Source organism: Carassius carassius, chromosome 8 (assembly GCF_963082965.1).
Source record: "Carassius carassius chromosome 8, fCarCar2.1, whole genome shotgun sequence".
Lineage (NCBI taxonomy): Eukaryota > Metazoa > Chordata > Actinopteri > Cypriniformes > Cyprinidae > Carassius > Carassius carassius.
In genome coordinates this window covers 27808181-27880269 of record NC_081762.1, presented here as the reverse complement: position 1 = coordinate 27880269, position 72089 = coordinate 27808181, and the positions used below count along the sequence as shown (strand labels likewise).

The following is a 72089-nucleotide window of genomic DNA, read 5'->3' as shown; positions in this document are numbered from 1 at the left end:
GTTGATGATTTTAATATATTAGTATTTCTGCTTATGCTATTAATGCTGTCTCCTGCAGAGCAACATATGTGGATGGGGAGGAGCACTGTTACTGTGTATCAGTGTATGTTGCTAATAATGGTTCTCCCTAGTGCTGTTTCACATGTATCAGTGAAACTCATTGGCTTTCTTTTGCTATAGCAATTGCTCATTGTCTCAGAGAAGCTCTCAGAGCAGTCGATTCAACACAGAATCATTGTTTTCTTCTGGGTCGTAGTACAGAGAGAATAGGAATAAAGTTGTCTTGTTTGTTTCGGAAAGCAGAGCTTGACCTGTTTTATTTTTATTTTTTTTCTGGAAATGAACCAGACAGCTACATAATTCCTGTCTATATTTTACAGTTGGGCTAACATATCACTTTGTGAAGGGAGGATGCTAGGGTGTTTTATTTGTGCTCTACAGTTTCAGATCCAAACTACTGACAATATTAAATGCTACATATTCTTTTAATAAGAAAAAAAACTTGTTGCCGTGTTAAATAAATCTGTTTAAACAGTCTGGACTGTTTCTTTTTATTAATGTTGCGTAATGTTTTGTTGTTTGTGTTTGTTTTTTACTTGTCTGAATCTGTGGTCCTTTCGGGAAGCAAAATAAGTGTATTAATCTTTGTAACAAGTAAAACTGACTGTGTTACCCACACTTTACTGCTCTCTGCTCATATGCTCAGACTAGAATTTAATTAGGGCCAGAGCACCGATGGTGATTTCTTCTTCTTCTCCAAAATGAATTGCTAAACATGCTCAAACACTCATGAAACTTTGCACTTGCATCAGAAGTGGCAAAAACTTACATCTGAGGTTTCAGAAGTTGGTTTGGCAAAATGTCTCAACAGCAGGGACGTGCGGTCAGGGTAGGCAGGGTAGGCAGTGCCTCACCAAAGGAAATGTTGACATTACATTTATTAATTCCAAGCGCTTTATTAATTCACCACAGTATTAATTGCATTAATTTTATTCCAAATATTATTTTTTGTAACAAAAATTTTCAGGAATACACATAATATACTCATTTTGCCATTGTTTGCTCCTAAAAACCGTTGTTTCATGCAGGAAATTCAAAAGCCATGGCCATTGAGGCAGAGGTGAGCGGTGCCTCTTTGGTCCATAGAACGTAGTTTATGTAGATTTGCGCATGCGCAGTCAGTTCTCATGCTGTCTTGAATGATCAACATTGAGGCAGAGACCGAGCTTGCTTCATGTCACGTGATCTACTCGCTCTCACTCAATCCGCGCGCTTCCCGAATACTAGCATCTAGTATACTAGTGATGGGATTTATGGCTCTTTGAGGGGATCCGGATCTTCGCGATCCGTTCCTTTCAAAGAGCCGTTCAAAAGAACGGCTCTTTTGGCTCTTTTAAATATTTAGTCAGTTTTAAGAAGCCAGCTTGGAGCCATCTCAGTTTATCCTGGAAATAATCACTGGGAAGAATGATGAGGTGAGATTTGTAGTCAAATAATTAAAACTCAGATATCACACACCAATATCTGAGTTTGAATTATTCTGAAATATTGATTATTACCTCATTTGTCATGTGTGGACTATATTCCATAGGGTTGCACAAATCCCTCTGCTTAGACAGTGACATCACTATTTTGGATTTACCTTTAGTACAAAGTGTGTGTGTGTGTAAAGCTACGTTGACTTATGTTATTCATACAATACCTACTCACGAATAAACATCAAAAAGAAAGCCGGCTGCAATGAATTTATGTGCAAAACAGCTTTTACTACAAACACTTCCTCACAAGAACATTGTTATCACACAAGAACATTTTGATAGAAAACAAAAAAAATTTAAAGTTAGAATAAATAAAATGGAAATGTCTACATACAATTACTACTGTAAACTTTGCAAACATCAGCCCCTTCAAGTCAATGAACAATAACAAAGTGGGCTGCAATAAATGTCTGTGCAAAACAGCTTTTTTTTCAACGCTCCTACCCAATGACAGAGGCACGCAGGATGTGAAGGACGTGAAGGATGCGTGCACAACTAATAACTAATATCATAACGCTATAAAGGTTTGGCCTGCGCTGGGTGCGCCCCTCCCCCTACAACTGTTCTGTCTCGCGGAGGAGCTCATTTGTGTGCATCTGTGTGAAACACGCATAGGAAAAAAGAACGACAGAAAGAACGGCTCCCCTCCAGCCGCGACTCAGCTCCCATCGTTCATGTTTATGAGCCGTTCAAAAGAATCGGTTCGTTCGCGAACGTCACAACTCTATAGTATACTTGCGTGTCGGTGTGTGCGCCTAGCAGTTTGTAGGAGCGAATAAGCTGTTTTTGTACTTTAAAGCTGTACTGCTGACGCAATGTTTTCTGACTGTAGCCTGGTGCGCCGTCACCAGACCAAAAGTGTGTGTGTGTGTGTGTGTGTGTGTGTGTGTGCGCCGTGGCTGTCTGTGCGCGTTTGCGCATTTTGATGGAGTGACTAGGCTGCCGCGCCGCCTCCTTCTCTGTGTCCCGCACAAAACATTTGTTTGTTGTATAAGTCATAAGATAGATGTGTCCATTAATTTGATTATTATATTTGATTGTGCATTAGCCTCACATGACTGACTTTGCTGAATGCAGGCAGCGATCTGATGATGCCTAAAATGAACTTGGGTTGCTAAATTAACTGAATGAATATATGAACATATATTCCACACATTGATAGGTCACAGCCTACCCATGACAAGATTTCACCGCACGTTACTGCTCAACAGCTATGTTTTACATACTGTACATGTACAAAATTTGGTAGACACATGAAACACAGCAATAAAAAAGTCTCCCAGTACAAAGTTCGAAACTGAACAGGAAGTCTGCGAGTTTTGCAAGTTTTGTGGCGTTTTTGCCATTTTCAGCTGCTTTATTTAAAAAACTTCTCCTAGATATGTAAACAGATCCACACAAAATTTGGTCAGTGTAATCTAAAGCCCTTTTGTGACGTTAAATTGTAAAGATAATACGTTTTCGTTGTAGGTCGTGTCTGTGACGGCCTGAGCTGCATTAATGAGCTGCATTAAACAGTGTGTAAAAACATCTGAATAATACTTCAGATGCGGCTTCTGTTTTATCTGCATTGCAAAGATCAATTTTGTTGATACTGATTGCATTTGTGAGGTAACAGCAGTGCTCGAATTGAGGGGGGGCTGGGGGGATCCGGGACCCCCCATAAGGTATTAGGGACCCCCCATAAGAAGTAAAAAATAGAATTAGGGGGGTCCCTCGGATATTTTTATTTTAGTAAAAATAATAATGACAAATCAAAATAAATGCATGCAAAGGATACAGTAAATATCGTGAATTGATTATTTACAATAATTTATTTTAAGTGTGTTTATAGGCTAGTTGTCATGTCTCTTTAAAATGTAAACGTCCCGCCTAAAGAGCGCTGTGCGCGCGCATGACATCGTCGACAGGACTGTTTGTTTGGCGCCGCTCCGGTGAAGCTAATTTTAGCTTTTAAAATATGGAGAAAAATAAACCTCCACTCGCAGTCGGGAAGAGAAAGCTTCTTACTGACTTTTTTGAGGGGTAATTGTCTCTCGCTATATATCTTTCTACTTTATATCTAACAGTTATCCACTCCATGTCGGGGCTTTTATATTCCTAGCGTATTGGAAACATTTAGGCTTACATTACTATTTTTTTTCATAATTAACAGTCCTGGTTCTACAGGAGTGCTAGTGCTAGAGATCTCGATGAAGATGGATAACAGATTTTTAGTAATTATAAAGGGAGCGCTCGTTGTGCGCTTTCTATGCTTTCTAATATCCATTCAGAATTTGTATTTATTTGTATATGACTTGTTTTTCATGCTGCTAGGACCAAAGGCTGTATAAACACGGCAAAGTTTTGGGAATTACATACGCATTTATGCGGGATTCACTCTTGAAATAGCAATGATTTATTTTGATTGCCATAGTATTGTTTGTTTATGAATAAAGCAGCCTTTTTCACTGAAATGGTTGAATAGTCTGCTGACTCACTCACTTATGACAGTACTTTATCGCCACCTACTGGACGTAATTATTTAAAAATCGTATGTGCTGAAATAGTTGAAAAATCCCAACCAACACACAGGCTGACAGCATGTTTTGCCACAATTTATAATAAACAAGTTTCATGCATTTAATCAAGCCTTTTGGAACAAACATTGTCACATCAATCATCCAGTTGTTTTTAGGGTAAATACTACATTGGTAAATAAAGCTAGAATCATTCTGTTGGATGTACACTATTCAAAAGTTCAAGAGTCTCTTCTGTTCACTAAGCCTGCATTGATTTGATCCAAAATACAGTAAAAACAGTAATATTATGAAATATTATTACAATGTAAAATAATAATACAATAAAATATAATTTATTTCTGTGATCAAAGCTGAATTTTCACCATCGTTACTCCAAGTGTTCATCACATGATCCTTCAGAAATCCTTCTAATATGATGATTTGATGCTCAACAAACATTTATGATTAATATCAATGTTGAAAACCGTTATTTACAGTATTTAAAAAAAAAATTTAGTTTGATGAATAGAAAGTTTATCTGAAATATAAACTTTTGTAGCATTATACACTACCATTCAAAAGCTTGTGGTTAGAATTTATAAAAAAATGTTGGGAAAGAAATTAATACTTTTATTCAGTACGGTTGCATTTAATTGATCAAAAGTGACAGTAAAGACATGTATAATGTAACAGAAGATTCTGTTTCAAATAAATGCTGTTCTTTTGAACTTTCTATTCATCAAATAATACTGAAAAATAAAATGACTGACTGCTCTCTTTTCACTGCTTTCGGAGACATTATGAAATAATTATCCCTGTGCCACTGTTGAATCTGACAGTGATACCATCCAGTGAGACTGGAAGCCATCTGATTATTTTCTACTGTTTTTGAGACATTTCAATGTATTTTGAAGTCACTTGCTTTTACGGGTGTTCAAGTGCCTTATATGTAGTGCCCTGGTATATTTGCCATAGCTGCCCTTTTGAGTCTGCTGCTTTGTCACCCTCTAAATCCATATTACTCAAGTAAGTAATTTAAAAGAAGATATGTATATATATATATGTATGTGAATTCAAGCGTTTTTAATAAATAGTATATATTTATGCATATTATGATCAAATATATTGTATATTTTGTATAAAGTGTATATTGCGAGACTAACCAACCCCCCGCCCAAAAAAACTTGGGGACCCCCCCATAAGACTTGACTCAATTCGAGCACTGGGTAACAGCCCAAGTGCCAGTATTTGACCTAAAATATGGTGCACACTTTTAGAAACAATGTTGTATAGGTAAAAAAACAAAAACAAAAAAATCAGGTGTCAGCACAATTAAAAATAAGATATCAGCACAATAACACTCAGCAAAATAGTGTAATTATCGTTATCGATAAAATCCTAGAACTCACAGATATAACTTTTTGTCTATATTGCAAACCCTTAATTTTGTTTTTCTTTATTTTAATGTGCCACCCCAAAATTTACTGTGGCCTCATTTGGCCACCCCTGTTAACATTTTCTGGGGGCGCCACTGCCTGACAAACTTCGATGTTTTGCCATGAAATAATAAGTTGTTATAATTCAGGCAAACAATGTCCGATATACCCTAAACTTCACATGTTTGATAAGAGTCCTGACCTGAGGAGATCCAATATTCAGTTATAGTCATAGCGCCACCTGCTGGCAACAGGAAGTGACATGTTTTATTACCCAACTCCTCCTCCTAGAGATTTAATGACATCATCATTATATTTGAACAGTCTAATCTAAAGTCATTTGCGATGTTAAATTGTGAAGATTTTGAGTTTTTTGTTAAAAGGTGTGTCCATGGCTTCTTGACAAAATTTTATGTTTCGTCATGGAAAAAGTTGTTGTAACTCAGCCATACCATGTCCAATCTGCCCCAAGCTTCACATGTTTGATAAGAGTCCTGACCTGAACACATCTAAAGGCCAATATTCAGTTATAATCATAGTGCCACCTGTTGGCAATAGGAAATTACTTGTTGGATTAACGTTAACATGCAATGTTCAATCTGCACCAAACTTCACATGTTTCAAGTCCTGACTTGAAGACATCTACATGCCAATATCCAGTTATAGTCATAGTGCAACCAGCTGGCAGCAGGAAGATTGGCACATATAAATGACTTTGACATATCCCTCCTAAATTTACCACTTTAAATTAATATTGCTAACGGTTCACTGTTTTCCTAAAGCACCGGGTGGAGGTGAGCCAGGGTGTGAGGGCCCTTTTAACGCTGCAGTTTTAATTTTATATTAAATTAGATTTATTTTCATATTATAAAAGACTTGTTTATAGAAGATTGCTGTCAGATTAATAATGTACAATTTGTAACAGAGTCAGTAACACAAGATATTAGGATGCTAAATCAGTCAGAATTACAATCAACCACTACCCTAAGGCCCTGTTTACACTTGGTATTATGATGTGTTTTGGTCGATCGGACAATGGAGACACAAACCTGTTTACACCTGGCATTTGAATCCTTCTCTTCCGTCCACTTTTGATCACTTCTGACCAGATTACATGTGGCTGCTCAAATGCCACATCACCAGATTTCACCCCATTAGCAGCACGAAAGCAATCCAGTCGAATATGTTTTCGACTACCTCTGGAAGTGGCTGAAAGTGAGTAAGCTCAAAATCTTTCACACCCAGTTTACACCTGTGTTTAGTGTTGTCCACTTGTGATCCAATCCACCAAAATGAATCTTAAAACCAAATGTAAACAGGGCCTAAGTGTATGCTGTCACCCATTCAGATGAAGCCATGAGAGGAGGAGCAATGTGTTATGTTATAAAACGGATAGTTCTGGTCCTTGATTAATTCTGACTTTATTCTCGCAATTCCAAAATTATATCTCACAATTCTATAAAGGAAAAACAACTTTCCATTCTCCTCTTTCCCCAGAATCATGAGTTTTAGTCCCACACTTCTGGATAATTGAATAACTCACTATTGTTGAATTAAATCGAGTTATAAAGTCCAAACTTGGATATGTAAACTTAAAAAAAACAAAAAAAACAAAGTCTAAATTTGTGAGAAAAAAATAGGTAAATGTTACGTTAGATAAAATGTTACAGGTTTTAAATAGTATTTCATGCTGTAACTGTATTAACAATATGCCCCTATGAACTGCATGTGAATATTATGTAGACCTATATTGGTTAAATCAAATTATGTTTTAAAGTTTTCCTGTAGCTCAAGTGGTAGCGCATTGTGTAACAAGTGCAAAGTTGGGGGTTCGAATCCTGGGGAACACATGTTAAGAGAAAATTGTTAGCCTGAATGCAATGTAAATCGTTTTGGATAAAAGCGTCTGCTTAATGCATACATTTTTAATTTAATTTAAATTTAAAAGTAGAGTGATCATAGCAGTTCCCCTTCAGGAACTCGAGCTGCGTCCAAAAACGCTAAGGGAATGGCCTTCAGCATGACCAGCTCTGAATAATATGTGTAATCAGTTTTATGAATGGGCGTGACATCATAGGCGGGTGACGTAGCGACCAGAAAGCTATAAAAGCATGTGAGGTGGAACGAGCATCAGCTTTCTGTTATTCAGCGAAGCTCTGTGTGTGTGTCAGTTACGAAGCAAATTACGTGTCTGTCAGACTTATTTACTGTTGTCTGTCTTGAAAAGTTGCACAAGCATATCATGGCAAGAAAGGCTGATAGTAAGATGAAGCATTTGGGCAAAAGTGGATCGTGTTTCAAGCTGTGTGTTCCTCCATGCTCTCACTACATCACGTGCGGGGATAGACACAGATTGTGCGTGTACTGCTTTGGAGCACTGTGAACAGCTTCCCCTGCGTATGCTCCGCTCTCAGAGGGCTCTCTTTGAGGAGGGAGTTTTCATGAGCGTTCCTCGTGGTGCTGGCCCCGCTTTTGCAGAGGCAGAGCGGCAGCTGCACTCGTGGGGATCACAATTGGATCTGGTGGAGGGAATGCAGACGGGCGAGTCCCTATCTTCGTCCTCACCTGCCAGATCCAGCGTTCGCTCTCTGGGATCGGAAGCGCGCTCCGGCGCTACTTCCCCCCGGGAAGCGGACGCAACGCTCCGCCTATCTGCCTCCGAGGAGGTAGATGAGGAGAGCGTCTATGAATCGCCCTGTCAGTCACCACAGTATGAGGAATTGTTGGATGTGATAACTCGCATGGTAGCCAAGTTAAACATTGATTGGCCCGCTGAGAAAAAAGCCGAACCGCAGAAAAGTAAATTAGATGAGCGTTTTTTACGATCTCAGCCACCACCTCCACACCGGAGCCTGCCTTTTTTCCCCGATCTCCACACAGAGGTGTCGAGATCGTGGGTGAAACCATTCTTGTCCCATTTATTTGTCCCCGCCTCTAATTATTATGGCAATGTGGCACAATTAGATGATTATGGATATAAATCAATGCCCAGGGTAGAACAGACGCTTGTGAGCTATCTGTCTCCCGACGCAGCATCATCATTAAAGGCGTTAACGGTATTGCCTTCCAAGCCACTGCGAACTACATCAGCGCTGGTTGGCAAGGGGTACGCGGCAGCAGGTCAGGATGGTTCATGTCTGCATACAATGTCTGTGTTACAGGCATACCAGGCTGATCTACTAAAAGAGCTAGATGAAGGCGAGGAAGTTAAAGAGGAAAATATTTCTGAGTTGAGGGAGACCGCTGATTTAGCCCACCGCGCCACCAAGGAGGTCGGTGGCGCTCTAAGCAGGAGGCTTCTAAGACGAGGCCCGATCTGAAGGTCGTGCTTCAGTCCAGGAAGCCCTCGACAAAGCGGTCCTGACAACCAACATCAAAAAGCAGGACCTCTGAAGGTGACCCCTACTGGGGAAGAGCAGGGTGCACCACATTATACGGTGTCCGTCTCTCCTCAGAGCCCTCAACAGCAGCTAGTTCTGTTGTTTCCTGCCGGTCTTAAGCTTCAGGGCAACGAGCTAGCAGCTCAAAGTACATCAGAGACCAGCCTCGAGAGACTGGTTCCCTTAGTAGACTATTTAGCAGCATGGAAGCTACTGCCAAATGTGTTTTGTTGGGTCCTGCAGACTGTAGAAAAAGGTTATCGAATTCAATTCAGCGCTCCGCCGCCACCTTTCAACAGGTGTTGAAACACTAGTGGGCCCCAAGAAGGCTCTGATATTGGAACAGAAAGTAAATACCCTCTTGAGGAAGGAGGCCATCGAGGTGGTCCCTCCTCACGACAGAGAGTCCGGGTTCTACAGCCGATACTTTATAGTGCCAAAGAAGGATGGGGGGTTGGGTCCGATTTTAGATCTGCATCAGTTAAACTGCTCAGTCATGCGACTGAAGTTCAAGATGCTTACTATCAGGCAGGTTGTTACTCAGATCAGGTCCGAGGACTGGTTTGTCACAATAGATCTAAAAGATGCTTATTTTCATATCTCCATCCTTCCCAATCACAGGAAGTTCCTAAGGTTTGCTTTCAGGGGCGAAGCTTACCAGTATCAAGTTCTTCCTTTTGGCCTAGCACTCTCACCCCAAACTTTCACGAAGTGTGTAGATGCTGCGCTGGCTCCACTGCGACTCCAGGGCATCCGCATACTAAATTATATAGATGATTGGTTGATTTTGGCTCAATCAGAGCAGTTGGGGTTAAGATTAAACGCCAAGAAAAGTGTGCTTTCTCCATTACAGTGGACCACTTATCTGGGTGTGGTGTGTGATTCAACCGCGATGCAGGCACGTCTGTCCCCTGCTCTTATCGAGTCGATCCTCATGTCAGCCAAAAGAGTCAGAGAAGGCCAGTCACTCACTGTCAAGCAGTTTCAGAAACTATTGGGGTTAATGGCAGCTACGTCCAACGTTTTACCTCTTGGTCTGCTGTACATGAGACCCCTACAGAGGTGGCTCAAGACCAAGGGCTTCTCCCCGAGGGGAAACCCACTTCGCATGATCAAGGTCACAAGGCGGTGCCAACGTGCTTTAGACATGTGGAGGAAGCCTTGGTTCTTGTCTCAAGGCCCGGTGCTGGGAGCTCCTTGTCGCCGTGTAACGCTAGCAACGGACGCGTCCCTCACCGGTTGGGGTGCGGTCATGAGTGGCCACCCTGCCCGCGGGCTGTGGAGTGGTCGCCATCTGACATGGCATATCAACTGGCTAGAGATGCTAGCAGTATCTCGAGCATTGAATCATTTTCTCCCAGACCTGAGAGGTCACCATGTGCTGGTGCGCACCGACAACACAGCGGTGGTCTCTCACATCAACCACCAAGGAGGTCTGCGTTCGCGACCCCTGTACAAGCTGGCGCGACAGATCCTTTTGTGGTCCCAGGGCAAACTCCTTTCGTTAAGAGCAGTACATATTCCTGGGCATATAAATGTTGGAGCAGACATCCTGTCGAGGCAGGGGCCGAGGCCCGGGGAATGGAGGCTTCACCCCGAGGTGGTGAAGCAGATATGGACTATATTTGGTCAGGCTCAGGTGGATCTGTTTGTGACTCAGATGACATCACACTGTCCCCTTTGGTTCTCTCTAGTTCATCCCCCTCCTCTGGGACTGGACGCTTTGGTGCAGTCTTGGCCAAGGATTCGTCTGTACACTTTTCCCCCAATCGCTCTGCTCCCGGGAGTTCTGGCGAGAGTGCGTGAGTCGGGACGGGGTCCGTCTTCTATTAGTAGCCCCGTTCTGGCCAGGCCGAGTATGGTTCTCAGATCTGATCTCGCTCCTTGACGGCTCTCCATGGGAGATTTCCATCAGAAGAGATCTCCTCTCGCAGGCAGAGGGCACGATATTTCACCCCCGCCGGAGCTATGGAAGTTATGGGTGTGGCCCCTGAGGGGGCACATCTAGTAGCTTCTGGTCTCTCAACCGAGGTTGTTGAGACCATTCTACAATCCAGAGCTCCATCAACAAGGAAACTGTATGCCTTGAAGTGGAAACTTTTCACTTCTTGGTACGGAGATCGCCAATTTGACCCAGTTAACTGCCCAGTTGGTACAGTACTGAAATTCCTGCAGTCCCGTTTCTCCACAGGGTTGACTCACTCCACCCTTAAGGTCTACGTAGCGGCTATTGCAGCCTACTGAGGTCTCCGGTAGGATCTCGTGTCCCCACGTGGGACCTGGCTTTGGTGCTAGAAGCTCTTTGCAAGCCTCCTTTCGAGCCTATTGAAGAAATCGCTGATCGATATCTCACTATGAAGACTGCCTTTCTTCTAGCTATCACTTCTCTAAAGAGAGTTGGGGACCTTCAGGCCCTCTCAGTGGCCCCTTCCTATTTAGACTTTGCGCCCGGCATGTTTCCCTCAGTTCCCTCAGGTTCCCTCAGTTACCCCACAGCCTATCGTACTGCAGGCTTTCAGCCCCCCTCCCTTCAGGGAGCCAGACCAGCAGAAGCTAAACTGTATGTGTTCAGTGCGAGCACTAGATGCATACATCCAGAGAGCTGCCATGTGGAGAAAGGTGGACCAACTCCTAGTATGCTATGGCCTCCCTAAGAGGGGTCTTCCAACAACAAAACAGACCCTCAGTCGGTGGATTGTGGATGCAATTACTCTTGCCTATGAGTCCTCTGATCTCCCCTCACCGTTGGGAGTCAAGGATCACTCAACCCGCAGTATGGCGGTTTCCAAGGCCTTCTTGTCAGGTGTGTCCATGCAGGACATCTGCAATGCAGCTGGATGGTCCACGCCCCTCACATTTGTCAGATTTTATGGTCTAGATCTGTGAGCCACTTCCAGCTCTTCTATTCTCTTGCCTTAGCTGTGCTCCTTGTATACACACTAGGCAGGGACTTGCAAGTCTGGCGGCGTGGGCATTCTCGTTCCCTTAGCGTTTTCGGAGGCAGCTCAAGTTCCTGAAGGGGAACGTCCCAGGTTATGAATGTAACCATGGTTCCCTGAAGGGAACGAGACGCTGCGTCTCAAAGCCATACTTCCGGCATCCCTGCCAGAATTCGCTTCATTCCTAGAAGCTGACGCTCGTTCCACCTCATGTGCTTTTTATAGCTTCCTGGTCGCTACGTCACCCGCCTATGATGTCACACCCATTCATAAAACTGATTACACATATTATTCAGAGCTGGTCACGCTGAAGGGCGTTCCCTTAGCGTTTTCGGACGCAGCGTCTCGTTCCCTTCTGGAAACCATGGTTACATACGTAACCTGGACGTTTTCATCCATAGTCTGTCCATTTAAATGTCCGTGTTTAGCTTCACATTCCTATTCTGACATATACGCATAAATGTGTGTGTGTGTGTGTGTGTGTGATATACGTGAGACACAGTGATATATTGGGCTGTACCACTCCTGCTGCCAAACCGTCTTTGAGCTCCAGTCATGCAGGTGGTGATATCACTGCTACAGGACCTGTGTGTGTGTGTGTGTGTGTGTGTGTTTCTGTGTGTTTGTGCTCTGTTCACTGCTTTGTGATCCAAATCAGGACAAAGGATGAAGTCACCACCTAGAATTTCCCAAAATACAGAAGAGGGAAGAGACCTGCTACATGAGCAAAACAACTAGTAAAATCAAATCCAATCCTCTCAAAAAATCAATTTGAATCAACTTTACAAAATAGAAATAAATGAAAACATGAGCAAAATGTATTCAGATCATCATCTGACTGTAATTATAGTGCCATGGTGAGTGTCTGCTCTGCCCCACTCCATCAGGAATGGTTTGATCTGTTGAGTCAAACAGTGGAAGGATGTAAACGCGCCACATGAGGGACTTCTGAAGGGTTGGTCACTGCTGGAGATACAGCAGGTCACTACATCAGACTCATGCATGACTGCTTCTGTCTGGTCTGGCTTTGGATGAAAATTGTTGAAAAGAAATTGACTTCAGCAGTCTACAAAATGAAAATTTGAAATGCATTGAAGTAAAAATGGTCTGAATTTAATGGCAACACTTTAAGGTCCAATTCTTACTATTAACTTAGCTATTGTCTGTGTATCAGTACTCATATTCTGCATGAGCATATTTTAGATCCCTTTAATCCCTATACCTAAACTTATATTGTGATAACATGTGGATGTGGATCCTGGATGAGACAGCATTCGAAAAAGATAACTATAGCAACAAGTTACAGAGCAACCGTGCCCATGAGACACTGCCTCGCATGACTGAGGCGATGTCAACCTTCAGGGGACAATGACTGAAGAACAGCATATAATATCAAACTGTGGTGTCTGAGAGGTGATTTGGGTGGATAAGAAGCATCCATCCTTCTGTCAAATCAAAAATATCTAGAAGACAATCCCTGATGCAACCTTTCATTTTGGCAATTTGAGTTTTACCCTCATGCAGACACATGAGTCTAGACGAGCAGTCTAGAAACACATCAGCAGGGGGGAGTCCCAGCTTTATGCTTCTTCAAACACACACTTCTACTAAAGGAACAGAGAACAAACAACGCCCCACTGAGTCATTAAACTGCTTCATTCAATTCACATGCATTCTCATATAAGTGATGTCAAGCTGACAAGTTTATGACAGTTTAATATCCTCCCCAGTGTCCCCTCTCTCTCTCTCTGTGTGTGTGTGTGTGTGTGTGTGTGTGTGTGTGTGTGGTTAAAGATGGTTTCTTCCACAGATGTGTGATAAGAGTAAACATGTCTCAGTGTGTGAGAAAGAGGAAAGTCTCCATCTAGAGGACAAACGGGGAAGTGCACTATTATCACCTCAATCATAATAGCAGCATGGTTAATATATATATATATTAAAACAACAAAACCCTTATTATAAATCATTCAGAGGCAATCTGTTCTCGGATAAATTACATTCTTCTAGCTCTTTTATAAAAACAAAACAGAAATGTAAGTTTGATTTTTTTTGTTTTGTTTATTTGTCTCCTTAAAGGATCAAGCATTAATAAGCTACAGAGGTTTGTTTAAATCTCAGCACTCATAGTCAAAGCACTAGCATTTTTTTTTTATTATCCAAGCAAATTTAAATTTGCTATCATCTCCTAATGTGACCCGTGCCACCTTTTCTCACAGACACAGTTCTTGACACGTTTCTGAGCCGTTTTATTGAAATACAAAATCTTACAAACAGCTAAAGATGAAATTTACAATCACAGATCAAAACAGCTCTACACAATAGAAATATATAGAATCTTAATTTGGCAAACATAGAAATATGGAGCAATGGTTTGAATAGGCGTTATTATTAACAAAACCGCCATGAAAGCACTTTTCCTTAAAATATCTGAAAGAAGTAGATGATTATGGCTTGAGCCTAAACAGACAGAATCAGAGCAATAAACATACTCTCACTAATATCTAGATCTCAGTTCTGAACAGACAACCTGTTGTAGTTTTCATTTGTAAAATATTAAATGCCCCTTATCTTACCCCAAATAACACTATGTACAAATCCCATGCGGATCCATGACGGCTCGTGCCAGCGAGCGCAGTCCCGTTTGTTAATGTGCTAATAGCTGTGAACAGACTCATCTCAAGCTGCTGACTGGCAGAAGGTGGCATTGAAAGCTGTGTTTTCAGACACGATGCATACTGTGTGGCAACAGCAGTGACGGCACCTGTCCCCCAACATACGCTGATGACACACTACTACCTCTGTCTGCTGTCAGTGAACACATATCCCATACCGACCTTTCAAAGAGTTTCAAACCTCTGTGAAAGGACACCTGCCTCTTCCTTCATTATTACATTAACTGTTAAACACTTCTTTTAACATTAAAAGAAAGCTTTTGTAATACAAATATGCTAGGACACATATTCTGACATGTTAAGAGTTAATAAATGCAGGGTCAACTGAAACACAAATAGAGACTGTATTTGAAATATTTAAAATACATTATTTCATTAAAGGTTGCATACATTTGTCAACTTATCAATATATTTCAGTAAAAAAGAAAGAAAGGGGGAATTAAAAATATATACATATGACTTAGATTTACATTCAAATGACACCTAAAAGATTAAGTAAATATTAAATTAATTTTAGTTTATGGCACCTAAAAAGTACTTGTTTTTCAAATGATCTGGGCTGCATTAGAGGATATTAGAAAGCACTAGACCAAGTCTTGGGAAACGCAGCCTTGTCTCTGGCCTTCATGAATGTTTGTGTGTCTCATCATTGACATAAAGCCTGCCTGCTTATATTTAGCAATAAAGTTGAAAAGAAACTGATTACTGCTCATCTAGATCACGTTCATCATAATTATCAGAGCTGTCCACACGGACACCATTTCCATTTTGCTACTCCAGCCACTTTTATTTGCCTTTTTATTTGAAGTAAAATGAGTTTGGTTATAAATATCATGTGTATTAAATTATTCCATGTGCATTTTAGTCATTTATGGCAGTGGCTTCAAGTGTAGTATTATTAGTATTTCTTAATAATTAGAATTTTGAGTTTTATTTAATATTTTCATTTTTTTATTTACAATAGTGATATTTTCTCGAGTTTTATCATCTATATTTGTTTCTGCTTTTTATTTTTTTTTTACATATTGCTCGATTGTAATTGTAAAACTTTTCTCCTTTTAATTTTCATCTCTTGATTAAGTTTTAGTTTTTCATATTACATTTGATTTTATCTCTCCTTTATAACAAATAAATAAATTAAAATATGGGCCCACTTTATATTAATTGTCTTTAACTATGATGTACTTCCAATTAAATGATTTGATTCAATATGTTTTTACATGTACTTATAAAAATACCTTCCTGTAATTAAATCTGTGTTTGATTGGATTTTAATGTGTTCTTGTTACAGTGTAGTTATCCATTTAAATACTGAGCAATAATAATTAACTACATGTACTTACTATATGGTTAGGGTTACTTACAAAGACATCTTTAAATAAAGTGTTCCCTTGTCTGTAGTTACATCTGGAAAATGAAGTAAAATGTGCAATAATATTTTTTACTTCAGAACACAGTAGTTAAAGACATCTAATATAAATTGGGACCAAAATTCTTTTTTTATTTTCTATTTTAGTTTTAATAAAAAATTAAAACACTGGTGTCTTCAAAGCCACGTTCTGATGTTTCTGCTCACTTAATGTTACTCAGTGAGAGTTGGACTGACCATAGACGGACAACACCATGTGACAATCTGAGACACACACACAACGTATGCAGCAATCCAGTGTTGGCCCTGAGCTATCGCCAGCTTTATATTTCCTTTTCGTTCTCTCTTCATTGGTGATGTTGGACAGGCGTTCACTGAGGGAGGAGTTTTCAGGATCCCTGCTTCCCCTCTGAGCTCTCTGGAGGGGGCGGAGCCTCCTGTGATATTGGAGACTGAGCTGCTCCGGGACAGTCTGCAGAGCGAATGACAGGTTAATGCACAGAGCACCGAATCTCTCTCTCTGTGTGTGTGTGTGTGTGTGTGTGTGTGTGTGTGTGGATCTGGCTGACCTGTGAGCGAGAGCTCGGCTAGTTTGAGGGGCAGGTCCGAGGGACTGACACCGGCAGGAGAGCCCAGGATGTCAGGCAGAGCATTTCGTCGACCTGATCGACCCGACGACGCAAAATCCAACGCCGGCTCCACCTCCGTCATCGCACCACGGACATTCTGCATTAATCAGAAACAGGAAAAAAGACCGATTCAGCAAGAACAATAAAAGCTGTTTTCAGAAAGTAGTGGGTTCATTTAAGCGCTTTAAAAGCAACAGTGTCACTGGTTCGCAAACCAAACGCAGCGAAACAGAAAAAAAACTTTCATGCAACAACATAATAATACTAATCATGTTTATTAATTATACTTTGAAAAATGGTAAACTAAAAATGGCAATATATAAATTAGCTGTTTTTCAAAAAAGTTATGTAACAACATTGAATCAACCTGTAGGCCTATAGATTAATTTATACCAGCAGGTTTCATAGGTTAAATTACCAGAACTTTCTTAAATAAACACACTATAAGTGCATGTAAGTACACGAACTGTAAAATAACGTGCAACCAATATACCAATATATATATATATATATATATATATATATATATATATATATATATATATATATATATATATATATATATATATATATAGATTGCCTTTGCAAGAAACCACTTTTTATAGTAAATGATACATATTTAATGTACGCTATTGCATATAGTGTTATATCTGTTCACACCAACGCCTACCGAGGATAGTACACATACTGGAATAAATGCAGAAACTGTTGTTTTAAAAGTCTTCTAGACAAAGATATAACCATCTCTCTTCCTGTTTAGTGGCTCTTTGTGAACTCTCTGCCCTTGTGATTTCATCGATTTTCACCGAGAAAAAAAGAAAATCCTCATAAAAAAAAGTAGGAATGTTAAAACAAATCTCAAGTTGATACCTGCCCCAAACTGACATTAACGGTCAAACGCTGGCTCTTGTCTGAATGCATCCAGTGCAATAGTATGCAAAGTATAACTTCTACATCTGTAAGATTCACTCATAGAAATGTACAAACACACAAAGAGATAGCAAGCCATCTGTTCTCACTCTGGCCTCACACATAAAGAGTTCATCTAGTTTACTGTAGGTCTGGAGGGCATCATCTCCCCATCCTGTCCTCTGTGGGAATGACCTTCTTGCCAAAAGCACAAACTCAACAATCTTTTCTGAAGATTGTTTTGGTTTTTATTCTTTGGAAAAGATATAACTTTGCAAATTTGTTAGAAAAAAAAAGCTTAAATGATACCATTGTATAAAAATGCACACCCCTATCTAGGACAGTTGAAGTTTAGCTCAGGAATATTCATATTGCTTGTGGAGTGAAGTTAACCTGTGGCATATTCAATTTAATGGGTATGATTTGGAAAGGCACACGCATCTTAACAAATAGTTTAATTTAATAAATGGTCTAAAGCTGAAAATACATTGAGCAAAAAACAAGCTCAGAGGTCAAAAAACAGTATTGCGTCAAGCCACACATTAGTAAGATGTTTAGCATGTGGAGGCTGATAAAGCCTAGTCTAAAGGACTCTTGAGTCAAGAGCACAGCCTCTATTCACTAACAGGGCCATCATTACACAAGTGTGCAGATTCTTACAAGACCAAAAACACAGACTGAAAGTTCATAGCACTTAGAAACAGTATGATGGTGTTTGCTTACAATAAATTTCTGAGACCACAGTTAGATACAAAAGAAGTCCAACTGTGAAAGTAATGTAATTATTAAAGCTGCATTTGCAGCTGTTTGTGGAATGATCTTCCTGGCGTGGGTTGTGATCCAGTGCGGATGAATCTGTTTCGAGGTGAATGTGTAGCTGTCCGTCATGTGGATATTCACTGTATTTAGTTATCACTGGTTCTAGCCTACGTCTTGGAATATATGACCCAAATAAGAATTTTCACCATATATTGTCATCTGAACAAGTAACATGTCTGTCACGTTTGTTCTGACCAACTGAGGAAAAAAACATTATAATAAAGCACACTACTAATGGTGATTTAATCTATCGATCATTTAGCTCACATCACATCAAACTCTACAAATGATTATCATTGTTATAATTTATTCTAAAATAATTCATGTTAACAACATCAGCACTGCATAGTGTGTCAATTAGAGTGTAGATTTCAATTTCTGTACAGTCTAATCTCTGATTGTCACATCATTCGAACTTCGTATTAGGAAATTATTTTAACCCAAAAGCAAACTATATGTTCCCATCGAACTGGTTGTCTTTAAATTACACATCTTGTGTAAACCCAGACTATCTGTAATCAGAAGCACTTTTAAAACTGGAATAATTTAATTCACATGTGTTTCATAAAATCTTTCTTGATTACAATCCACCATCAAAATAATTTTTTGACATTTAATTATTCCAGCTGCTGTGGGAATAGGCTATAATTAAACGTTCCTCCACCTGCAGGATCCTCACATGTGATAGTCTAGTAGCCGGGACAGCTTCATGTTTACAGACGTGAAATAATGACGCAGTGCCTTGCTCAAATTTCCTGTGAAATCCTACCCGAATCACTCAAATTAGAAAACACTGTTATAAATTAACCGTTGTGAATCAGGCTAAAGTAAGGCGATAGTTTTGAACACCGACTGGTTATGTACTTGCTTAAATATTGATTTCGGATCATTTTAACCAATAAAGTTACAGACAGCAGTTTTAACCTGAAATATACTGTGATTTCTCACTAAAAGTTTTGTGTGAAGTGCAGTGAAGTGAAGTGCATCAATCAGTGTGCCATTGTATGCTTGTGTTTTTTCATCAGTGAGGAGCATATTAGGCATATTAAGAAGATTAAACTCCTACAGTTATTCACAATGAACAAATAAAACCAATCAAAAATAAACAGCAACATTAACAAAACTCATATTGCACCATTCATAGGCTGTACGCTTTAACGCAGTGTGAATTGTTAATGCCACACAATCCCATAATGTCAAAGAGGTTCATTCAAAGGTCTTTAATTACTGTCCCTCTATTTATAGAATGTGCATGTGTCTCTTCCCCTTGTTCTGCTTCCATGGCAACCGCCACATTATCATCCACAGAAATGTAAAGCACAGACTTCATCATCCATTTACAAAAAAACTCCCTGTAAATAAATAAAATGACAACAGAATAGATCAAAATCTATTAAATACAGATGTGCTTGAGGTCATCATTATTTTATTCTATATTACAGTTAATTACAGAAATATCTCAAACCATAAAATTTACAAACTCCATAATTTATTATCATTTTTCTATAAACTTAATAAGATTAGAGTTTGAAATGTTCACATTCACTTCTATTCTCCTATTTTACAGTTAAAAGAAAAGAAAAAGAATGTAAAAACATGTATTGTGAAAGCATGGGAAAGTGAGAGAAATAAAGAGGTGATAAAATGAATCCTCTGGGATGGATTAGACATCTCTCTGTCTGTTTAACCCTTTAGTCTTTTTTTCTTCATCTCACCTTCTTACATTCTCTCAGTTTTTTCTTATAAGCCTTCTGAAGGATAAAAGTCTATTTCCACACTTTGTCTGTAGGATTTTAGACAGATTAATGCCCCTGTCTAAACCTTAAACACACACACACACACACACATGGTGATTTCAATTGATACAATAACATATTAAGGGGAGAGAATAAAAATGCCAGGGTTTACAGATCAAGTAATTTCAAATTCTTGAATTGACTTTGCTTGACACTCCTCATAAGGCTGTGGTTCCCTCGGTTGGTTGTGCATCTTTTTCTTCCACACTTTTTTCTTCAACTCAACTTTCTGTTGACATGCTTGGATACAGCACTCTGTGAACAGCCAGCTTCTTTGGCAACAAATGTTTGTGGCTAACCCTCCTTGTGAAGGGTGTCAGTGATTGTATTCTGGACAACTGTCAAATCAGCAGTCTTCCCCATTATTGTTTAGCCTAGTGAACCAAACTGAGAGACCATTTTGAAGGTTCAGGAAACCTTTGCAGGTGTTTTGAGTTGATTAGCTGGTTGACGTCACCATATTCTAATTTGTTGAGATATTGAATTGGTGGGTTTTTGTTAAATGTGAGCCAAAATCATCACAATTAAAAGAATCAAAGACTTAAATTACTTCAGTCTGTGTGCATTGAATTTATTTAATACACAAGTTTCACAATTTGAGTTGAATTACTGAAATAAATTAACTTTTCCATGACATTCTAATTTATTGAATTTATTAACAAAATTAGCTGTGGCTGTTTTGGTGACTATGGCGTTCCCGTAGGAGCATAGCACTTCTTATAACAGATCTTCTTCTTCTTGTTTTACGGTAGATAATGCTAACAGATCTGTTTTGCATGATTAAATTAACCAAACCTGAAGATTAATCTCACTTTCTTTTTTCCTTTATTTCCTATGTCAACAATTGGTCCTAGTTTTTTTTTGTCCCCCTCACTTCTGAAATAATGACTACTGGCTCCTCGTTTATTTTCTCATTCTGAGGCACCACATCGCTTCTCAGGAGAGCAAAGAATAACGAGCAGCTCTCACTGATTTACAGCGATCTTCATCAGCACCATTAGCTATTTAGCAAAACGTCTGCCAAAATGGACATTGTAAAAAAAAAAAACACTACCTTAGCTACTAGAGAGAGAGTTTAAGCGTGTGTGTAATCCTAGAGTCTGTGCGTCTTTTACGAATCTGTACTGCTCCTAATACAGCGATGTTTCCTTACGATGGGGCTTCAGTAGTGCACGCCATGCTACGTGTGCAGGTGAGTGATCCCTCGAATAAAAACTAATTTTTTTTTTTTTGGTAGCCCGTTGTAAATTATTAGGACCCGAGCACTGCAGTGCGAGGACCCTATTGGAATTGCTCCGTTTATTCTTTTTCTTTTTCTTTTTCTTTTTCTTTTTCTTTTTCTTTTTCTTCTTCTTCTTCTTCTTCTTCTTCTTCTTCTCCGAAAAGAATCACATTTTGAGGGCCTAAACATGCAGGTCAAAACTCACTAAACTTTGCACACGCATCAGGACTGGTGAAAATTTACATCTGATATAGGTTTCAGAAGTGGGTGTGGCAAAATGGTCATGTGTAACACTGTTATTGACTCCTAGCAACATATTAAAAAGCATCAACAAGTGCTAAATATACTGGCAACATGCTAGAAACATAGTAAAACATGATAGCAGCACTTAGCTAAATGCTAAAGCATCCTATTAATAAAGTGAAACAGGAAGTTACTGTAATTCAGGCATATAGTGTTCAATCTGCCCCAAATTGAAAAAAAAAATGAATAAAAGGCCTCTCCTGGACACATCAACATGCCCGTATTCGATGATAGTGCCACCTGCTGGCAACAGGAAGTGGCATGTTTAAAACTGTTATGGACTCCTTGCAAAATAATAAAAAGAATCAACAAGTGTTAAACAGGCTGGCAAAATTCTAGAAGCATAATAAAACATGCTAGCAACACTGCGCTAAGTGTTAAAGCATGCAACTATTGCATTGAATAAGGAACTTGCTGTAAATCAGGCTAGCAACGTCCGATCTGCCCCAAACTTCACACATTTGACTGTACTGAACACATCAACATGACAGTATTCATTTATTGTCATAGCGCCACCTGTTGGTAACAGGAAGTGTCATGTGTAACACTGTTATGGACTCCTAGCAACATATTAAAAAGTGCCATTAAGTGATAAATACAATGGCAGCATGTTAGAAACATACTAAAACATGTTAGCAACACTTAGCTAAATGATAAAGCATCATATTACTGCAGTTAATTAGGAATTTAGTGTAATTCAGGAATACAGTGTCCGATCTGCCCCAAATTGAACACGTTTGATAAGAGTCCTGTCCTGAACACATCAACATGCCCGTATTCGATGACAGTGCCACCTGCTGGCAACAAGAAGTTGCATTTTTAAAACTGTTATGGACTCCTTGCAAATTAATAAAAAGCATCAACTACTGTTAAATAGGCTGACAACATTCTAGAAGCATACTAAAACATGCTAGCAACACCTAGTTAAGTGCTAAAGCATGCTACTGATGCAGTGAAAAAGGAAGTTGCTGTAACTCAGGCAAGCAATGTCCGATCTGCCCCAAACTTGACACGTTTGACAAGGGTCATGTCCTAAATAAATCAACATGCCCATATTCGGTTAGAGTCATAGCGCCACCTGCTGGGAACAGGAAGTGTCATGTTTAACACTTTTATGCACTATATGCAACACAGTAAAATATGCCATTGTGTGCTAATCATGCTATAAATATTTTCAAACATTCTAGCAACACTTACTATGTGCTAAATGATGCTATTAATAATATGAAATAGGAAGTTGTTGTAACTCATGCATACAATTCCCAATCTGACCCAAACATCACATGTTTTATAAGAGTACTGGCCTGAACACAACTAAAGGCCAATATTCAATTATATGTATAGTGCTGCCTGCTGGCAACAGGAAATTACTTATTTTATACTTAAACATGAGATGTCTGATCTGCCCCAAACTTTGCATGTCTGGTACGAGTCCTGGCCTGAAGACATTTACATGTTGATATTCAGTTATAATCATAGCGCCACCTGTTGGCAGCAGGAAATGTGGCACAAATATTTACTATTTTATAAGCATATGGCCCAAGGTTCACTGTTCCTCCTATGGGCACCGGGTGGTGGTGAGCCCGGGTGTGAGGGCCCTTTCATCGCTGCTTGCAGCTTTAATTATTATTATCATTAACGAAAAATAGAAATTTAATATTGGACGTGCGAGCATAGTCAAGTGTCTAGAATGCACTGCATAAATAGCGCTGGCGCTGTTTGTGACGTCACATGACAGGTTCTAAATTAGAATGTACAGAATCTGTATAATACTCAATCTGCTTGATCGCTTTTAAAACTGCTCGTTTGCATTCAGCTCGACTCGCTCTGCTGTACAAAAAAAAATTCACTCTGCTTGACTGCACTCGTAATTCAGTTGACCCAAAAAATAAAATATATTACATTTGCAAGTCTGTCTTCCCAGATAGACAATTTTGCCCATTTATAGACTCCAGAAGACTCGGCTGTTTCCCTAAAACAAAACCATGCTGATCACTACCAGTCTGGTGATGTTATGGTGGTACTCCACCAGGGTGAAACATAAATCACCAAATACAGTGAAAGAGGAGGACACCAAACAACTACAGATCACCAGAAAGACAACCAAGAGGCAACTGGAGTGGAATTTTACAGACGGTAATGCATTATTGTATAACCTTACATCTGAGCATATGAGTCGTTCTTGGTGTTTGGTGCTTTTTGGGTATCATAAAATGTAAAAAAACAAAAACTGTGTGTGTAACTGTAATCATGATAGAAAGTTGTAAAATTAAATAAAATAAATAAATAAATAAATTAAAAGGCTATGGTCAAGCTCAGGAAAATAAATGTAAGCATTTATGAAAATCTGTCTGAAATGAAAAAAACGTATCTGGTGATAAATTTAGATTTTCTTTTTCTTTCGTTTTTTTCAGATACAATTGTATAAGCAACATTTTTGATTACTTTTATACAATTGATAATTTGTAAAAAAAAAAATCCAAAAATTTACTTTAAAATTCAATTCATATTTCTCAAAATAGAGATGACATATTGAGGATGACCTCACTAACATTATCAGGTTATTTTTCCTCCAAGCAAGTGATGTCAGTTTTATGATCTAACTGTCATTTCATTTTGCCAGCTTTAATCTGAAGGCTAAGTATAACACAATGCACAATGACTTGAGGGTCACACTAAAAACTGTTAATAACTATTTCTGCAGCTGACACTGTCTCTGAGATGGGAGGTGCACTTGAAACCATCATCATCCCTGAGACGGACAATGTGCCTGAGACCTTCATCGTCCCTGAGACGGACAGTACGTCTGAGACCGTCGTCGTCCCTGAGATGCTCAGTGCACCTGAGACTGCGATCAACCCTGAGACAAACATTGCACCTGAGACTGTCAATGTCCCTGAGATGGACAGTGCGTCTGAGACCGTCATCAACCCTGACATGGACAGTGCACCTGAGACCATCATCCACACTGACATGGACAGTGCACCTGAGACCATCATCCACCCTGAGATGGACAGTGAATCTCAGACCGTCATCAACCCTGAGATGGTCAGTGCACCTGAGACCGTCATCCACCCTGAGATGGACAGTGCACCTGAGACCATCAGGGTCCCTGAGATGGACACTGCACCTGAGACCGTCATGGTCCCTGAGATGGACAGTACGCCTGAGACCATCATGGTCCCTGAGATGGACAGTACGCCTGAGACCGTCATGGTCCCTGAGATGGACAGTGCGTCTGAGACCATCATCAACCCTGAGATGGTAAGTGCACCTGAGACCGTCATGGTCCCTGAGATGGACAGTGCGTCTGAGACCGTCATGGTCCCTGAGATAGACAGTGCGTCTGAGACCGTAATGGTCCCTGAGATGGACAGTGCGCCTGAGACCATCATCCACCCTGAGATGGACAGTGCGTCTGAGACCATCATCAACCCTGAGATGGACAGTCCACCTGAGACCGTCATCAACCCTGAGATGGACAGTGCGTCTGAGACTGTCATGGTCCCTGAGATGGACAGTGCGCCTGAGACCATCATCCACCCTGAGATGGACAGTATGCCTGAGACCATCATCGTCCCTGAGATGGACAGTACGCTTGAGACCCTCATGGTCCCTGAGATGGACAGTGCGTCTGAGACCGTCATCCACCCTGAGATGGACAGTGCGTCTGAGACCGTCATCCAACCTGAGATGAACAGTGTGTCTCAGACCGTCATCAACCCTGAGATGGACAGTGCGCCTGAGACCATCATCAACCCTGAGATGGACAGTGCACCTGAGACCATCATCCACCCTGAGATGGACAGTGCGTCTCAGACCGTCATCCACCCTGAGATGGACAGTATGCCTGTGACCATCGTCGTCCCTGAGATGGACAGTGCACCTGAGACCATCATGGTCCCTGAGATGGACAGTGCACCTGAGACCGTCATGGTCCCTGAGATGGACAGTACGCCTGAGACCATCATGGTCCCTGAGATGGACAGTACGCTTGAGACCATCATGGTCCCTGAGATGGACAGTGCGTCTGAGACCATCATCAACCCTGAGAAGGTAAGTGCACCTGAGACCGTCATGGTCCCTGAGATGGACAGTGCGTCTGAGACCGTCATGGTCCCTGAGATGGACAGTGCGCCTGAGACCGTCATCCACCCTGAGATGGACAGTGCGTCTGAGACCATCATCAACCCTGAGATGGACAGTCCACCTGAGACCGTCATCAACCCTGAGATGGACAGTGCGTCTGAGACTGTCATGGTCCCTGAGATGGACAGTGCGCCTGAGACCATCATCCACCCTGAGATGGACAGTATGCCTGAGACCATCATCGTCCCTGAGATGGACAGTACGCTTGAGACCCTCATGGTCCCTGAGATGGACAGTGCGTCTGAGACCATCATCAGCCCTGAGATGGACAGTGCGTCTGAGACCATCATCAACCCTAAGATGGACAGTATGCCTGAGACCATCATCGTCCCTGAGATGGACAGTACGCCTGAGATAGTCATGGTCCCTGAGACGGAAAGTGCGCCTGAGAACGTTGTCATCCCGGAGACTGACAGTGCTACTGAAAATGACATTGTCCTTGAGACTGAAACTGCCTCACAGATAACACTCCCCTTCAAACTTTCACTGTCATTCAATCTAAAAAAGCCTCTGAGTCCGAAATTCCCCCTGAGACTGACACTCCCTCTGGGATTGGCCCTGCATCAGACAATGACACTTCCACTGAAACAGACACTGCCTTTTAGACTAACACAGCCTATCAGATTGAGCCTGCCTCTCAAATTGAGACTTCCTCACAGAACGGCTCTACAATTCAGACTGACAGTGCATTTCAAACTGACAGTACATCTCAGACTGACACCATCCCAAAGACAACACTGCCTCTTAACTTCCAGTGCTTTGGAGCCTATCACTGCTACTGAGACTACCAATGCCTCTGAGACTGACAATACCTGGAAGACTGCCCTTGAACATATCGAGGGTGCTACTACCACAAAAACTGACAAGACCTCTGAAGATTGCACTGAGTCTGACTTTGAATGTCTGATGGCCGATACCGCTGAACTGCCAATGGATCTGATCCAGTTACTGCTTCTCAAACATCCACTGTCTCTGAGACTCTTACTCCCTGAAAACCTGAGACCCTTTTAACTTACAGAATCTATCCTATTCTTTATATGGTTCAATAAAAAAAATACCTTTTTACTTCTACATGTCTTTATTATTTTGTGTACTATTGTTAAAGGAAGAAAATCATGCCAGTAAAAGGCAATGCTATTGTAGTGTGTGGGTGACGTACAGATCACCCATTGATTATGTTAAATTAGGAAGTGCGTATTTAAATGGGTTGCGCCAGTTGGGTGATGTGATTGGTTGTAATACCCGCCCTATTGGTTTGTTATTTCCGGCTCGATGTGCTGCAGGAGAAAAGGCTGGTAGCATGCGAATGAGTTGGACCACTTTGATGTGCCGCTAGTTTGGGGTTGGCCGGTTGTTTAATCAGCATTCTGTGGCATTGCCGCTAGTGGCGGCTGTACACCAGCTGCAGTTCATCTACGAAAGGGAAATCGTCGTCTGTGGCTGGGCATTACATCTGGCAGTAGCGCGAACAGTCCGGTCGGCGCTGTTGTCTCGCCCGGATTTTAAGTGTTTCTTTTTTTTTCCCAGTCAACCTGGTTGGGGTTTGTTTGCCTAAAAATGCAATGGTGAATTAAATTGTCTAGTTCCTTATTTTGGTTTTCTGTTCTGTTATTTGTGTTTTTTTTTCATTTATCCGTTTTATTGAATAGTTTGATTTATTTTGATTATTATATTTATTATATTATTATATAATATACTATATATAGATTATTATATGCTGGGTTTGGGGTGTGGAAGTCCAGCTGATTATTCCATCTTGACTTAATTAATTCTTGTTTTGTATTATGTTGATTGTGACGTTGGTTATTGTATTGTTTGCTTACTTTTGTATTTCTATGCAGGAGCTGAGGGTCACTGATGCGGGTGCTCTAGGGCTGTGGTAGTTGGGTCTCCCGTTCACTTAAGAGTGGTGTATTTCACCGGTGTGGTGTGGTATGAGTATTGAGTGGAGTTTATTTTTGTTTTCTTTGGAGGTCACTTCAAGCCAGAGGTGCCCAAAGTAGATGTAGATTTGTTTGTTTTTTGTTGTTGTTGTGATTTACCATTGCTGTCTCTTGACCTTTTTTTTCTTTTTTGTGCTTTCTTTTTTTTTCAATTCTTGTGGGTTCAGTTACAATTGAGTATTCTGTATACTGCTCCTCTGAGGGGTGATTTTTATAATGTACTTGCAGTAGGTTAAGTAAAGTGTTTTTTTTTAGAACCCATGACTCTGTCCAGTTATTTGCTGATAACGAACCTGTGTGCTTTGAGTACCTAAAAGCTGGTGGCTGGTAATATATTTTTAGGGTGCAAGTCCCTAGATTGCGTAGTCGACAACCAAAATTATATCAATAGCCTAATTATTTCTGTAGTTTAGGCCGATTCCTGTCTTGCTGGTACGCGTTCGGTCATACTATCTTATTTCACTTATTTTTAATTTTTTTTTTTAAGTACATTTAGGTTTGCATTCCAACTGTTTGATGCTAACACCTTGCAAGCTAAGTACACTGGTAAATAATATATTAATTATATGGTATTCAATGATGTAATCAATATTTATCTTGCCCAGTGCAGTATTAACTAGAACTATAAGTAGATTCCATGTCAAGGTTGTATCAAATTAGCTCAAAGGGAAGAATCATTATAATTAACAACTAATCTGTTTGTCCAGTGAACATTCAGTGTCATTTCATATCAACATAAGAAATATTATTTTCATCACCACAAAACATTATGCATTTAGTAGCAAAATCCCTTGTAAAAGGGACTTCAACTGTGAATTCAGACATACGATTCTTTACACATAATGTTTTTTTTTTAATAGAAAATATAGTAGGTAAGTACAACCCGAATTCCGGAAAAGTTGGGACGTTTTATAAATTTTAATAAAATAAAAACTAAAGGAATTTCAAATCACATGAGCCAATATTTTATTCACAATAGAACATAGATAACGTAGCAAATGTTTAAACTGAGAAATTTTACACTTTTATCCACTTAATTAGCTCATTTAAAATTTAATGCCTGCTACAGGTCTCAAAAAAGTTGGCACGGGGGCAACAAATGGCTAAAAAAGCAAGCAGTTTTGAAAATATTCAGCTGGAAGAACATCTAGTGATTAATTAAGTTAATTGATATCAGGTCTGTAGCATGATTAGCTATAAAAGCTTTGTCTTAGAGAAGCAGAGTCTCTCAGAAGTAAAGATGGGCAGAGGCTCTCCAATCTATGAAAGACTGCGTAAAAAAATTGTGGAAAACTTTAAAAACAATGTTCCTCAACGTCAAATGGCAAAGGCTTTGCAAATCTCATCATTTACAGTGCATAACATCATCAAAAGATTCAGAGAAACTGGAGAAATCTCTGTGTGTAAGGGACAAGGCCGGAGACCTTTATTGGATGCCCGTGGTCTTCGGGCTCTCAGACGACACTGCATCACTCATCGGCATGATTGTGTCAATGACATTACTAAATGGGCCCAGGAATACTTTCAGAAACCACTGTCGGTAAACACAATCCGCCGTGCCATCAGCAGATGCCAACTAAAGCTCTATCATGCAAAAAGGAAGCCATATGTGAACATGGTCCAGAAGCACCGTCGTGTCCTGTGGGCCAAGGCTCATTTAAAATGGACTATTTCAAAGTGGAATAGTGTTTTATGGTCAGACGAGTCCAAATTTGACATTCTTGTTGGAAATCACGGACGCTGTGTCCTCCGGGCTAAAGAGTAGGGAGACCTTCCAGCATGTTATCAGCGTTCAGTTCAAAAGCCAGCATCTCTGATGGTATGGGGGTGCATAAGTGCATACGGTATGGGCAGCTTGCATGTTTTGGAAGGCTCTGTGAATGCTGAAAGGTATATAAAGGTTTTAGAGCAACATATGCTTCCCTCCAAACAACGTCTATTTCAGGGAAGGCCTTGTTTATTTCAGCAGGACAATGCAAAACCACATACTGCAGCTATAACAACAGCATGGCTTCGTCGTAGAAGAGTCCGGGTGCTAACCTGGCCTGCCTGCAGTCCAGATCTTTCACCTATAGAGAACATTTGGCGCATCATTAAACGAAAAATACGTCAAAGACGACCACGAACTCTTCAGCAGCTGGAAATCTATATAAGGCAAGAATGGGACCAAATTCCAACAGCAAAACTCCAGCAACTCATAGCCTCAATGCCCAGACGTCTTCAAACTGTTTTGAAAAGAAAAGGAGATGCTATACCATGGTAAACATGACCCGTCCCAACTATTTTGAGACCTGTAGCAGAAATCAAAATTGAAATGAGCTCATTTTGTGCATAAAATTGTAAACTTTCTCAGTTTAAACATTTGCTATGTTATCTATGTTCTATTGTGAATAAAATATTGGCTCATGTGATTTGAAAGTCTTTTAGTTTTCATTTTATTAAAATTTAAAAAACGTCCCAACTTTTCCGGAATTCGGGTTGTATGTGATCTCAGGTGCAGTCAGTATTTTAAATGAATTGATTAACTAAATGACTCAGTTATTCACTGACAAAGATGGTTGTATCTTTTCTGATTGAATCAATATTTTAAATAAATTGGTTGACTAAATGTTTCAATGATTTAATCATAAATACAGCTTTCTTACTATATAGTGGGCAAAAATGTAAAAACTGGTATGTGTACATAGAAGTATGCATGAATAATGCACAAATTTTATAAAAAAATAAGTGTTTTTTTAGAGAGTATCCACATTTTGGAAGCAGCCAGTCAATTGATTAATTCCTGAATAAAACCATGGTTTAATTAATCGGTTGTCAGAAGGGTTTAATGATTAATTTCACTCATGAAAACGCTCATTTGCTTCCTGAATTAATCAGTGTTTTGAATGAATTGGTTTACTGAATGATTCAATGATTTACACATAAAGACTGGTGTAATGACATATATGCTGGGATATTAATTGCAACAGACAGTTACATACAAACAGTCCCTCCCCTCAAAAGAAATCAGGACAGAAGTGGTCAAAAGTGTACAGAAGGTGTGAATGGGAATGTGTCTCCCTCGTCTGCTTGTGATTCGATCGCCCAAAGTGCATCTTAATACCAGGTTTAAGAGGTCTGAAGACTTCTGCTCTGCACAGGGAACATCACGAGACACTAAATACCATCTCAAAGCACATCTCAAATGTGTGCAGCCTGACTACTTCAATCTTTCAAGCATTTTATGCTGCTAGTTCTCCAAAAAGAACACACACTCACGTAAACACAATCATCACAAAGCCTAAAGGATTTCCTTTTTGAAGTCTGAATACAGAGAATGTAATCCTTGGTAAGTCACAAGAAAAGATAAATCAAATATTCATGCCTCTAATACTCTTTTATCTTGTAAACTTGCATCTGTTGTTTGATAAGACTATCTCTGAGGAAATAAAGCCTTTTATCCAAGTGTTCAAGAATTTGTTCTTTCTGGTAATTCTTTAGCCCAATATATAGGGTGTTCATTTTTTGGGTGGTATAAACAAATAATAGACCATGCAAGTCATAATAAACTACACTCTCTCAAGTGTGTGCACTGGGTGGTCGCTTTACTGGTACAAGCCAAAAGAAACTCAGAAAACAGCAGAAATGTTTTGAAATGGCCGGTCCAAACACAACACACACTATGTCCTATCAGAGCTCTTAACCTTGATCTGTAGTTTGGTCGTTTAGCATATGTGCAGCAGCCATCAGGTGCCATCTGGCTCAAAACACTGGCACGAACCTACAAATCTGTACAACAAGGGATATCAAGCTTGTGTTTGCCCTGCAGCATAAATCAGTTTGTCTGTGAGCATCTTTTTTTATATATGAGCAAAAAGGTTTAAATACAAAGCTTGGATGGATTGATAGAAATGGGGAAAAAAATTGCACCACACACATTCCAAACACAAAAGGCATACAGTCAAAAATTATAGTTTGGATAAACTATAATGCGTCTGCTAAATGCATAAATTTATATTAAATTCAAATTACATTTAAATTTAAAATTACATATAAAGATGTATTTTATAAAGTCCTACTTAAGTGCAACTCAAAAACCACTCTAAAGTTCATTTGCATTTCATATTTACTTATATAGCTATTTAACATACTTATATTTAACAACTAATAAACAACTAATTTTTAACTTGTATTTAATATAAACTAAAATTCAATCTTATTTAAAGCGCTTAAGTGTCTGAAAACACTGCTTTCAGTTTGCACTTAAGTATACTGATTTAAACTATATTATTCCCATAGGGTAAAATGCAAAAAGGGCTGTTAATATACACTCACTTAAAGGATTATTAGGAACACCTGTTCAATTTCTCATTAATTTAATTATCTAATCAACCAATCACATGGCAGTTGCTTCAATGCATTTAGGGGTGTGGTCCTGGTCAAGACAATCTCCTGAACTCCAAACTGAATGTCAGAATGGGAACGAAAGGTGATTTGAGCGTGGCATGGTTGTTGGTGCCAGACGGGCCGGTCTGAGTATTTCACAATCTGCTCAGTTACTGGGATTTTCACGCACAACCATTTCTAGGGTTTACAAAGAATGGTGTGAAAAGGGAAAAACATCCAGTGTGCGGCAGTCCAGTGGGCGAAAATACCTCGTTGATGCTAGAGGTCAGAGGAGAATGGGCCGAATGATTCAAGCTGATAGAAGAGCAACTTTGACTGAAATAACTCCCGTTACAACCGAGGTATGCAGCAAAGCATTTGTGAAGCCACAACACGCACAACCTTGAGGCGGATGGGCTACAACAGCAGAAGACCCCACCGGGTACCACTCATCTCCACTACAAATAGGAAAGAGAGACTACAATTTGCACAAGCTCACCAAAATTGGACAGTTGAAGACTTAAACCTCTAAACAGTTTGTGTGTAATATGTGTATTCAATTATAAATATGTAAATGTGCAAGTGTATAATATGTGTGCAGGCAGTATTTGTGATCGAGTGAACATCATCACAGTTAAGAAGTGCTAGAAGACTCATGACTGAACCACACAAATCACTTTTAGTACTAGATTTGAGTTTTTTCCAATCTCCCTCATCCTAAGTATTACTCAGGCTCGCACCGTTTGCTCTGAACATGCTTCAGATTGAAGGAGAAGGGGAGAAGCGGGAAGAGGATTAAACGTCTTGTCAAGGTCAACACAAAGAGGCAGCAAACACAGTGTGACTCTAGGCATCTCACAAAGCCAGAAAAGCGTGGGCTGACTGCGCTGAATTACCCAGAATACCACACTGAGACATCTTACACAACAACCACATGTTGCTGGGAATCAAAAGTACCAACAGCGCATTAATGCGTCCCTTGCTCTTCTCCGCTGCACAGCATAATAGCTGCATGTCCTAGAACTCCAGGCGGGGGGTAAAGAGACAAGCATGATGAGATACTTATTCTGCTCCGCGGTGACTCATTCGGTTGAAGAGATCACTCCAGAACGAGAACATCAGCTCTGAGGAGGCTTGTCGGACAGCTTTAAGAGGATGATGTCCTCTCTGAATCTGATGGACACTGGCAGAGAGATTTCCAAACTGTTGTACGTCTGTAAAGTCGTTATTTAAATTCTGCATTATGACTCTCATAAAGGAGGGAGTGTTATAAGACCATCCAGCCTGATCTCACGGCAATTCGTACACTTTTAAGCGGTAGCTAATTCGTATGAATTTGTATGACCTCAATCGTACAGATTTGTTCTAAATCGTGCGTATTTTACAACTTGCACAATTCGTATGAAGTTGTACGAATGACCTACACCTAACCCCGTCTCTAAAACTACCCGTCACTGGGGTCTAGACAAATCATACAAAATCGTACGAGTGAGGTCATACGAATTCGTACGGATTAGTCACCTCATAAAATACATACGAATTGGTGGTGAGATAGCGTTGGACCATCAGTCAACACAATTATAAATGAGCTATAGGACTGTAATCACTATGTGTGTCCAACAACCTGTTGAGGCAGAAACTGGGAGGTAGGTTTAACAACAGCATGGTTTTCTCAACACACAATTAACTGGTATGGGATAAGTAGCACATTACTACAATTAGATGCAGATAAATATGGTAATATTGTATTAATGTTTGAGATAAACAGTGCAAAAAGTTCACCAAAATGTTACAACACATCCCAAACCACCTTTTTAATTTATTCTTGAACTTTTCAGCACTTTATAATGGTATAGTTTTAATACTTTTATATTGTATCAGCACTTTTTTGTCATACTTGTGATACTATGCAGTGTTTCTATTTACTTCTTTACTCCATTTCTAATAAAATGTACCCGACTCATCTCATAAGAAACAGGTCATATTTAATGTAACTGATGCAGTCATATGCGCAAATTAACCTCAGAGAGAAATCAGATTTAAGACTGACCTCAGAACTAAATAATTAAAGATTTCCATATTATATTCAGACTCAGTGGCTTTTACAATATTAATGTATGACGTTTAAAAAATATATACATTTTTAAGATGATAGTCACTGACATTTACTCTCAAACACAGCAACATGTTAAAGTAATATTTCGAATATATTTTATTTGTAATATGCTATAATATATAATTGTTATAATATCTTAACATGCACGACTTTTCATAGTCAATTTAACACACACACAAAAGAAAATGCATATTCAAATGTAATATTTACAAATCAGAGAGGTTAAATGCTGATCTATGATACTGGCCAGTATTAACACTGTAGTCTTCTAGATAAAAGCTTCACTTACCAGTGAGCAGCCCTACAGCAGGATGGTTTTCATTTCTGCGTTCATCATGTTTGTCTCTAGCAGAACAGGTGTGTATCAGGGCATCGCCAGTGTGTGTGTGTGTGTGTGTGTGTGTGTGTGGCATTAGTGTCTTGAACAGTTCACCCAGGCTCGGAAGCAGACTGTACCATCTCCAGCACTGTGAGGGGGAGGACAGATGAAATCAGACTGGTTTATTGTGCTCAGTGCTCCACTTCCATGAGTAAAATGAAAACGGCTGCCAATCTAAGTACAAATCAGAATGTGTTTTATATTTTGAGTTTATTGCCTCAACAAGAGTTCCACCCATGCAGTCTAATTAATTCAGTGGCTTTGTAAATATCAAAACAACAAATAACTATAATCTCTGAATGTCGCAAAAAGTGATTGTTGAGTTGTACATACCAAAACGAATGCCTCAAAATCCATTTATGGATCCTTAAATGGGATAGATTATGCAAAATAAATAAATAAATCACAATTTACTCACTCTCAGTTTGTTTCAGACCTGTATGATTTTCTTTCTGCTGCTGAAAATAAAAGAAGATATTTTGAAGAATGTGCATAACCAAACGGCTGATGGACCTCTTTGATTTACACTGTATTTTTTGTTTAAATGCAAATAATATTAATAATAATAATAAATTAAATTAAATTAATTAAAAAAATAAAGAAAGAAATTAAAAGAAAGAAAATACATTATATCAAATTTTGAAATAGATAGCACAAAAAGTGAGTAACAGGTGCTAAAACAAACAACAAAAAAAGTTTGTATAAGTTAAAAATATTCGTTTGTGTTCTACTGAAGGAACAAAGTCACCTACATCTTGGATGCCCTGGGGGTAAGCAGATAAACAATAATATTTATATTTTTTGGTGAGCTATCCCTTTAAAGCTGCAGTCCGGTTCTTTTGGTGCTCTAGTCTAGTCTAGCGGTTGTCTGGCGGAAGAACATTGTAGCCGGAGCTACTTCTCTCTGTTTATGTCTATGACGAATCACGCAGGTCCCAGACTACTCCGCAGCGGTTCCACCAGAACCAGTCTAAAATAGTCCGACTATAAACACTTAATACAGGTGTACTGTAATGATTCAGGATAAGCCAAAATCACGGTTTGGAAAATTGATTCATCGTGTACTCGACTATTATATATATTTTGTACATTTTGAACACAATAAAAGTTACGAATTGCAGCTTTGCGTAATCCTAATTTCTCACTTATTCTTTCACATAATAATGTTTTACAGTAAGACAAAATATGCCCTCATTATGAACAGAATATTGCGCCAATTATTATTATTATTTTTTTTTATGACAAAGTTTTCTGTTCTCACATTAAATGTCGCTTGTATTATTGTGATCTCATTTTACCTATTGTCTAAGGTATTCGAAGACCGTCCATCTACCAAACCATCGAGAAAATCGTGAGACTGAACTGGAGCGCTTTGTGAATTCACTCAGAAAGAGCCGCTCGATGCATTATTCTCCACCAGATGTCGTCTTAGGACATTAAATGTGATCAAACAACGTTTCGAATGGAAGACAGAAAGTGTTTGATGGATGGGAAACCTGTTTGGATCGAGAATCTTTCATAAACTATGGATTATAGGGCTGGTGGATGAGTCCGCATTAGTTGTTGCGGTGTAGGTACATTTTAAGTCTGATGAAAAAAGATATGTTCCTGTGATAAATGTAGCCTACAGTAATTTCCATGAGCGATAGCTGGGTGGGCGGGGCTGTGGGTGAGGGGCGGAGATTTAACATGTGGGCGGGGTTGTGGACGTGGGGGAGGAGTTCAGATATCAGAAATATAGATTCGTGGTTATTTTGTTAGCATTTTCAATAAACAGGGCGACCGTATTGTGCTTTCCAAAAATTAGGACACTGGGCTTGGGTGGCGGGATAGGGTGGTATAGCAAAAAGCATGTCAATAGGAAAGCCAAAACCCAGACAATTTAGCAATTTATAAATCATGACTGGAGGTCTTTTTAAGTTCTGAAAAAGAGGACAGGTCATCCTATCTATAATTCTAATGAGTATAAATTACTCAGTATATATATTATGAGTATATACTTAAATACAGCAAATAGTAGTGTTTTGAGCAATACGTCTTTTATTTATTAAATTGTGTGTGTGTGTGTGTGTGTTTAATTAATTTATTTTATGTTTTTGCATTTTGCATTTTGATTAATGTTCTGTCAGTAATACCAGGTGCATTTTTTTGTGAAGTATCCAACGTTTTCACTTTATGTTGCATCTTATTTTTATCAAAAATCATATCTATTAGAGATGATAAGTATCAAGTAGGCTATATAAACATTAACAGGTAACAAATGTATATCATAATACTGATTGAAATGCATATCCTTGCATAACAAGCATTATTTTACATTCTAAAGTAAATAAATAGTATGCCATATTCAGTATATACTGCTCAGTATGCAGCGAGCATCACGCCGTTGTGAACACAGCCAGTGAACTCGTTTGAGCATGCGTGCATGGTGACAAATCCACGAGACTCCACCTTCCAGTAACAAGAGATGATTTATCATCAGCACACAGGCGACAGAGAGGCACAGAAATCAGCCGATGCTTTCACAAAGCCATTGCATCTGATGTCAAAGTGTTTTATATTGCGCAAAAGGATTAGGGAAAAAAGATCCACGCGTGGGAGAGCACGAGAGAGAAGACGGTTCAGTTTACAAGTGGGGAGCATTGCAAGTGGAGCGATGGAGACGGATGTACTGGTGCATGTGATAGACGCATGATTGCATGGACGCTTTTCCGTCGAATTTAACCAAAAACAAATCTATGCAGTGTTGCATTAGAAATATAGCATGTGCAGTCAGGTTAGGAATATTCCGTGATAAATAATGCAGGCTGGTTTGTCAGCTTAGAATCTTCGTTGCATTTTCAGAAAGTAATCAAAGCACATTTTTACAGTTTGTTAATGTAATGTAGATAATGGCTTCCTGACAAGGATCAAGCAACCAATCCAGAGTGCCAGATGCGAATCTGATAGAGGAAAAACGAATTGGAAATGGAACTCAGGCATTTTACAACCCACTTTTGGAGGCCTCGGTCATACTAACCCCTGTATGAATTGCCGTTTCCAGCACCACGAACAGCGACCATGAACAGGTTACGCAGGAAAGCATGTGTGGCTCTTCTATTGTTCACTTTGTTTATTTTTGGTACTATGATGGGCCTACGAACCCTCAAACCAACTGATGGCTTCTCGGATCTTGCTCCAGGAATGGAGCTGATGCCTTTGGTTGGAGAGCGAATGGACCAGAGGCCCAATCATGTAGCTGAATCAGCGGGTCAGAATGGTGGTGTGGGCAGTGACACTAAGATAGTGTTCTCCAACTCTGGTCCTGACCACAGCATATTCTATGACATTCACATCTTCTATTATTTATGGTATGGCTCACCACAGATGGACGGTAGTTATATACACTGGGACCATGTACTAGTGCCACACTGGGATCCCAAAATAGCTTCCAGTCACCCTAAAGGACGACACAGTCCTCCAGATGACATTGCATCCAGTTATTATCCTGAACTAGGACCCTACAGCTCCAGAGATCCAGATGTCATTGAATCCCACATGGCGCAAATCGAAGCTGCAGCTGCAGGTTTTACGGCCAAGTCACAATTTGATGAATTGTGCTTGTAATTTATTATATTTATGTTTCTCTGGCTATTATAGTACAATGTAGATGGGTCGTTCATCATTAGAATCCTTAAAAGATACAAAATGTTGCTTGTAGAGCAATGTATTTCCACTTTTGATGCCAGGTGTGGTGGTCCTGTCCTGGTACCCGCCTGGTGTGGCAGATGAACATGGCAAACCCACAGAGGATCTAGTGCCAGCTGTAATGGATGCTGCTCATAAACACAGTATCAAGGTAACTGGTGAGAGACCCATCAAACTTATCTGCTTACACAAACACTTGGTTTATGGAGTATGGTGTATTTCTTTGAAACACTGTCAGAAAGGAATCTGAGTGTGTACATATATAATTATAATTAATTATGATAATCAATTTAGATTGCTCAGTCAATCACTCAACTTTAATATGTTAATATAACAAGCTTTTAATGAAGCAACTCAATGTTCCTTTGTTACTAGTTCTAAAGTGATGTCTTGGGATTAGTAACAGAGGCTTGGGCTCAGCTGTTAAACTGATAACTTTAGGTTTGAATCCATTGCGGATGGAAGAAGGTCTGCACCAAAGAGGGATTTTAAAGACACTCTGTTGTTGTTCCTAATTTATTTACACACTCGTGTCGGACTGTTAAACACAATATCACACTCGTAGACATGAGATACGGCTGTATATACATGATGTGCCTTTCAACCCTCTCAAACCATAGAATTTTAGATTTAAATATTTAAGATTAAAATATTAATCTTAAATTTGAGATTAAAATAAATTTTGAGATTAAAATAATTTTTAGATTAAAATGATTTTTAGATTATTATGTGCCATTATTCGAAGTATAAACCATAAGATATGTCCACCCTGTCATGGACATATATATCACTGTTAAATACGTTTTCATTGCAAAATTAAGATGCAAAGGATATTTTCTGACAGGTATGATGTCCCTGATGAAAAAAATGAATCTAAAGAACCAAGTAATGCTTTTGTTATGAAAATAACACACCCTTTCATAATCATTTTTATGTTAAGTTAACATGGCAGTTATTTATTTACAGGACACAAAAAGGCACCCTACCGTGATATTGACCCATATATATATATATATATTTGTGACTGTTAGGAAATCCAAACACAGAGAACAAAGACTCAAACAGTACACTGACTGAACTGCTGTGAAGAGAGAACTGAAGATGAACACCGAGCCGAGCCAGATAACGAACAAAAGACTGACTCGTTGTCGGGATTCTCGAGTAGTTCAGTCAGTGTACTGTTTGAGTAAATGAATTACTCCGGGATATTGGTTTGTTTGAACTCAGAGGGAGTGTCAGCCACATTAAAAAAGTTAACAACTTCATTTGTGGATTAATGCGTATTGGAGACGCGAACCGTTTCAAACGATTCAGTTCGATTTGGTGAACTGGTTCAAGAAGATCTGGTTACATCGAATGATTCGTTCACGAACCGGATATCACAAACTGCTTTGTTTTGAACTCTCTCACAACAGATACGGAAGAGAAGACAATGCTGAATAAATTCGTAGTTTTTGCTATTTTTGGACCAAAATGTATTTTCGATGCTTCAAAAAATTCTAACTGACCCTCTGATGTCACATGGACTACTTTGATGATGTTTTTCTTACCTTTCTGGACATGGACAGTATACCGTGCACACAGCTTCAATGGAGGGACTGAGAGCTCTCAGACTAAATCTAAAATATCTTAAACTGTGGAGGTCTTACTGGTTTGGAACGACATGAGGGTGAGTTATTAATGACATAATTTAGATTTTTGGGTGAACTAACCCTTTAAGTTCCACATTTCCCAGTGTTTACACTCTCATGCTTTTAACATGTCAGACCCCAAGCTTTTGTTTTGGTGGAATTTTAGTTAAATGCTGTAAATGCCCATCCATAAAAAGTTGCCAGTTATGTGTGAATGTAAATTAAGTGAACATGCACTTGCAAAAGTGAGTTTGTCAGAGCAGCATTTACAGCACACCAAGCTGCTCTGAAAATACTGTATTACAAGCTGCCTGTGTGTAGATGAACACAGTACTGCACTTCACTCTGAAACATGAAGTGCAACTATATAGCTACTTTTTAAACTATATAGCTGCTGCTTTAGATCATAGTGTTTTAATATATATTGTTTTATTGATTAACTGCAGCCTCATTTGTTTATTTTAATGTTATATTGTTCATCAACTCACAAACCCCACGTAGTTCCCTCACAATCACCCAGAGGTTTGTAAACTGTTTGTAAAATGTGAATTTGAAGGCAAATGCTGCCCTGAAGTGGTCACTGCCCTTAAGTAAATCTTTTATGAACCTTTAGAAACAAAGATGTTCCTTTAAGAAGCCCCAGTGACCATCTGATTATACCCGTTTTTGCACTTTTTTCTTTTTCTGTGAGTGAAGGTATATCTGAGCCTTATGTGCATATGTCATTCTATGCCAGTGTAGTGACTCTTACCTGATACCTTAAAGTCAGTGCATGTTATTCCAAAGATATTCACCTTAAATGGTAAACATGACTATCGTGTTAAAATAACAAATGTATAGCCTATGTTATAAGACCTTGTTTCTGTATTGCAATTTTTACATTACAACGCCTATATTGCATATAAATGTGAGGAGATAACCCTGATATTATTTCTTATTTTGTATCTTATCAGTTTCCTTATAAAGAAAGTAAATATGATTTTGCATTTGGTCATTCCTTGAACAATCTATTTAAAAACTCAACAAGACATGAGCTACTAAATATATTAGGTAGGTACTAAAAACGTTTTCAGATTTGCTGCAACAGCTGAATCGTTTGTGCTTTTGTAGATGAGCCACTGACTGTAATTTCTTGAGCTCAATAGTGGTTGCATAAGTCTCAGTGCTTACTGCCTATAGCTGTGGTTAACATTTCTACCTGATGCGAGGTGCTCAGACTCAGAGCTGTTACTGGGCCTCTTTGTCCATCATATTTCATAAGCCCAGAATCCCCTGGTGTCTAGAGAAGCAAGTCTGTAACACCATGCCTGTGATGACTGTCATGTTGTCATTGTATGCTTTCTTCCAATGTGTCATGGAATGGTTGAATTTTAGACGCTACAGTGGGACTTTTCATTTTTAAACTGCTTTATCAGCATGCCCTTTATCAGTAAAGTAATGTGCAAAATGTCATGCTGTTTCCCAAATGTCGTGACTTGACCAACTGCTCTGTTTTGGGTAAACAAAGGGTATTGGGTATTCTGATCACCAATGTAGACTCTCAAAATGCACAAGGGGCTGTATCTTTGAACAAAATCTTTGAATTAGTTTGGAAACAGAAAGCAATACCAGTCATCTGTACTCATTCATGAATGCTCCCTGTGGCGGCTTGGGCAGTGGGATGGAATGAAGGGTATCTTTGTTTCCAATCACGATTGATTGTGTTGGAGTCTGGGCTTTATGTTTGACAATGATGATGACAATTCTCCAAAAAAACACTTGAGCTTTTCCACAGTCCCGGGTGCCAATGTACTGTACATCGGTTTGGTGAGGTCCTTTTTTATTTGTATTTTTTTTTAAATAATGTGTACTAAAAGACAAGTGTCTTGCTGATTAACATGATTCATGTATTCTGGTAAACCATGTCCAATTAATTTGCTCTCTACTTGTGGCTGCACATTCATGCTAGCAGTAAGTTGTCTGATGGTGTACATGAATGGTTTAGTCTAATGTGTTGAGAAAATGAAGGGGCCAAACACTGAACCCTGATGTACCCCAGTGGTCAAAAGATATGATTTAGACACCTTGTCTTCCAGAAACCTTGAAGAACCTGTACATGAATGTCATATTTGAGTTTTCACTCTGACCTAGGGATGAACTGTCAGCTAGTTTGTTGATTTATTTTTCATTTTATGTGCTGTGATTTGCCTTTTTAGAGAAAGACTGCCTGTGAGGTCTACTTTCTTACCCAACCATGTAGCATTGGTTTACAATTGTTTCTTTGGCATTTCAGCTTTATCTTGGTGTCACATATTTTTTAGATGCAAGCGCACAGCAAGGCATTTAGCCTGACTGAGTGGATTGACGTCATGCCAGTGCTTATACAACATCCACTGTATCTTTGTAACTGTGCCCAAGGCCATACCTCATTCTGTACAGACACATTCAGCCATTGAAATGAAAAATTATTTATTTGTACTTTAGTCTTTCTGAGATTTTCAGAGTTTGTTTAAATCTTTCCAACTTTCCATCAAACTATTGTAGAGTAGAAATTATACATTTTTTAAAATATTATCATACCCGTCATACAGCATTAATAATGAGAAGAAAGGAGAAAGGAGAAGTCTTATTCTGCATGACCATATTTTAGATCCATTAATCCTACTTCATCCTACCTAAAATTAAAGGGATAGTTCACTCAGAAATGAAAATTATGTCATTAATTACTCACCCTCGTGTCATTACAAACTCAAAAGGCCTTTGTTCATCTTCAGAACACAAATTAAGAAATTTTTGACAGCAATGTTACTGAAACACTCCAAAGCACAGAAACATAATAAGAACATTTTTAAAATAGTCCATGTGACATCAGTGGCTCAACCGTAATTTTACAAAGCTACAATAATACTTTTTATGCACAAAAACAACAAAGATAACGTATTTATTTAACAGTTTTTCTCCTCCGCATCACCGTATGCAGCATTAATACATTCTTACATTGCTGTCTAAAGAGGGTCAGAAAGCCTTCTGATTTCATCAGAAATTTCTTAATTTATGTTTTGAAGGTGAATCAAAGTCTCGCGGGTTGGTAACCCTTTAACAACTACAGTACTTTACTAACGATTAATAAACAGTAAACTATATATATATATATATATATATATATATATATATATATAATTTAATTTTTTCTTTTTTCAAGGCAAAAGCTATAGTTAATAGTAATAATTGGACCTTAGAATAAAGTATGACCAATAAATGTATACGTATATTGTTTATAGGAAATCAAGTATTTGAACTTTCATTGTTAATTAATGAACTACACCTGTGATTTATCTGCTAGGACTCCTGCGTGAACTTGAAACAACTTCGTACATTTACTAAAAATCATTTGACACACCAGTACAAGAGAACACTTGTTTTGATATCTTGCATTTACTACAATGACATTAGCGCATTTTTTAAGTGTCGAAATACATATTTTTTGCTTTTGTATGCACACTACGGTACCATTATCAATGTATGTATCAGTTTATTACAGACATACAGTATGTGTTGTATATTTGATACATGATTCATGATTAAGAAGCTACTAGAAATGGTTTTATTCCTTACTTCATTACCTTTGGTTCTTTACAGGTTGCATTTCACCTGCAGCCCTACAAAGGCCGGACAGACCTCAATGTGCATGACAACATCAAATACATCATTGACAAGTAGGTTGCACCTCCTCAATGTCTTCATACCTCCTGCAAGGTTTCAAAACTAAAGATCAGAGCGATCGTGTCTGCTAACCTGAAAGTCTAGCCCTTGTCCATCATGATGAGCTGGGTTGCTCTGAACTCCCAGGAGGAGTTGGGGTGAAATTCAATCCAGCCTGGGGAAGAGAAAAGAGAGTGGTGTTTTAAAAATGAATCATTAATCATTCATGAAACAGAACATATAACATGACCTGATGGTATTGTAGCCAGCTCACTCAGGTTGAAGAGAACAATGGCTGCACTGTGTAAATCTACAAAGCTGTAACAATTATTTGCTCAACAACTCATTTTTTGCAAATGTATTAAAGTTATTTGTCCTTGAACTGTTCTCTAGCAACAGGAATGCCTTGGAATGAAAGACATCATGTAGATCTGAGCTAAGTAAAGCGTAGGTTTACATGGTTTCTGAGTATCAGGTAATACAGTCATCTGAACTGCTGTAAGAGGCTCGACTTCAGAACAACAACACGTAACATTCCAGAAAGCACAAAACCCTTTTATAACACTGTACAATGTTGTATTTCGGTTATAGTTAGCATTGAAGGGGTCATGGCTTGGATATCGTTTTTATTATTTAAATATGTTATTTTTATGTTTACTTATAATGTTAAGGAAGTTTTTTGCACAAAAAAAAAACACGTAAATATGTGGAAAAATGATTATTTTCAACCCTCATTCTGACCCTCTGTCTAAAACTACCTGTTTTTAAGGGCCGTGTCCTTTAAGGCTTCTCAGTAATCGACCACTGTAAATCATGTAAGTGTTTTGACAACACCAATCCTTTGAAATGTTCCGGGATGCCATTAAAAAAAAAACTATCCGCTTGTTCCTGACGCTGGGATCCTTCTGATATCTGTACAAAGATGCCCTGGAGGCAGTGTTTATTCAAATGTTTGTGCCCAGGTGACGTCATGTTTTAATGGTACAAAGACTGCTTATATGCCAAATGATCAAGGCAATTTTGACCTTGCCGCTCTCTCTCGTGAAGCCTTAAACTGGCTGCAAAAGGGAGTCAATCCCATAGACTCCCCATGTTAAAATGGCCAGCTTTACAGCAGAAAAAAAAAATGTTTACAGCCTGGTTCAAAAAATTATTTTGTTATATATAACTAATTTAGCCCTTTATGAAGAGTGTGAGAGGGTAAACTTTTTTAGAAAACTCATAATTAAGGGAGCAGCCACTTGAGTGGAAGGTGGATTGCCGCTGCTGTCACCGCTGTCGAGATTGGTGGGCGTGGCTTCAGTAACCAGCTCCCGCCTTTTTGCACATTTTCGATTATCCGGGAGTGACGCTCGGTGATGTGCTGCCAAGATGGTGAAGGCCTGCTCCACCCACTTTTGGCTTCAAAAACGCTCTTCAAAAACCTATGGGTGACGTCACGGACACTTCGTCCATGTTTTAATACAGTCTATGGGCATGACCAATTTAATTAACAATAAGCAATACATTTGTCACAGTATTTATTATTCTGTGTTAACATTATAATAAATAATAAATACAGCTGTTCGTTATTAGTTCACGTTTACAGTTGATAGATGCAACTTTTAATTGTAATAGAAATAAAATGAAGATTTTGTCATTGTTTCCTCATGCAATTCCAAACTTGTGACTTTATGTTATTTTGAAAAACGGTTGTATTGTTTTGTTTGTCCACATTATGGTAACCAGAACTGTTTGGTTACCAAAATATTTAACTTTGTGTTCCACAGAAGAAAGAAATATATACCAGTTTGGAACAACATGAGGTTTGAGAAAATTGTCATTTTGGGGTAAACCATGTTTTAGTGAATGCATTAAGAGTATTTTTCATTGTTAGTTCGTTAAAGGGTTAGTTCGCCCGAGAATGAAAATTTGTCCATCTTCTACTCAACCTCATAGAATGTATAGGAAATCATAACCAATTATTGTATGTATAGATATCTAAAAATAAATAATTAAAATACATCTATTAAATGTACTATAATTTTATATTACCATTAAACCCATTGCTCCTCAAATCTTTTCACAGATACGGGAAACATGGGGCTTTCTACAGGTTCAAGTCCAGCGCTGGGAAGATCCTTCCGCTCTTTTATGTGTACGACTCTTACCTTACCCCACCGGAGACCTGGGCTGAGCTGCTGACCGTCAGGGGATCTCACAGTCTCCGAGGAACTCCTTACGATGGCATCTTCATCGCTCTCATTGTGGAGGAGCGTCACAAGCAGGACATCCTGGCCGGTGGGTTCGATGGCATGTACACCTACTTTGCTTCTAATGGCTTCTCCTTTGGATCTTCTCACCAGAACTGGAAAGCTATCAAAGCTTTCTGTGACAAGAACAACTTGCTGTTTGTGCCTAGCGCTGGACCTGGTTATATGGACACCGCCGTCCGGCCGTGGAACAACCACAACACACGCAACCGAGTGAATGGACGATATTACGAGACCTCATTGCAGGCAGCGATGTCCATAAGGCCTGATATTATCACAGTGACGTCGTTTAATGAGTGGCATGAAGGAACTCAGATTGAGAGGGCCGTGCCCAAGAAGACTGTGGCCCATCTGTATCTGGACTACAAACCCCATCAGCCAGACCATTATCTGGAGCTCACCAGAAAGTGGGCAGAACATTTCAGTAAGGAGAAAGAGCAGTGGCTTATGTGATTGGGTTTTGTTGCATTGCGCATGTTATTGAAGTTATCAATGTTACCGATTACTGTCTTTCAATTTATGCATACATTTTAAAGGCAGCTAATTAGCAAGGACAAGCCACCTTCTTTTTCTCTCACTCTGTCTACTGATAAACAATTGATTTACTGTCAATTTTCTTGCAGTTTCAGTGCAAGCATTTACAAGAACAGTTCACCCAAACATGCACATTCTGTCATAATTTTTGTGATTACAAATCTATACAGTATTTGATTTGTCAATATATTTTTGGAAGCTGAAAACCCCTTTGCATCTGTCCAGTTTCATTCAGTCAAGTGCATATCCATACATGAGACATCACAACTAGCACAAGACAAGTGAGAACCAAAGCAGTTTGGTATCACTGACATCAAAATGTCTTGATGTGCCATACTGTAAACACAAGGCTAATACACCGTTTTTATTGTATGCTTTAATGGATTTTATGTTTTTTCTCTTGTTTATTTTTGGACCCCAGCAGCATGCATTCTCATTCCCTGTCATTGTATGGAGAAGAGAAGTGTGGACATTGTGCTATATGCCTGCTTTTGTATTCCAAGCATGGTTTGAAAGTACACAGGGCTGTGTGAATTTACAATTTTTGCTATTCCTTTAACATTAGACATTGAATCTGACTTCTAGCAGCAACAGTGAGGCCTCAGTATTAAAAGAATACTTTTATTGTGTGTTTGGATTACATTTAAAAAAAAATGGTTGGTGCTTGTGGATATGGTTTGTTTGAATAATGACTGATTTATTATGTCATGTAAATCCTAATAATGCACATTGTAACTCAAGTTTAATATTAAACAATAAAAGGACACCTAAAATCAACTATTTTGCCATAATGTTGTATTTTACATACAATAACTGAGCAGAATGAATTTATAAAGCCATCGTTTAACCATATTTTTCTGTAAATTGTCACATATAAGTCTCAATTTAAACGAGAATGCTGCAAGTTACACAAAAAATGCTTAGTTAAATTTTTAATAGACAATATTATTGTATGCAGTATACTCTTAAATTAACAGCTACACTTATACAGATGTGAGGTAAACTAATCTGAATTTCATTAACTTTACTCATCTAGGACATAGCACAACACTGACATTTTACGACTAGTGGACGGTGTTGTCATGTATGATGAATGTTTAGTGTAATGATCACAACACTGTAATTAATCAAACTGTGTCTGGACAGATTTTGGCTGAATGTTGTTTCACATTGAGCTAATGTTAGCCAATGATGTTACAGCAGTCTATGAATGTCAGCCTTGCACAAAGCAACACATTCAAAACAGAACAGGCACTTTAACGATGATGCATTATCAGAGTACAAATTGCACCACACAGTCAGCACTATGCTAAAATAACCACACAGAAATAAAAATAAAAATAAATAAATCAACCTTTTGGAAATATTTATTGTTATACAGTGTGAATGTTTTGTAGCCCAGGCAGTTGCTAAATAATTGATTATTAAAATAATTCCTTGTATTTTAATGCAGAGTTTATTTAAAGTAATATGTTTTACAGTCAACATTATTTGTTGTTTTAAAAACATTGACAAGTTCATTTGATGAACCCAAAGCAAAGTTTTACATTAATATGACATAGTCAAGTCACCTTTATTTATATAGTGCTTTTAAAAATACAGATTGTGACAAATCAACCGAACAGCATTAAAAAGGAAAATAGTATGTCAATAAAGCAAAAAAAAAGCAAAAAATAAAGCAGTTTATCCTTGAATTCAGTGATGTCATCATCCAGCTCAGTTTAGTTTAAACTGTGCAATCAAGTTGACGATATCGCTGGAAATTAAGTGTACCCAACTAAGCAATCCGGAAGCGACAGCGGCAAGGAACCAAAACTCCATCGGTGACAGAATGAAGAAAAATCTTGGGACAAACCAGGCTCCCGAACAATGTTAGGTAGGTTATTGCAGAGGATGGGCGCTAAATAGGAAAAGGATCTGCCACCAGCAGTTGACTTTGATATTCTAGGTATTATCAAATTGCCTGAGTTTTAAGAATGCAGCAGTCGTGGAGGACTATAGTGCAGTTAGAGCTTGCTCAAGTACTGAGGTGCTAAACCATTCAGGGTTTTATAAGTAATAAGCAAGATTTTAAAATCTATACGATGTTTGATAGGAAGCCAGTGCAGTGTTGACAGAACCGGGCTAATATGGTCATACTTCCTGGTTCTGCTGCATTTTGGACTAGCTTTATTGGGTGGCTACCACCCAATAAAGCATTACAATAATCTAACCTTAAGGTCATAAACGCATGAATTAACGTCTCTGCATTTGACATTTAGAGCATGGGTCATAATTTAGATATATTTTTGAGATGGAAAGATGCAATTTTACATGTTGCTTTCAAAGGAAAGATTGCTATCAAATAGCACACATAGGTTCCTAACTGATGATGAAGAATTGACAGAGCAGCCATCAAGTCTCAGACAGCATTCTAGGTTATTACAAGCAGAGTTTTTAGGACCTAAAATTAAAACCTCAGAATTTAGCAATACGAAATTACTCCTCATCCAGGTTTTATATTGACTATGTATTCCATGAATTTTTCAATTTGGCATGTTTCTCCCAGCCGCAAAGAAATATATAGTTGAGTATCATCAGCATAACAGTGAAAGCTAACACTGTGCTTCCTTATGATATCTCCCAAGGGTAACATGTAAAGCGTGAAGAGTAACGGCACTAGTACTGAGCCTTGAGGTACTCCATACTGCACTTGTGATCAATATGATACCTCTTCATTCACTGCAACGAACTGATGGCGGTCATATAAGTATGATTTAAACCATGCTAATGCACTTCCATTAATGCAAACAAAGGTTTCTTGTCTGTTCAAGAGAATGTTGTGGTCAGTAGTGTCAAACACGGCACTAAGATCCAAGAGCACTAACAGAGAGATACAACCACGATCAGATGATAAAAGCAGGTAATTTTTAACTCTAAGGAGAGCAGTCTCAATACTAAGATACGGTCTAAATCCTGACTGGAAATCCTCACAGATACCATTTTTCTCTAAGAAGGAATATAATTGTGAGGACACTGCCTTTTCTAGGATCGTTGACAGAAAAGTAAGATTCAAGATCATATACTAATGACAATGAGGAATTAATAATAGTCAGAAGAGGATCTATGACTTCTGGAAGCACCTCTTTTAGGAGCTTAGATGGAACACCTATTGATGCTTAATTGGAACATAGTAGCACATTTCATGCACATACTATAGACGGTTTCATCGGGCGCATGCGCCTGGACCTAAGTTAACTTCCGGTCTGTGTTGTGTATATCGGTCTGGGTCTGGCTGCAGTGTCTTCTACAAACGCAGTTAAAGTCAAGGTGAGGAGTAGACTGAAGTTGGGGTCAGGTGGTTGTGCTGCGGGATGTGTTTCCCATACATTTATTTATTTTTGGAGACTCGCCACAATTTTAAAACTGATCGATTTTCAAAAAGGCTTCGTTGAATAAACATGAGTAACGTTACGTACTGCACGTTTAATAATAATGATTCCTTACATTTATATGTTTAAATATCAAAACGAGGCACAGGTGTTTTTATATCGCTGTATTTCTGAAGGAAGACTTGCGTGTTATATGCCTGATAAAGCAGCGTGTGAGCGTACCACCTCTGCTTTGTTTACAGCTGTTACTGGGGAAACCTCTATTTCTCGCGCTTTATGTCTATGCTTTAAAACATCTCCTGCTGCCAAAGAATGAATTTGCATTTTCATTAAGTCCGCCTGATCCACGCGGCAAACATATTTTGTTTGTTATCAAAAAATATCTACTCTAGAGGGACTTGGCTGTTGTTATTGATTCTATTTGGAAGTCTACCGGAAGTTAAGTTAGGTCCAAAAAAGCGTGCATGCGCAGTAACGTTTGTTTATGTTGTGGCCGTTGAAACAGTCTATAGTAATATGTGAATATAAGACAAAACCAGTCGCTGGGGTATATTTTTAGCAATAGCTAAAAAAATTAAATAAAAATAAAATAAAATAAAATAAAAACTTTGTATGGGTCAAAATGATAGATTTTTCTTTTATGCCAAAAATTATTAGGATATTAAGTAAAGATCATGTTCTATGAAGATATTAAAAACTTAATTGTTGATTTGTAATATGCATTGTTAAGAATTAATTTGGACAACTTCAATGGTGATTTTCTCAGTATTTAGATTTTTTTGCACTCTCAGATTCCAGATTTTCAAATAGCTTTATCTCAGTCAAATATTGTCAGATCCTAATAATTATTTATTATGATTTATTCAACTTTCAGATTATACATTAATCTCAAATTGACACTTAAGACTTGTTTTGTGGTCCATGGTCACATAAAGTAACTGTAAATTATGCATAATTACAAACAATGTTGGGGAGTAACTAGTTACATGTAACAGCGTTACGTAATTTAATTACAAAATAAATGTAACAGTAATCAGTTACAGTTACTAAGAAAAAATGAGTAATTAAATTACAGTTACTTATGAAAATTGTAACGATTACAAAGAGGATTACATTTGAATATTTACACACATCCACATACAGCTTATTTCTTTCCCAAATTGCACTAAGACATATGGCCCATAATCTCCGAGACGAATATGAATCCTGCACGTTCTGCGTGTCTGTGGAAATCAGGCGCTGACTGGACATTGGGAGAACCGGGACTATTCCCGGTGGCCTGGCAGACGATTTGGCCTTCTACTTTAACATTGTTATTGTATAATTGCAGGCCGAATATAGCCTACTAAAGCGATTATTTCCGAATCTGCCATTCGATAATTAAATCTCTAATAAATCATGAATCGGTTAGTCGTGACTGGCAATGGTTGGGCTCGCGCGCTCTCTGCGCCTCCGCCGAACGGTTTGGATCAGACTCAGAGTAATCAATGCGAGAGATAGAGACCCGAGTGAACTGTGTAAGCGCACAGCTGGAGCAGAGAAGCGACACTTCTGTTCAGGGTTTCAGGTGCAGGTCAGTTTCATCTGTAAATATGCTAATGTAGTTTTGTCTTTGTTTACTTAGTCAAGCAGCAGCAGCACATTGCTCGCAATCACTCAAAATACTGTATAAACGACGTCATTATTATGTATTGTAATGTTACAGTAGTAAGTTAGCAGACAAATCATCATATTTTATCATAGGTTTAGGGGGAGCTAGTGGATACAAAAACACAACCCTTAGGAAAATTAATGTAGCCTATGGTATGGCACTAACCGTGGTTTAACTATGGAATTTGTACTAAAAATAAATACAAGTGGTAATTCATTTGCCAAAAAAACAAAATTGCACTTACAAAACATGGTAAAAGTCAAATAAAAATCTTCAGTATTAAAGTCATGAGAGAGATGGATGGATAATGGAAGTGAAGGTGCAGTTCAGGAGAGAACTCAATTCTTTTTTCAGGTCCAAAAAAAAAAATAGGGTTGTCCATGTTTCAGAATGGGTTGTGGGTTTATGAGTGTGAGATTTCCCAGCCTATTTTTTTTCCCCAGTCCGCCCCTCATGGAAATTAATCTCTAGAACAGTCACTTCATGAGCATTTTTTACTTATTTTGAGAAACTATCATCATATCATATACAAAGAGACAGCAGTGTTTCAAAAAGACACCAATGTTTCAGGAGTTTAGTACACAAAATAGTACACATGCTTATTAGATAACCGTATTTGAGTTGATGTATATGCTTTTATTTTTTTATTAACTATTTTTCTCCAAACCATTGTTAGATGCAGTTAGATGCCTGTAGTTATGCAAAGATTTGGTTTCAAAAACAGTATCTATAAACTATTTATTTTGATTTTAAATCTGCTTTGAACTTCAGATCAATCTCTAAGTAAAAGGCAGTAATAAAGTCTGATTGTGTGGTGGATGTGTTCAAATTTGATCATCTTAATTCAGGTGATGAAGAATGTTGAAAGTCTGACAGTATTGAGCACTACTGTAAGGTTAAACCTGCATGGTGTAAAATGGTTGAAGATGATTAACAGTTGCAAATTAACATTCATTATAAATGTATAAAAGTAATCAAAATGTACTCAAAAGTAATTAGTTACATTACTTTATTAAAGTAATTAAAAAAGTTACACTACTATTACATTTTAAATAGGGTAACTTGTAATCTGTAACCTATTACATTTCCAAAGTAACCTTCCCAACACTGATTACAAACAACTAACCCTAAAGCAAATCCTAACCTTACAGTAAGTGCTGTACATGTAGTTAATTAATACTACTCAGTACTTATTTGTGTAATTACACTGTCATAAATTCACCTAGAAATAATGGGTTACAATTTATTTTAAGGTGTCCTTGTTACAGTGTAATTATACATTTAAGTACAGAGTAATATTAATTCACTACATGTACTTACTTTATGATTAGGATTAGGATTTGTCTTATGGTTACTTTTCATGTAATTATGCATAATTTACTGTTATGATAATAGTAAGTACACATAACATGTGGACACCTTAAAATAAAGTGTTCCCAAATAATGTGTGACCATTATTGGCACAAAAACACTTTCAAGTGTTTTAAGATGAAAATCATTATATACAACAACCGAAGTAACAGTACTTCTGATGTTTATGCCCAGAGGCACTTGTTCCCAGTCCTATAGTTTCTGGTCCATTTGGACTTATCACTCAGGACATCGGAATGGCACGATTATCTTGCTGTGTCTCACCTCATTTATTTCAAGCTCATATAACCAATTACACCTCACAAATAATAATGTCAGACCCAATCATAATTGTGGGTAATATTTTTTCCTTGGGTGACAAGCCTGCGCTCTCAGCCTTCCATCAACAATTCTCAGCAAGACTGGAGGTGAACAAACAGCACAGGATTGAGAACATGACATGTGACAAACAGAGAGCCCTGTTTAAGTGGTATGTGATGAATTTTTAATACAGCTAGATGGATTGGAACAAAGTTGTGGTTTGCACCCCAGCGGGTGCACGTCCTAATTGCACTCAAGTCCATAATTTCCCACATGGTCATGGCAGAATCCCACAGTTACTTGCACATAATATTACACTACACCTTTAAAATTTCTTATACTGTATAAGATACCTTATATAATGTTGGGGATCTTAATATACAACAGTGCATCATATTGTAAAAGACCATGTTTTTTTAGTGCTCTCCTGTGAGGAAAAGATAAAAAACCCTCTTCTCATCTGTATGCGAATACTCAAGGAATGCATTTCACCACATTCCACCACTTTGTTATTTTGCAAATGAAACGAACAAAGTGTATTGCTAGAATATTAAAAAAATAGTTACTAACTACAGCTGCTTCCAAAGGACGCCTGTTCTTGTTGCTTAGCAAATGTGACAGCTGCCATTGATGAGCAGCAGTGCCGTTTGTTAGTGGACTTTTTAAATTCAACTGCATAAATCTAAACAGGATTGAAAACTGAAAAAGTTCACCATGGTCCATTTATGCACATAATTATGAACAATGGAACAAACTTTATAAAACTGCATTTTGGTAAGATATAAGTCAACATTTAACCACTTTATATTTCTTTTTTTTTTTTAAACAAAGTCAAAACATAATACTTACATTTAAAGTGTAATTCAGTCATTAAAAGTAAAAAAAAAGGGCTCAGGTTATGCATATAACCATGGTTCCTCGAGGGAACAATATGCTTCGTCGGAAGCTTTGGGGAACGCCCTACAGCATGACCTGCTCCAAACCATGTATGTAATCAGTCCAATGGATTGGTGAGATGTCATAGGCAGGTGACGTCAGAGACCAGGAAGCTTAAAAACACGTTCGGCGAAGCCGGCATTAAGGCTCTAGGAATGAAGCAAGCGCCAGCAGGGATGCCAGAAGTATGGCCCCAAAACACAGCATCTTGTTCCCTCGAGGAACCATGGTTACATGCGTAACCTGAGACGTTCCTCTTCAGGAACTCGAGCTGCGTCGGAGGACACTTTGGGAACGACTATACCCATGCTGCCAGACTTTCAAATCTCTGCTTAGTGTGGAATAGTACAGCTAAAGTGAAAGAAGGAGCCAGGAGCCTGACAAGTAATTTGGGGACATCTCTCCCAATGGCCAAACTTCAGAAGGAGTGAGTCTTGACCCCCAAGAGAGGGGAGATCAGAGTACTCAAGGTTTTAGGATAGCATCCTGATCCACCACTTAGCATAAGCTTCTTCTGGCCGGAGGCCTCAGCTTCAGTGCACCACAGAGGAAACATGTAACCAGAGAGAGTCTGCCCACTGACTGACACCGAGAGGGGTGTGGTAGGCCGCAATGGCCACCACGTAGACCTTCAGGGTGGAGTGGGTCAAGTCAGAGAGAACCAGAGGGGACAGAGCAATGTCCCTCGAGTCGCAAACAGATACACATGAGCCTGGCAAAAAACTCTTCAATTCTGCTTTACCACCTCAGTGTGAAGCTGCCATTCCCCAGGCCTTGGCCCCTGTCTCAACAGGATGTCTGTTCCCATATTCTGATGCCTAGAAATGTGAACTGCTCTCAGCAAGAGGAGTTTGCCCTGGGACCACACAAGGATCTGATAAACTAGTTTGTACAAATGGTGTAGACCCCCTTGGTGGTTGATATAAGGGTGCTTTCACATCTCTAGTTCGGTTCATTTGGTCCGAACCAAGGGCAAACAATTATACATTGTAGCATTTTTCAGCTTTTTTGGTTCCTTTTCACACCACACTGATTGCTTTGGTCCGAACCAGCTGACACGAACCAAAATGCAGTCACATGACAACATCCACATCACTCATTGGCCATGACATATTTCCTAAACTACTTTTCGATTGGTCAGAATGTACGTGCGGGAGACCACCTCTTCAAGCAGGTCTTGGTACGCTTGTTTGGTCCGCCTTTGGTGCGCACCCGGGTGCAATTGCTGCTTTCACACCTGCTCAAACGAACCGCACCAAAGGGGGAAACGAACTCCGGTACGATTCAACCGAACTAAATGAGGCAGGTATGAAAGCAGCCTAAGAGACCACCGCTGTGTTGTCAGTGGGCACCCACAGAATTTACCCCATATGGAGCTGGTTCTCAAAAAGTCCTAGCCGCTTAGTCACACAAACAACATCAATCTCCTCAGAGAAAGATGGCTGCTGCAGCAAGCTCTCACTCAGATGGGAAAGAAACTGCAGCGTGGGCTTCCAAGCCTTGAGAATGAGCTCTAGATCTAGGGAACATGGGTGGAGATAGGAAGAGCAGTCTCCAACCCGTCTGCCAGATCATGTTTGATTCCCGCAATCTCGGTGGCCGCCGTGCCTCAGCAGCAGCGGGACCGTAATCGCAAGATCGCATGCATGAACACACACTGCTCGGAGCATGCCCGGCAAGAGTGGAGTGCTTAACAGTGGGAAAAGCACAATCAGCCCCCCGAGAGCCAACGGTGCGAGATCCACTACCCATTAATGGTGCTCATTATAATATCTGGCATAATATGCTTGTGTAACTGATGTTTGTGCAACTTGTAATTGTGCAACTGGCGAGGTCATCGAAGCCCTCCATATCAATCTCCACCCCTCCGCGTCGGCAAAAGTGGGGCAGGCACTGCGAGAAATGCCAGTGAATGCTCCCTTCTCAAAGAGAGCCTTGTGAGAGTGAAGTAAAGTTTCCATACCCCCGTATCTTTTTCTTTCACGGGCAGGGAAAAACACAGCCTGAACGCTGCCTGCTCTCGCCCAAAACTTCTCTTGACTGAAGCTTTGACTTAATGGAGCTTACCAGTGGACAAACAAAACTAAATAAGACTCATAGCGGCTGACACACACACAAAGCACTGCTGAATGACAGAAAGCAAAATGGCAGCTTCACCGCACAAGCTTTTCAGTTTCCTGGTCTGCCTATGACGAACTCGCTCGTGAACAACGCGAATCAAGTTAGGAATTTTACATCACCATTCACGATAGCCCGTCGGGATATTTTTTGGAGATCAATATATTTGATATATTTTGGAGCCCGACTGGAAAACTCAATAGCCCCGGGAAGTTTCGATTTTACGAGCCCAATTTGTGAACCATTGTTTTCCACACTGGTTTTGTTCAACAAAATAAATTATTATTTTAAAAGATTGACTCAAAAGAATCATCTGTTCACGAATCTGATCATGAACTTGTATTACCCATAGACAGTAAAAGAAATGGACACAGCGACCCCATTGGATTCAACAGAGACAAGTGAAGTCAATTAGAAGCATGCACTTCCTAGGGGTCGGGCATACTGCGCAGACTCAAACTGAGCTTGATGACGTTAGATGTCACGTGAGCAACCTGTAAGTCTTCTAATCGCTGGGCCAAGAGAAATCTGAATCACCCACCGAATCTTCCAGAGAAGGCGAGCGTGAACAGGAGCAAATTTTGGTAAGTATTCTGATTAATTATCTCCCTTGACTTTATGCCTCCATGTCCCCCCGATTGCCTCATAGACAGTAACAGATTGTCTGCGAGCTTCTCCTCTTGTCCATACGGTAATTTCTCTACTGTGTGACAGAGACTCGCTGGTTATGACGCAATCAATTAGCCTATTTTTTACAAAAACTGCTTCTACGGGACCATAACGTAAGATACAAGGTAATGGAGCCTTTTATACATTTGAGTGTTTTTTTAGAAATAATTAATGGACAAATGGAGTATTTAAATGCCTCAGATGTAAAGTTATTCGCTGTCAAAGTGACGCCAAAATGAATCAGACTCAATGGAATGCTAACAGCAGGTGGGGGTCCGCTAGCCAATGGTGGCGCCCAGGCTTGCTTCAATAAAATATGAAACCCTGCCCCCCTGGTATTACTGAGCCAAAGATGATCTGAACATCTCGAATGAATAAAGACTTCAAGTTCATCTGTAAAGCACATTAAGCCTTCATTTGACTTTATAAACTTCTATTTCATGCATGATTCATATGGATCTGTTAACTGAATGCAAAGTGTGAGTTCTACGAGAATGTTTGTTTCGTGATGAGCATGTATCGCTCACTAGCAGTCGCTAAATGAACAGGTGCTGCACGCAGGTTTTTTTTTGTTGTTTCAACGGAGGATCAGTTAGTTGCCCTATTGGTTAAAATCCCCAAACTGTTTACTTAAATATTAAATTAATAAATGACATCAAAACAGGGGGATGCATTATTATGTGGTGTGCTGCTGTGGGCCAGAAAGTCCAGGGCCACTTTTTGGTCCCAGTCCGCCCCTTGTTATGCCCCAACCAGAAGTCAACCTTAGCCTATTAGAAAGAAGATAAAAGGAAGGGCCCGATGAAACAGCGATATCTAGTGTAAGTGAAAATATTGGGGTCAAGGTATGGAGAGTTCCCTTTCAAGGGAACTTCGAAATACGTCCTCTAGGGGTCACTATGGGGAACACCTCGTCGTGACCATAGACTGTATAAAAACATGGACGTAGTGTCCGTGACGTCACCCGTAGACTCCTGAAGTGTGTTTTTGAAGCCTAAAGTGTGCAGGGCAGGCCGTCGCCATCTTGGCACCGCGTCACTGCGCAACTCTCCCGGACGATCAAAAATGGGCAAAAGGGTGGGAGCTACTTGCTGAAGCCACGCCCACCTAGCGCGACGGCAGTGTCAGCAGCAGCAATCCTTTAAGTCTTAATATAATTTGAACCGATGAGTTATAAAACAATTCACCCCCTCACAGTTATCATGAATGGCAAAATTAGCTATTTAGACCAAAATAATTTTTTGCACCAGGCTGTAAACATGTTTTTATTCTGCTGTAAAGTTGGGCATTTTAACATGGGGAGACAATGGGACTGACTCCCTTTTGCAGCCAGCCTCAAGCAGCCAGTCGATGAATTGCAGTTTTAGTCACTTCCTTATTGGCCTCACTAGAGAGAGCGGGAGGTTGGCGCTCGGCTGTGACCCGTGTCTGAAGCATACATTAAAAAAACACCAACGAGTTGGCCGGCGACACCCTCTGACGTCACTACCAGCACAACAATAAACAGGCACCGGAAGACGTCGCGTGCGTGCTCTTCACCCAAACAAATGACGCAAAGATCGTGTGTGTCATCGGGTGTCAAATAACGCCGACACGAATGCACACATTGTCTAAACGCTTGCTAATTGTCGTCATGATAGACAGAGAAAGATCGCTCTTACCAGTTCTTTCAGATGCACGCTTCAAACAAAACAGTCAGTGAAGACGAAGAAGAGAATGACATGTTCTCCCGGTGCCTGTTTATTGTTGTGCCGGTAGTGACATCAGAGGCTGTAGCCGGCCAACTCGTTGGTGTTTTTTCAATGTATGCTTCAGACACGGGTCACGACGAGGTGTTCCCATAGCGACCCCTAGAGGACGTAGTATCTCATTCCCTACTCAGGGTCCATGGTTACAGTCACAACATGAGACATTTATGCATATAATCACTGATGCTTCAATAGACTCAGAAATAGGGTATATGTGGGATCAGCATTTGTAGTATCCAAGATAAAAGTGGGAAGGAAAAACAGAATATCAGATTGTCTGTTAGTATATACAGGAGAAATGTTTGCGATAATTATGGCAATGAGGTGTATTAGTGAAGTTCCAAAGCAATAGTATGTTCAGATTCTAATGCAGTTCTAATAAGTTTAAATGAGCAGAAGTCAGAAAACAAGACAAGAGATGATAATAGAAATTATGCAAGAACTATATTCATTACAGCAAAATGGTATAATGGTAAATTTTTTGTGGGTTCCAGCTCACATCGGGTTGAATGGAAACAAAGAAGCAGATAAGCTAGCAAAAAAAAAGCAGAACAAGAGAATGTTGATATTCAGATTCCATTCAGTGGGTCTGAACTTAAATCTATTATTAAAAAGAACATTTGGAAAGAATGGCAGAAGCCACTTTTCAGCCCGGGAGTTTCAGGCCCAAGATCGGTCCTCTTTTTTCATGGTGGAATTCCAAATTAGCACTTTTTCCAAATTGGATAAAGAAATTAGTTCAGCTCTTACTATTGTGTTGTTTTTATTAATACCATAGTTCAACAAATAATGTAAAAGGTTAAATAATCATTCACTTAAGCTGAGAAGTTAACAAAAAATATTCTACCATTCCACAAGGATAGGTTGATAAATTAACAAAAGCAGAAATAAATAAATAAATAAATAAATAAATCATTTGAAATGTATCCCACTATTCCACAAAGAGGCGTATTGAACATTTTTTTACAGTTCAAGTCACAGTAAAGTTTACGGTTACATTGCGAATAGCACCAACAGTATCAGCCGCCTACTGCTTTCAGCCACTTTATTGATTACCGTGTCGTTGCTTATAGACATGTGGATTTCCTTCTCTGTGCACATTAACAAGAAAGCCTCCAAGTTGTCCTAACTCAATGGGCTTCATAGACAGCAGATCAAGCTTGAGTTTTGTTATCAACAGTGTTGTGCAAGTTACTTACAAACTGTAATACATTATAGATGACTTGTTACATTCTCCCAGTTCTCCCGATTACCCACCCCGGGCCTGAATGTATAGGGAATATATAGTTGAAAGAAATTAATTGAAGAATGAAATAGAGAAAAAGGGAGGGCAGTTTTCAATTAAATATTTATTAAATTCAGGTAGAAATTTTAAGACATATTATTGTTACAGTTCTTTACAAGCACCAATTTGAATAAGCGACTATAATTTTTGTTTCTCGTTGAGAACTGAGGGTGGACGGAGGAGCTGGAGACGCAGCGTCGGATGAAGCTCTATGAAGAATCTTAACGAATTTACCGGGTTTTAGTGATTTATAGAGATGTTAGTTGAATCGAGTTAGAGTGTCAATTGTCCATTAGAGGGATAGGTGGCGGTAATGCACTGAAAGTCTGCGATCCGCCGTAAAAGAAGAAAAAGAAGTTTGCAAACAACAGGCAAACAAGAAAAAGAAAAGAAGGATATGGCAGAGGAAATGGTTGGGGAGACGCGAGCCATGCTTGCTGATATTGTGGTCTGTAACTCCTCCCCGAGCTCTGTATCTTGCTCTCTCTCATTGGCTGTCGGTCATCGCCGATGTAGATTTCAGAACACTTTTCGTGCTGTTAGAACACAGCATGATTTTGAATCGCCGACAGGTCCAGAAGCATTCGAAATATCTCACGGGCTTCGGCGATTCTCTCAGAACGCGTCTTTGCTCTTTCACACTGCGTGATTGTCACTCGCGTGAACGAGCACCGATTTGCCTGTGATTATAAATAAACTGGGCTAAAATCGTGCAGTCTGAACTCGGCTTTACACACCCATGCACTACGTGGAGCTGATCGAGGAAGTGTGAGTGTTAGTACTGGCTTCAGGTGTGTTTTTCGTCAGTATTAAAGAGTACTTCTTTCACAGGACGGTTTGTACTGATGCTCTTCAACCAAGCACATTATTGAAATGTCCGCTGCCAGACAGTTATCCATAAGGAGGGGTGGTGAGTGTGAGCATACCTGCTCTCTGCGGTCATGCAGAACACATGCAACATTGCAGTAGATGAGTTTAAAGTTACTAAGACATTCTGTTCTTGGCATGTGAATGTTGGCACATGAGGAGGTTACGTTTTTGAGTGTTGGGCTCAGCGGGTCTCTTTACCCCTCATGGGGGATTCCCTCTAAATCAATAAATAAAGAGCTATATAAATAATACCATGTTCTAACTTGGACAATTTATGGTCTGTGAGGATTTTTTTTTTCTTTACTTTTTTTGTGATACTGAATGCTACTATGCATTTTGGATGTGTGGGACCAGGACAAAACTTATCTTTTGTCCTCTATTTTACAGGAAGTGATGCAGTATTGAAGAAGTTAACTATGGCTCCACATCCTGTCACTCAGGCCATCATTGATCTGTCAGCTGGAGCAAGTGGTAACAGACTTGTATTATTCATTTCCTGTGTCTACATTAATAACTGAAAGTGAAAGTGACGTGACAAACAGCCAAGTATGGTAACCCATACTCATACATTTTGCTTTAAAATGGGAATTTTGTTAAAGTAAGAAACAAGAAAGATTGGTTATTTAAAAACATACAGGCATGTTCTACACTGTTTCCTCTCTTCTGTCTTTTTAAGGTGGGATTGCATGTGTGCTAAGTGGGCAGCCCTTTGATACAGCCAAGGTGAAGATGCAGACTTTCCCCAGCTTGTATAGAAGCTTTGTCCACTGCTTCGTCTCAGTCTATAAACAGGTTGGACTGCGAGGGCTCTATCAGGGCACCACACCTGCCCTCATTGCCAACATTGCTGAAAATGCTGTGCTCTTCATGAGCTATGGCTTCTGCCAGAATGTTGTCCGCTTTGTTTTAGGACTGGACCAATGCACAGAACTCAGGTGAGGTACCATTACAGTAATGTGCCACAACTAAGAATAAGACATACCATAGTTCCATTGAATATGAAACTCGTAAGCACTAAAACTATGAAAATCTATCATAGAAATGAATTACCAAGACAGCATTATAAGTATAGAGCAGTGACTCTAAGCCTTTGAGACTCAAAGGCCCCCAAAATAAAAGTAAAATTTACATATTGAAAATGTTATGTTGCCTTATCAAATAACAAATAAATAATAAATAAATAAAATAACAGCGGTATACTGTATATACACTGTATATACAAAATAATTGGGACACACCTCTTTTAATTAGCCTAATGAATTAAAATGTTTCAAAACACATTGCCACTGGTGCACCTAGATACATTCTGCATTAAACTTTTGTGGGAAAAAATTCTGAAGAATAGTGTGTTTGGATGCCACTTTTTCAATAAATCAGTTAAAATTTCATCCCACAGTCAACTGCAAATTATTATAATTATTATTATTTTAATTATAAAGTGGAAGTGTATAGGAACAGCAGCAACTTAGCCATGAAGCAGAATACCATGTTAAGTCCCAGAGCAGGGTTTACCAAGTGCTGAGGTATATGGTGCATAAAGGTCAGCAATACTCTACTGATTCCATAGCTGAAGAGTTCCAAATCTCCTCTGGCATTAATATCAGCACAAAAACTGTGCAGTGGGAGCTTCATGGATTGGGTCTCTATGGCCAAACAGCTGCATGCAAGCCTCATATCACCAAGTACAATGGCAAGCATCAGCTGGAGTAAAGCACGCTACCACTGGATTCGGGAGCAGTGGAAACATGTTCTGTGACAATAAAGCTTCTCTGTTTGGCGGATGTCAGGAGAATGTCACCTGACTGCATTATGCCAACTGTAAAGTTTGATGGTATGTGACTGTTTTTTTTTTTTTAAAGACAGGTCTAGGCTTCTTCAAGTCAAAGAAAATGTTAATGTCTTGCTCTACTAAGACTTTGGATTTTTTTGGAAAATGCTATGTTTACAAATTTGTGTGAATAGCTGGGGGAGGGCCATTTTCTATTACAGCATGATTGTGCCCCAGTGCACAAGGTAAGGCCCATTAAGTAATGGTCAGATGAGTTCAGTGTGAACCCTGACCTCAACCCCATTGAATATGTTTGGAATGAACTGGAACAGGGATTGGTAGACAGCCTTCTCGTCCAACATCAATGTCTGACCCCACAAATGATCTAGATGAACAGACAAAACTGACCACAGAAACACACCAAAACCTTGAACAAAGTTTGTACATTAACATGAACGGAAAACAAAATTATATAACCACAATACTATGTCCTAAAAACATTTTGGTCCTTATTTCTTAGTGCTTGTCCACATGCTGGAGAAACACATTAAAGATACAGTATGACACAGAATCATGCTCTTTTGCTTCAATATTTTGTGCATTTTAATAGACCAGTGACTACCGCACAGATTAGTATTATAGCAGAACTTTTAAATGTATCTAGTATGATAAAAACAGCTTTTTTCCCCCTGCATATGCACAAACTGAAGGAACGGAAAAGCGGTTGACTGTGGCATTAATAAAAGCTCCGCTGCTTTCGAGCCGTGTGTCACACTGATTCAGCGGCTTTGTTTCACTTCGACGGCTTTCAGCCTCACCCTGCCTCATTCTACTATGTTAATAAATCATTAGCTCACCCATGAACATGATTTATGAGTCCCATCGAATTGCATCAGCTGTGGTGATGACAACTCCCATGATTCCACACTCAGTCACAGCATCATCAAACTACACCTTTGTTTCTTTGTTTATTTTGAATACGTGCTCTTATAGTGGCAAAAAATTACTTATTTTGCCTTTAAATTAGAGTTGTGACGTTCGCGAACGAACCGATTCTTTTGAACGGCTCATAAACATGAACGATGGGAGCTGAGTCGCGGCTGGAGGGGAGCCGTTCTTTCTGTCGTTCTTTTATCCTATGCGTGTTTCACACAGATACACACAAATGAGCTCCTCCGCGAGACAGAACAGTTGTAGGGGGAGGGGCGCACCCAGCGCAGGCCAAACCTTTATAGCGTTATGATATTAGTTATTAGTTGTGCACGCATCCTTCACGTCCTTCACATCCTGCGTGCCTCTGTCATTGGGTAGGAGCGTTGAAAAAAAAGCTGTTTTGCACAGACATTTATTGCAGCCCACTTTGTTATTGTTCATTGACTTGAAGGGGCTGATGTTTGCAAAGTTTACAGTAGTAATTGTATGTAGACATTTCCATTTTATTTATTCTAACTTTATTTTTTGTTTTCTATCAAAATGTTCTTGTGTGATAACAATGTTCTTGTGAGGAAGTGTTTGTAGTAAAAGCTGTTTTGCACACAAATTCATTGCAGCCGGCTTTCTTTTTGATGTTTATTCGTGAGTAGGTATTGTATGAATAACATAAGTCAACGTAGCTTTACACACACACACACACACACTTTGTACTAAAGGTAAATCCAAAATAGTGATGTCACTGTCTAAGCAGAGGGATTTGTGCAACCCTATGGAATATAGTCCACACATGACAAATGAGGTAATAATCAATATTTCAGAATAATTCAAACTCAGATATTGGTGTGTGATATCTGAGTTTTAATTATTTGACTACAAATCTCACCTCATCATTCTTCCCAGTGATTATTTCCAGGATAAACTGAGATGGCTCCAAGCTGGCTTCTTAAAACTGACTAAATATTTAAAAGAGCCAAAAGAGCCGTTCTTTTGAACGGCTCTTTGAAAGGAACGGATCGCGAAGATCCGGATCCCCTCAAAGAGCCATAAATCCCATCACTACTTTAAATCCTTGTCTCAACAGTTAAGTGAATCCCCCATTCATCGTTGGTGAGGTGGATGAGGATCACAATCACTGGCTTCCCAGAACCTGGATTTTCTCCCTGAGCCCCTCCCAGCCATTCGTCGCACCTGCAATGGACCCCAGGCCAACACCATGCTCGACATAGACCCTAGCCTGTGGCCACGGCCACCATGGACCCTCAGCTTAGTCTGTTCTAGAGCCAGCGCCTTTCACCCAGTACATCCCAGAGCCAGCACCTGGCACCCAATCTATCCACGAGCCAGAGCTTATTGACCTACTGGGTTTAAGTCCTACCGCTAAAGCACTTCGTTCTCTTCTGGTCCCATCCAGCTCTAGTGACTCATGGGTTCTGTCCATTTTTATTTTTTTTTTTGACTTTGACTCTTCCTTTTCCACTGCCCTGCATCATAGCCTATATGGTTTTGTTCTTGGCCACTGGTCATCCTTCTTTGACTCTGCCACGGTCCTCTTTCTCCTCCGGTTCTTCTCAGCTGGCTCCACCAGTACAATCACAGTCTCCTGATCCACCACAGTCTTTGGAGTAGTGGAATCTGAAAAGAACCAACCCTCAGGCCCAGACACCTCCAATAACCCGGCTCTTTCATGGTCATCAATTCCTAAATCTCCACTGTGGATTTCCATTCCTCTGGCTCTTCCATGTGTTTGGTGAGAGGGACACTGTCATGTCTCTCCGTTACATCTTTACAATTTGTCGACTAAATAATGGTCATAATTAAGTTATTAATCCTCTTAATTTTACGATGCAGTGTTAAATTTGATTTTTTCCAGAAAAGGTAAAAATTTATTGTTTTTTGTTTTGTGTTACTGTTGACTCAGAAATGGTTTTATATCTTGATTCATATGCAGTGATTCATATTAGCGTGAAATGATACATGAACTATAAAAACGGTGTCAGTTTGACCTTTCCTGAAGTTCAGCAGTGTGTGATTATTAGATGTAATGTGTGTTTCAGTGATGTTCAGAAGGCCTGCTCAGGCTCTGTTGCGTCTATCTTCTCCTCTCTGGCTTCATGCCCCACTGAACTAGTTAAATGTCGGCTGCAGGCCATGCATGAAATGGAGGCATCCGGCAAGATCGCCAGTGGACAGAAAAGGTCTGGTTATGGTTCTTTTTAAAAATATATTTGTTATTCAAGTCATATTTGTTTTATATACACACACACACGGAGTATAATATATAAATAAAGCAATAACAAGTACTACCATAACGTATAAAAACTTAATACTGAGAACATGATAGCTTTTTATTACCGGTACAAGATAACACAATGGAAATAATGTCATAATTAAAAAAAAAGATCAAATTGCTTTTTAAAGCAGACTCTTGTTTTTCTTATGCAAGCATTTGTTTTATGCACAGATTTTGACAAGCCTTGAGAAATCCCTGAATACCTGTTTTTACCAGTCATCATTTACTTACCCCCCTGTGGTTACCAGACGTTTTATTTATTTATTTGTTTGTTGTTCCACATACAGGTTTGGAATTATATGTATGTGTGTAAATGATGACAGAATGTTAATTTTTGGGAGAGTTAACCCCTTAAGGGGCTAATGTTGGATGAAGCCATCTACAGTTCCTGAGTTCAGAGTGCCTATAATGCCATTGAACACGGACGAATATGATGTGAAATCATAGTCCTCCAGTAGTTTGGATCTTGCTGAAATTCCTTTCTCACTTTCAGCACGGTGTGGTCTGTTGTGAAAAATGTGTTACGGACAAACGGACCTCTGGGTTTCTATCAGGGTCTCCCCACCACTATAGTCCGTGAGATACCTGGATACTTCTGTTTCTTTGGAGGATATGAACTCAGCCGCTCAATGTTTGCCCAACACATGGGAAGAGACAAAGAGCACATAGGTCAGTCCATGGGAAGGCCACTTAAAAAATAATAATTCTGGCACAATATACTAATGTCATTGCAAAAAATGTTTTTTGAAGAATGTCCAAGCTGCTTTTTCATTAACTTCATTCTTCTGTGGAACAGAACCTCTTGGATGATTCTTCTGTATGAACAGGAAATTCTCCTCTGTACCCATGTTTCTGACAGGTGTTGTGCCCTTGATGTTCAGTGGTGGTTTTGGCGGTGCCTGTCTGTGGTTAGTTGTGTACCCCATAGACTGTGTGAAGTCTCGCATCCAGGTTCTGTCTTTAGCAGGGAAACAGGAAGGCTTCCTCAAGACTCTTATGGGGATTTTACGAAATGAGGGTGAGATTTCAGTATTTATTTTTGTTTCAAAACCTAGTGCCATATGTATGTAACATCTTGTCCGTCTTGGTGATTGATAAATTCTCGACACGGGAAACTCAACTTATTATTTAAATAAAGTTTACCGTTGCCTAGGCTAATAGCATGATACTTTGATAAACGCAAAACTGCACAGTATACCAGTATTGAGAAAATAATCACTTTTTGCTAATATCTTTTAAGTAGTGCTGGTAATTTAAAGCGTTAATTAGATTAATTATTATGGAGAAAAATAACACGTTAAAATTATTAACGCATTTGACACACTTGCCCCGCCCCCAGACCTGGATCATCGTCCATTTCATACAGTCGATTGATGACTAATCAGTGCAGAGCAACAACTTACTGTGTGATGGGGGCTAGAAATTATCCCTGAATTTCAAGATATGGGGCAAAATGCCCGTTTGTGTCTCATATTTAAATCACATAGTTAATATCACACAAGCTGTAGGCTAAGTGCAATATCACATGACCGCAAATGTGATGCTCATCTTATACAACAGTTCATTAAGAAGTTAATATTGTGTTATTTTAAACACAATGTTGTCCATTTTGCAAAATATTGCCAATCAGAGGATACAGACAAAGCAGAACTGTTCATCTCCAAGCAACTCGCAGCGGCATTTCATTTCTTAATTCCATGTTTTGAACGAATTTGGTGAATCATTTGGCAAGTTGAACCACTGGCCATAGCCGCGTTGGCTTTAAACTCTTTGTTTAAGGTGCGATTAATGGTGTAAGCAAATCTGTTCATTTGCTCCATCTGGGGTGATTTTCATAATTTACTTTTGTAATTTTACATATATTTCTATGTAATTTAAGAAAACTCTATAAATAATGCAGTATTTCTCTGTAAAAAATAAATAAATAAATAGTGTTTGGTTAATGATATACTTCAAATAACAACCAAATTGTTATTCTTACAGATATTGTTAGTAAGTTTAAAAAGTTGCATAAAATTTTACGTGAAGAAAAACGACTGTATTAAAAAAGTTTTCTTACTGCACTGCAATACAAAAGAAATAATTTTGTTTTATCATTTTGGTCAAGTCAAGTCACCTTTATTTATATAGCGCTTTAAAACAGATTGTGTCAAAGCAACTGAACAACATTCATTAGGAAAACAGTGTGTCAATAATGCAAAATTACAGTTAAAGGCAGTTCATCATTGAATTCAGTGATATCATCATATCAGTTCAGTTTAAATAGTATCTGTGAAATCATTTGCAATCAAGTCAACGATATCGCTGTAGATGAAGTGACCCCAACTAAGCAAGCCAGAGGCGACGGCGGCAAGGCATCAAAACTCCCATCGGTGACAGAATGGAGAAAAAACCTTGGGAGAAACCAGGCTCCGTTTGGGGGCCAGTTCTCCTTTGACCAGACGAAACCAGCAGTTCAATTCCAGGCTGCAGCAAAGTCAGATTGTGCAGAAGAATCATCTTTAATCTAGATTTAAACTGCAAGATTGTGTCTGCCTCCCGAACAATGTTAGGTAGGTTATTCTAGAGTTTAGGCGCTAAATAAGAAAAGGATCTGCCGCCCACGGTTGATTTTGATATTCTAGGTATTATGAGTTTTGAGAGTTTTATCAGAGTTTTGAGAACACATGGACGTGGAGGATTATAATGTAACAAGAGCTCGTTCAAATACTGAGGTGCTAAACCATTCATGGCTTTACAAGTAATAAGCAATATTTTAAAATCTATACATTTAATAGGGAGCCAGTGCAGTGTTGACAGCCAGATTAATATGGTCATACTTCCTGGTTCTAGTAAGAACTCTTGCTGCTGCATTTTGGACTAACTGGAGTTTTACTAAGCGTGCAGAACAACCACCCAATAAAGCATTACAGTAATCTAACCTTGAGGTCATAAACATATGGATTAACATTTCTGCATTTGACATTGAGAGCATAGGTCATAATTTAGATATATATATATTTTTGAAATGGAAAAATTTAGTTTTACAAATGGTAGAAATGGGGCTTTCTAAGGAAAGATTGCTATAAAATAGCACACCTAAGTTCCTAACTGATGACGAAGAATTGACTGAGCAGCCATCAAGTATTAGACGGCATTCTAGGTTATTACATGCAGAGTTTTTAGGTCCTATATTTAACACCTCGGTTTTTTCAGAATTTAGCAGTAAGAAATTACTCATCATCAAGTTTTTTTTATATCGACTATGCATTCCGTTAGTTTTTCAAATTGGTGTGTTTCACCGGGGCGTGAAGAAGTAAAGAGCATAAGAGTATCAAGAGTATCATCAGCGTAACCGTGAAAGCTATCACTTGTTTCCTGATGATATCTCCCAAGGGTAACATGTAAAGCGTGAAGAGTAACGGCACTAGTACTGAGCCTTGAGGTACTCCATACTGCACTTGTGATCAGTATGATACCTCTTCATTCACTGCTATGGCGTGATGGTAATTGATGGCGTTCATACAAGTACGATTTAAACCATGCTAATGCATTTCCATTAATGCCAACAAAGTGTTCTAGTCTATGCAAAGGAATGTTGTTGTCAATAGTGTCAAACGCGGCCCTAAGATCCAGAACTAAGGTCCAGATCATAGAACTAATAGAGAGATACAACCACAATCAGATGATAAGGAAAGCAGTCTCAGTACTATGATAGGGTCTAAATCCTGACTGGAAATCCTCACAGATACTTTTTTTTCTTTTTTGGGGGGGTGTCCTCACGTCGTACTATACTGATACAGTTGATATCTGAATGTTAAAATTAAAAGTTCATTTAAATGTTTGTTTTCCTTTGGAATATAAGCCCATGCATGTTAAATATTTTTTATTATCATATATATATACACAGGTGCTGGTCATATAATTAGAATATCTTTAAGAAGTTGATTTATTTCACTAATTCCATTCAAAATGTGAAACTTGTATACTACATTCATTCATTACACACAGACTGATATATTTCAAATGTTTATTTCTTTTAATGTTTATGTTTATAACTGACAACTAAGGAAAATCCCAAATTCAGTATCTCGGAAAATAAAAATATTGTGAAAAGGTTCAATATTGAAGACACCTTGGTGCCACACTCTAATAAAGCTAATTAATTCAAAACACCTGCAAAGCCCTTTAAATGGTCTCTTAGTCTAGTTCTGTAGGGTACACAATCATGGGGAAGACTGCTGACTTGACAGTTGTCCAAAAGACGACCATTGACCCCTTGCACAAGGAGGGCAAGTCACAAAAGGTCATTGCAAAAGAGGATGGCTGTGGTAAAATGAAAAGATGCGGTAGAAAAAAAAGTGTACAAGCAATAGGGATAACCGCACCCTGGAGAGGATTGTGAAACAAAACCCATTCAAAAATGTGGGGGAGATTCACAAAGAGTGGACTGCAGCTGGAGTCAGTGCTTCAAGAACCACTATGCACAGACGTATGAAAGATATGGATTTCATCTGCTGGTGTTGGTCCACTGTGTTTTCTGAGGTTCAAGGTCAACACAGCCATATACCAGGAAGTTTTAGAGCACTTCATGCTTCCTGCTGCTGACCAACTTTATGGAGATGCAGATTTCATTTTCCAACAGGACTTGGCCCCTGCACAGAGTGCCAAAGCTGTTCTTAATTGGCCAGCAAACTCGCCTGACCTTAACCCCATAGAAAATCTGTGGGGTATTGGAAAGAGGAAGATGCGATATGCCAGTCCCAACAATGCAGAAGAGCTGCAGGCCACTATCAGAGCAACCTGGGCTCTCATAACACCTGAGCAGTGCCACAGACTGATCGACTCCATGCCACGCCGCATTGCTGCAGTAATTTAGGCAAAAGGATCCCTAACTAAGAATTAAGTGCTGTATATGCTCCTACTTTTCATATGCATACTTTTTAGTTGGCCAAGATTTCTAAAAATTAATTAAGTAATATTCAAATTTTCTGAGATACTGACTTTGGGATTTTCCAAAATCATCAAAATTAAAAGAAATAAATATTTGAAATATCAGTTTGTGTGTAATAAATGAATAGAATATACAAGTTTCACTTTTTGAATGGGATTAGTGAAATCACCTTTTTTGATGATATTCTAATTATATGACCAACAATTGTGTATGTGTGTGTGTGTGTATATATATATATATATATATATATATATATATATATACCAGAAAATTTTACTTCTGAATTAACCCTACTTTAGAGTAAAGCCTACTGTGCCCAAAACAGACAAAGCTGATAATTTAAGGCCTTTTAAATTATCAACATGATCAAAACTTTGCTAAAAAACCTGTTGTACAAAATCTATTGCATTGTCTGAAAGATTATATTCTGCCATCTTGTTTGCAGGAGTGACTCCACTGTATTCCGGTTTAACCTCTACTATGATCCGAACATTTCCTGCCAATGGAGCTCTCTTTTTAGCCTATGAAGTCAGTCGCAAGATAATGATGCAACAGTTTGCCCTCTAGTGCATTTGGTTGCTTTTGGAACATTCTTAGTGATGTCTTGGTATACACATCTGAACAACTTTAAAGGCTAAAAAGTCCTGTGTTTGACAAATGTGTGAACAAACAATATTGTATTTTACTGTATTTTAATGTTTTTGATGTTTTATAAAATGAACTCCTTATGCTGCAACCTCTTGGACTTTAACTACACAAATACAACCACTTTACAAACATGATTAAACATTTAGTAAATATGAAAGATTAAAAATGGTTTATTTAGAAATTAAATATTAATTTAAGCATTTTATCAAATATTTGGAATTATTTACAAATACTTTGATATTAAATTAATATTTATGTTGTATTAAAGAACTACAAATACTACCATGTTTTAGGATAATTATTTATTTTTATATTTGTTTATTAACATTCATTTATATTATCGTATTTATTTTTATTTTCCTATTATTATTTATTTTTAATTTCTGCACATTTGGAACTCCATAGAACGCTGCTCCTTTCCATACAATGGCAGTTCACACTGAACAAACTGATTAACTTTCAAAGGGACAAAAACATGTTAAACATATCACAACGTAGTCCACTGAATTTGTGCAAAATATTACAAACATTTAAAAAGTTGTACAATTGGCTATAATATAAACTTTCATTATGTTCTTCACAACATAATCACTATATATATAAAAAATCCCGTCCTGTGAGTTCACAAACTTCTGCAAATGGATGACTGAATCAGTGAGAAGAACTAAAGAACCTAATAATTTCTATTTGGTAATTTTGGTATGGTCAAATTCCAAAGTTATTTTATAGTATGAGAATAGACTGGGAGCATCTTTCTTGTAGCCTACGAATTGGGACAAAGCTTTCTTGTCCCAATTTTTTCTCTACTTCCTGTTGGCCTTCTGTAGCTAATTGTTGTCGATGTCAGACACTGTAATATGCTCTGGTCCCCTCCCTGCTTACCGTGGTGATGAGATGCATAGCAGATTGTCATCACTCAATGGCTGGAGCCCACAAAATAACATAGGT

General features: G+C 39.0%; 3 protein-coding genes across 4 annotated transcripts; 2 read left to right on the top strand and 1 right to left on the bottom strand.

Annotated features, from left to right (window-relative positions):
- Window positions 1-15935: 15935 nt before the first annotated feature.
- On the bottom strand, window positions 15936-34510 carry LOC132144797 (cAMP-dependent protein kinase inhibitor beta-like). The gene is made up of 3 exons (XM_059555367.1): window positions 34376-34510; window positions 16405-16561; window positions 15936-16307 (listed from the first exon to the last, which is right to left on the bottom strand). The coding sequence occupies exons 2-3, from the start codon at window positions 16544-16546 to the stop codon at window positions 16225-16227; spliced, it is 225 nt and encodes a 74-aa protein (XP_059411350.1). The 5' UTR covers window positions 16547-16561; window positions 34376-34510; the 3' UTR covers window positions 15936-16224.
- A 2382-nt stretch (window positions 34511-36892) lies between these two features.
- Window positions 36893-46229, top strand: LOC132145682 (glycoprotein endo-alpha-1,2-mannosidase-like protein). Its single transcript, XM_059556871.1, has 4 exons — window positions 36893-38030; window positions 38194-38303; window positions 43402-43478; window positions 45533-46229. The coding sequence occupies exons 1-4, from the start codon at window positions 37526-37528 to the stop codon at window positions 46167-46169; spliced, it is 1329 nt and encodes a 442-aa protein (XP_059412854.1). The 5' UTR covers window positions 36893-37525; the 3' UTR covers window positions 46170-46229.
- Window positions 46230-60903: 14674 nt separating this feature from the next.
- Window positions 60904-71446, top strand: LOC132145681 (mitochondrial ornithine transporter 1-like). 2 transcript variants are annotated; one of them, XM_059556868.1, is made up of 6 exons: window positions 60904-61040; window positions 61246-61504; window positions 65325-65465; window positions 66054-66229; window positions 66420-66578; window positions 70939-71446. In XM_059556868.1, the coding sequence occupies exons 1-6, from the start codon at window positions 60986-60988 to the stop codon at window positions 71058-71060; spliced, it is 912 nt and encodes a 303-aa protein (XP_059412851.1). In that variant the 5' UTR covers window positions 60904-60985; the 3' UTR covers window positions 71061-71446. The 2 variants fall into 2 exon arrangements, with proteins under 2 accessions (XP_059412851.1, XP_059412853.1); XM_059556870.1 differs by having other exon boundaries at window positions 60915-61115; window positions 70939-71443.
- Window positions 71447-72089: the final 643 nt, after the last annotated feature.

Excerpts from the sequence above, each read along its gene's own strand:
- LOC132144797 (XM_059555367.1), bottom strand. The coding sequence starts at position 16,546 with ATGACGGAGGTGGAGCCGGCGTTGGATTTTGCGTCGTCGGGTCGATCA. Across the intron at positions 16,308-16,404 it reads AGCCGAGCTCTCGCTCACAG|ACTGTCCCGGAGCAGCTCAG; the intron begins GTCAGCCAGATC and ends TTCGCTCTGCAG.
- LOC132145682 (XM_059556871.1), top strand. The coding sequence starts at position 37,526 with ATGAACAGGTTACGCAGGAAAGCATGTGTGGCTCTTCTATTGTTCACT. Across the intron at positions 38,031-38,193 it reads AATCGAAGCTGCAGCTGCAG|GTGTGGTGGTCCTGTCCTGG; the intron begins GTTTTACGGCCA and ends TTTTGATGCCAG. Across the intron at positions 43,479-45,532 it reads ATCAAATACATCATTGACAA|ATACGGGAAACATGGGGCTT; the intron begins GTAGGTTGCACC and ends ATCTTTTCACAG.
- LOC132145681 (XM_059556868.1), top strand. The coding sequence starts at position 60,986 with ATGGCTCCACATCCTGTCACTCAGGCCATCATTGATCTGTCAGCTGGA. Across the intron at positions 61,505-65,324 it reads GACCAATGCACAGAACTCAG|TGATGTTCAGAAGGCCTGCT; the intron begins GTGAGGTACCAT and ends TGTGTGTTTCAG. Across the intron at positions 65,466-66,053 it reads ATCGCCAGTGGACAGAAAAG|CACGGTGTGGTCTGTTGTGA; the intron begins GTCTGGTTATGG and ends TCTCACTTTCAG.